This window comes from Leuresthes tenuis, unplaced genomic scaffold (assembly GCF_036924035.1).
Source record: "Leuresthes tenuis unplaced genomic scaffold, fLeuTen1.0.hap1 SCAF_15, whole genome shotgun sequence".
Classification (NCBI taxonomy): domain Eukaryota; kingdom Metazoa; phylum Chordata; class Actinopteri; order Atheriniformes; family Atherinopsidae; genus Leuresthes; species Leuresthes tenuis.
This window is the reverse complement of record NW_027325369.1, coordinates 22,181,560-22,253,648: the sequence shown is the minus strand read 5'-3', so window position 1 is coordinate 22,253,648 and position 72,089 is coordinate 22,181,560. Positions and strand designations below refer to the sequence as shown.

Below are 72,089 nucleotides of genomic sequence, written 5' to 3'. Positions count from 1 at the left end.
ACTTGGGTGTCTGTGGAGGCCTGACCTTTTGTCTGGGGATGAAACTACTCAGCTGTACGCACGTCAGATAAAATCCACAACAGTGGGCAGTAATGCATCAGTATGAACAATACATGAGTATGTCATAGTTCACAGAGGTCAGTTTACTTAAAAACAGGCACTTCTACTTGCTGATTTAGCTGGTAATACCTTTGTAATTAAACTTAAGTGGTGATGTGAATGCAGGGCTTTTGTTTTTTTTCTCACATAACGTCCTGAGCTTTTCTCCCCTCACTGTTATTAAGGCAGCTTCTGATGAACCATGCCCTCCTGAACACAAACTTACTGAAAGCAAATCAGTTATCTCAACTTCTGACATGAGAGTAAATGAGTTTTGGTCCTCCCTCCGATGAAAGAGCTGAAGTGGAGGTTTATGATCGCTGCCGTTGCTGTGGCAGGGAGGATAATGCAAGGATCACTTGGCTGGATTTTATGAAACTTGGTGGAGCATGATCAAAAAAAGAGAGAACCCTTTAAGTTACTTTGAAAACTGAAAGATAAGGCATTGACCTCAAGGGAGGGTTTGCTCTCTGCTTCCAAGTGTTATCAGTAAAAACCTCCACGGTGTCTGTCATTAAGGCCAATAGAGCATTGGGTGAATAACCTGGAGTTTCAAAGCCAGACTCTGTGGAAGATCTGAATATTGGCCAAAGAGGCACGTGGTCATTGTGTTTGTATCAAAACACAGAGCTATGTTTCCCAGTCCATCTTGTCCACATTAACACTGCAGACTGTTGCACAGTATTTAAATCAAACTTCACTCAAGTTATTGTCCTTATTCCAAATAACCCCTCCAGGAAAGCAGCTGTTTGTTAACTGCATTAGCTTAAGAGCTGATAAATGTGAAGAGTTGTAGTAATAAAACATTTGTGAAAGTCCCGATGCCTTCACATCGCTTTATCATCAGTAAACAAGTAAATGAAGCGCATCACCTGACATTAAGCAGAGCCCCGTCTGGCAGCTGCAGAGTTCTGCTGTTAACGAGGATCATGAAGTGTGAGACACTTGAGCTCCAGCCGAGTCTCTCACAAACACATAGAGTCCCTGTTTCATTTCCTGTTTCACTCACAGCATCCAGACTAAAATGACCATTTCATTGCCTAAAAATTGGAACTAAGAACAAAAATTAAATCTCAATTCCCAGACATTAGAAGTGGATTTAATTTTACTTATCGTTGTATTTCAGACGATCATGTACCAAGTTAGATAACACGTGGCTTGTAGACAAATAATCACAAAAACAAATCAACATAAACCCACACAAGAAAGAATGATTATCTCCTCTTGCTGATTCGTCTTTTTTTTTTTTGCTAACAAGTGAGTGGTAACTTGGTGTTAAGCAGGTTTTCTCTTTGTGAATAAGAGGCCGAGCCCATTGCCACACCACAGTGGAGATGCTGAGCACAGATGCTAAATGCAGATACATTGCCATATAAGTGACCTAGTTTGGAGGTTTCGTGCTATGGAAAACTAAAAACCAGGCATCAGATTTAGTGGGCTGAATTGATGATGCAACCAGATTTCCACTCAGATATTACGGAGTGGACCGATGCCAGTTTCCAGCACTTCTTCCTTTCATTCGATCAGTGACGTGATCGGGGTCACAGATAGACCTCAGAAACATGCACATAAACACACACAAAGGACACACAAAAACACACATGAACTTTTTTGTATGTTTTCAATGGTTATAACTAAGTTTTTTTTTTTTTGTTTTTCTATTCACTTTCTTTATCTCTTTTTGTGTTCTTGCGTGTCTTCAGCAGAACAAGCCTTGGTGGAAGCTGAAGACGTACGTCCGGTGGCCCCTGAACGCAACCCAGCGGAAAAAACTTAGTTGGGTTCAGCTAGCTGGGCACAAAGGTGTGTGACATGTTCAGATCTTATCACATACAATTCAGACCAATCTTTGTGTGTGTGTGTGTGTTTGTCTTCATGGAAGCATGAAAAAAAATGAGGTCTCAGAAACAGTCACAACAGCCATCAGTTATTTTTGTACAAATCTGAAGAATTCCATTTGAGAATATTAATGGAAACAATAAGACATTTGAAAAGGCCAAGTGGCTAAAGCAAACATTAAACTCACAAAAATGCTCACCTGTTGATAACTTAAGATTAAAAAAGAATAAGCCCACTTAAAACAAATCCCAGAAGGACTCCTTCAGTTTGGTTCTGCCTCAAGGTTTTGCTCTCAGTTAGCAAACTCTTATTCATATATGTTTATTACAACCGGTTGTTACACGGCTGATTGCATAACCTTCTGATTACACGACACAGCATTCTTTCCCTTTTTTTTTATTTCCTTAAAACATTTTCAGTTTACCAAGTACATGCCAAAAACACTGTTTTATGAGAAAGTATTGCAATGCAGTTTAATTTCTCATTTTTTTAACTGCTTTCATGTCAGGAAAAAGTGTTTTATTTAGAATGTAAAAACCAAGGTTTCAGCCCCATACACAGTTTTTGTATATAACATTTTCTAAGCATAACAATGACATAAACCAGACATTTATCTTTGCTGTTGTCCATCACAAGTCTATAAGGAGGTTATTAAGAATGAAAAGAAAATATGGATGCACAGTTCTATCAAAAGGCAAAGCTTATGTAAGGATGATGCTTGTCGTCGTGGATGACTGGAGTTACTGTAGGCCTCCTGGCATCCTTTCAAAGAATTATCTTGGCCTTAGCTATATGTCTCAGGAATTTGCATTCATTTGTAACTTAAAGACACACCCTGTCGTTTCATATTATCTCTCAAATACCCACATGCAAGTAAATTCCTTGATAGCTGAACAAAGTCAGGGCGTTGTGTCTGAACGAGGTCTGTATCTCATCTCAGGCAACTTCAAGGCTGCAGATGAGGGCACCATTCTTAAAAAGTTTTCAGAAAATGAGATGGAGTGCTTTGAGAAGCTGAAGGATGACACGCTGCTACCTTTTGTGCCCGCATACCACGGGACTGTGGAAAAGGACGGAGAGTGTTTCCTGCATATGACCGACCTGCTGGCAAACTTCAGTCATCCAAATGTGATGGACTGCAAGATGGGAGTGAGGTGAGGAAGCAAAATGTGTTCAGTAATAAGTATTCTTCCCATATGTCATATTTCATGAAGCCACCAGTTGTTTATCTGTATGTTTGATGTTTAAGAATCAACATTAATAAGAAAACTGAGTGACAGTACGAGCTGTCTGACGTGGTTTGGCTCTGTAAGGGAACACCTGTTGTAACTGCAGGCTGTATGCTTGGCTTCCTGCCACTGTGGGTGGAGTGCATCAAGTCTCAAACACATACATATATGCATGAATGCACTCATGAGTGTGTACATGCACATGTTTTTTGCATGCAAAGGGATGCATGCACAGACACCTAAATCTATTCAACAAGCAAATGGTGACACACACACACACCGATAGACACACTATCAGGTGCAGACACATGCACACATGCATGACCCTTACAGACCCACACGATAACACACATGAACCAATCGATCTATTGTTTGCTTCATGTTTGTGTGTACTCGGGAGGCTGTTCATGCTCACATGCACACACATTTGCACGCTCAGGGTGTCCCTGGAGACTCCCCTTTGTCAAAAACACTCTTAACCACAAAGCTGCAAAACCGCTAACTTGCACAAACACAAGCTAAGGCTTTCACTCAGTTCAGCGTTGCACACAGGAGTCTCCTCTCAGCTTCCCTCTTCGGCACAGAGGAAGTGCAGCTCACAAACTGAAACTGAAATTCACATCTGTTTGCACACAAATTGTGCTGTGAGTCTGCCAACTGTGAGTGTGATGCCAGTAATAAAAACTGATGCAGTGTGTTGCTCTTGGCTGAGAGGATTGCTGCTTTTACTCTACTGTTTCCTTTAGATGCACTGTTAACTACTAACATGAGGTAACACAGTTTGAAGCAGACCTCTCTCGCATTTAGTGCAGCCAAAAGGAAAAAAGACACAGCATAAAGTTAAAATAGCTTCTTATAAAGAACAGTAGCAGTATGTTGTCTTTTCAAGGTCATATGAAAAGTAAGTACACTCACTTTCAATTCTAAGGATTTACATACGCATAGCAAATTCTCATCTGATCCTCAGTAGGTCTTAAGAATGGTTAAATACAACCTCAGATGAACAGAAATACACATACAGGGGTCTTTGGCTGCCAGGAGCTGCTAATCAAATGCACTTGATTTCTGTATCATCATCAAGTTTGAGCACCTGAACAAAAGCAGTAGATTTTGCCATTCGCTGTGTGTTAACACAACGCCAAGGAGTAAAGACATCAGCACTGATCTTAGAGAAACGGGTGCTTCTGCCCATCGAACTGGGAATGGTTATAAGGCCATTTTCAAACTACTTTGAGTCCATCATTCTGCTGGGAGTCCAGATTATCCACAAGTGGGAAAACATTTAAGACAGCTGCCAATCGTCTCAGGATTGGACACAGTCAGCATGTTCGCCACGAGGTCTGACTGTGCAACGCTCAGAGAAACTACAAAGATCCTAAGAGCTTCATCTCAGACTCTACATGCCTCACATAGCATGTTAAATGTACAATTTGAAAAAAGGACAGTGGGTGCTTTGTCAAGACAAAGCCTTCTCTCTCTTAAAAGAACATTGCGGCAAAGCTTAGGTTTGCAAGATTGCTTCTGAACAAACCACAAGACTTCTTGAACAGGTTTTGAGAAGCAAAACCACAGTGGAGATGTTTGGTCATAATGTGCAGCGCTGAAATTGGCAAAAAAATAAACCAGCTGTCAAGCATGGTGGTGGAGGGGTGACGACTTGGGCTTGTTTTAGCAGGGAATGCCTGTAATACTCTGTGAACTGACACAATAGTCAACCTGCATAGTAATATGAGAGACTGATATAATCATACAGAAAATTATTATTTGAAGTTGGTGCTGGTGAAGGTGGATCTACAAGATACTGAATTATTTTTTTCACATACAACTTAGTTGGCTTAGTTTTGGTTGAATGTTTAATGACACATTGTAATGTGCCCTGTGTTGTTGCTCCTCTTAGGTTGTATTTACCTAATTTTAAGACCTGGCAAGGACAGATTGTTGTTCATCATTTTCTGATGCATAATACCTCAGAATTAAAAGAGGGTGCGCTTTGTTTCCACATGACCGTATCATACCTCTTAAGGATGTAGATATTTAACATACTGAGGGAAACATAGCCAGTATTGTGTACTTACTCACAGAAAACGTATATTTTTTTTCCTGCTGTGAAAGGACTTACCTGGAGGAGGAACTAGTGAGAGCGAGGGAGCGACCTAAACCGAGGGAGGACCTGTACAGGAAGATGGTGGAGGTGGATAGTAATGGGCCGACCCCGCAGGAGCATTCCCAACGGGCTGTCACCAAGCCTCGCTACATGCAGTGGAGGGAGACCTTGAGCTCCACCAACACCCTGGGCTTCAGGATAGAGGGGATAAAGGTAGTCATGTGTTCTGTGGAATCTACTGACGTGAATCTACTGACGTGATCTACTGACGTGCCATTAGCGTGTTTACTGTAGTGTAACGCAAACGCAGAAAAAGAGCTGGTGCGCACCTGAGCGGTGGCCAACGTGACTCCAAATGTTGCTTCATATCTGCTTTAAGTTGAAACAGCGCAGAGGAATTTCAGGCCCGTTTTCTGCATTTTTTACAACTCCATTCATTTTAATCTAATCAGTTTATACACAGTTTTGCATGGGGGCAACAGTAGTGACAATTCTTCTCGGGAATTATATTACATTATTATATTATTTATAATATTAGACGCTTTGCACACCTTTTCTTTGTAGGTTTTTTTCTTTCTTTCTTGACAAAAATGTTCCAAACTTGAGTTTAGATTCATGCTTTTGTCCCAGCCTGAGCACCTTAGAAAAGGTTTCACTCAGCATTGCTGCAGAGTTTTCTATTCTCTCTATCCTCACTACCCTCCCAGTGCCTCCCAGTGGTGATGCTTAGCATTCAATTTCCTCCATATATACTCATTACGTTATGATTTGTAGTCAAAATATATATATATTTTTTTTTTATCTAATTAGCAGATTTTTCTTCTCCTAGTCTGAGAGTCATTCATTTGCCTTTTGCAGACTTCCAGCAGGCCCCTGTGACGCTTTTAGCAGAACTGCTGCATTTTTGGTTGCCTTTTTTGAATGTTCACCCATCTTATATGAGCATATGATCTCTGGATCTTATTCATAACAACCGTGAACTTGTTGGTTACCTATCTGACAAAGGACCTTCTTCCCAATGACTTAGTTTGCCTTGGTAGTCAGATCCAGACAGACGGTTGGTGGGTCCCATCTCCTCATGCTTACTTTAGTATTGCTACTTAAAGTTCTCTCAATCCTGTGCCTTTGTTTTCCTGTGTAAAAAACTGTGTTTCTTCTTTGTTCTGCTTAATGTGTATAAATTAGGCACAAGTTTACTGTAGTCGAGTTTCAGAGGCATTTCAAGGACCACCGTTAGAAGAAGGATGCACCAAAACTTTGCTCCCAAGGTCACCACAACCCATCTGATGACCCACCTAAATGGGATATTTTAATCTTTTACATCTAATGAGTAAAAGAAATGGACTCCTGGTCAGTTTAGTGTTTTTGCAATATTCTTATCCTGCTTCTTTTTCTCTTCAGAAACATGACGGTACATGTCGAACTGACTTCAAGAAAACCAGATCGAAGCAGGATGTCATCCAGGTGTTCAAAGACTTTGTAGGAGGGAACGTCAACCTCATAGTACGTGGCAGTCAGTCAGCCTCTGCACGCACATACATACGTACTCATTCAAGTAAGGACAGACACAAACCTACTTTGCAGTTTGGTGTATAAACACAAAAGCAATGCTGGAGGCATTACCTGGAGAACCTCATCGACTGCAAACACATGAGCTGTGTAACCTCTCACATCCTTGTTCAGTGTTTAGACAGAGTTGAGATGAAAACATTTTTTTACTCAGCCCTTTCATTGAAAAAGGGTTAGGCCCAGGCTAATGGCAAATAAGAAAACAGGCTTGAAGTATTTGAAGAGCAAGAGCAGAGCAGTAAGGCCTGCGAGCAAGGCATAAAGTAAATATTCTCCCTCCATGGCTGTTTGAGTTGTGGCTCCCAAATATACGCTCTGTCTGCAGCTTATTTTGCTCCAAATGTGTATTTCATGGTATTTACTTAACACTTTTCCATTTTTACTTGAAATGCAGAAGTCTTATTTGAGCAAGCTGACAGAGATCCGGCAATCCCTGAATAAGTCCCATTTCTTCAGGCGACACGAGGTGAGGAGTGATCTACTGTAAAGATGAGTCACTGTATTAGGAAACAAAAGAAAAAAGGAAGCATCATCTTAAAACCCACTTGAGGGATTGAGCACTATTTTTCCATTTCTGGATACTGTCAAAAGTCTTGAGAAGATGGTCAGATTGGTTTTTGTATTCCTTTCACAGGAGTGACTAAAGCAGGATATGCTCTGTTCTGGTGTGGAGGGCTTATTCTGGCATGAATTGGCTCCTTAGATGGTAGCGTCATTACAAATCAAATCCAAACTGATCTCACAGTTTGGTACATTTCTATCTGGGTTGGACTGCTTTCTTAAATGGTTGGAGGAGTATGAAAGTCAGATTTTGTTGCCATCTCAGTTACCAGATTTCAACCTAACTGAACGTGACTCTTCACCGCCATCATAATAAGACTAAATTTGAAAGTATCTTCCATGAAAAATGGTGTTCACCCCTCCTGTAGAGTCCCACAGACTTGAAAAATCATTTCTAAGGAGCAGTTTTTGTTGCCCATGGTGGCCTTTTCTTTGTCACTTTTTGTTTCACTTCAATATGTCAAAACAAAAGGCAATAAAAAACCCTTCTTGTTTTCGGTAGGTCATCGGCAGCTCTCTCCTCTTTATCCACGACCACACGGGCAAAGCGCAAGTCTGGATTATTGACTTTGGCAAGACAACAGCATTACCAGATGGCCAGATCTTAAAACACGACGTTCCCTGGCAGGAGGGCAACCGGGAGGACGGTTACCTGTGGGGGCTTGAAAACCTCGTCCACACACTGGAGTCTGTGAGCAATGAAGATACCAACGACGGAACTTGTTGCTCAGTTACCAAAGAAAACAGCCAAACTACAGAAACACATGGCCAGTGACCTGTGTCTTTTAAGTGTCCAACAGGAACGACAATTATTTTAATAGACGCATTTCTTTTTTTTTTTTAATTATACCTTAAATTGACAGAAATATTACAATAATAAATGTTCTTCTGTTACCAAAAAAAAAAGTTAGACAAGGCACAGCCACTGCACACCCAGTCTCTGGCTTTCACCGTTTAGTACTGACACTTGCAGAAAAGACACGACGGACCCTGGACAGGGGGAAGCTGACAATTTCTCACGAGCAACTCAAATGATTGAGCAAATGCACTGACACTAATTTAACTTCCTACAAGGCAAACAGAAGTGAAAGTGTGGGGATTCAGCATGTCAGTTTCAGGGACGAGAAGTTAAATGTGATGAAAAATGCTCAGAACCATATAGAGAAGAGACTCAGCATGCACAAGTTCCAACTCAGGTCTCACCTCACACTGCCAGCCTTGAGTGTATTATTAGATTCTGCTCACGTATAGTACTGCACACTGCATAATGATTAGACGCTGTTTGAAATCACGTTTTATTGTACAGAAGCTTATTTTACGTTTTTTTTTATTCTCTTCCTGCTATCAAACTTGTAATTTAGACTGCAACGCTTGATTCTGCGTTGTTTGTGGAAACACATTTTCTGTGCGAGTCATCCTAAAAGCTCAGACTTTTGATAATTGTTGTGCACATTAAATGAATCAACATGTATATGAAATTGAAAAGGGGGCATGAGACTCATTGGTTTTTAGTGGTAAAACACTATCTTGATACTGTGCTCGTTGGTGAGGAATGAGCCCACTCCTTGACATCTAACGTCAGCGGGACAAGTTTGTGAGTAACTGAGCAAACACAAAGAAAATCTGATGAATAAATGTAGATTTATTCAGGGCAGGGTTTACTGAAAGAGTGAAAGACAAGTCAAGTGTACTGAATATCTTTGTGCTTTAGTTTGAGACACCCTCATCTTACTTAGAAATACAGAACAAGGTTTTAAGCCAGTGTAAAATAAAATACTTCATTTACTTAGGAAACATACACTGTGATCAGCGAGTGGTCCCTTATTTGTTTATGTTTCTTTCTCAATGGAAATAATCTAGAATAATTGGCCTCTTCAAATGGCACAGAAAGTTGTTCTTTGTTCTTTATTAAACATATAGTAAGGTTACCATTTATGTCTTTTCATTAAAAATGAAGTCACTACAAAACAAGCCAAGGCCATTGTTTACCTACAAACCATAAGTACTGAATAGAATTAAAGCCAAAGCTCCTATACGCGGCCAGGCTTTGTTCACATCGCGGCTGCATATTGTATCTTTCTTTCCACCCTCTTTCCTGTCAGACAACTTTCAAATAAAGACCACTTCTGAATAAAAAAATACAAACTTGCAGCAGCTTGCTCGGGATCTCGGTACCCCCCCTGCTGGGTAAACACAGGTCCTACCGTCACCACGTCAGCAGACACCGAGGAGCAGTTTGTGATGTCTGCAGTCAACTACAGATTCAACATTAACAGAGACTGATATGGATGTAAAAAGCACATGTACAAAGGTTTACACTGGTGCAAAGGAGCAAATGCAAAAAGAAATATCTTCCCAGCTGCCAGTTCCTTGAATTCTACTCGCTTAGACAGTCACAAGACCACCTACAGGCCCAGTAAACATTACAAGGGGACGTGTGAAAAGGGAGGGTCATCTGAAATATAGAATAGAATGATAGAATTTAATGTCACACTAAAAAAAATGTTGTGACAGAGGCATGTTTAGCATTGTGTTACATCTTCTTCCTTTATGTCACACATTCTAAGCTATTGGGAAACACAGACACTAATTGTTGGGGAGGAATCTGTGACGATTCTTGCAGAATATAAGACTTTCACCTGCTCAACAGTCTGTGGTGGTTGTTGTTGTTGGATTCTCCTCTTCATGATGCATCATGCATTTTTAATAGAAGGCAGATCATGGCTCCGGGCAGGCAAGTGAAGCACACACCATTTCAGAATAACCACCAATTTCCCAGGAAAAGACATATGATATTGATATGAGCACACGTCTCTCTTTTTTCACCTCTGCATCAGTGGTAACTTCACATCCGTAAGATACACACACCTTTTGTTACCGATACACCCTCATATCATTACAGTTAACGGCTTTTTCACCTTTCACTGATAATAGCCTGGATTGTCTGTCTCACGTTTGGAACTTGATAGGTTTTGTTTGTTTTTTCCCCCAAAAGCAGCTAAAATGTGGACTCATCTGTCCACAGAATTTCTGCAGCGTTTCTGTGCAGAGCTAATTTATGTCTTCCTCGTCGTGTAGCACAGTTGCAGGTTACATTTCTGGATGCAGCAGTGGGCTGCGTTGAGTAAGAACGGTTTTTCAAATTACTCTCAAAATGACCTGGCTGTATTGATCACAGCAGGTGAAACCATGATGGCTTCTCACGCAGTGCCACCTGTGGGATCGAAGTTCACGCACATCCAGCAGGGACACACACGGCCTTTGTGCTCTGAGATGCCCACAGACTTCCTGAATCTTTTGACTATATTGTGTGCACTGCAGATGTTGAAAGACCTTTTTTGTTTTCTTTTAAACTAATGGACAATTCTCTGACTGAGTTTGGCACAAAGTGTTCAAACACAGCCTGTACTTGGTTGTAATGATGCTCCTTATAAACCCAACCCCGACATCCTCACCTGTCACCAAATAATCTGCTGATTGTGGAATCTTCCAGAACAGTTACTTGTGTATTCTCTCAACTTTTTTCCCAAGTTCTGTTTGATTCATACTTACAGTCTCAAACTTTGGATTCATTCATTTTTCCAAATACAGTGAAGCTGGTCAGTGAAGGCACAATGAGTCAGAAGTGATCATATTAATGTCTAATTTCACTGGGCACAAAACACACACAAATTAGATGAATATATGTTGATTTATTTGGAACACAGTTAAATGAAAGAGTGAAAGAATTACAGATAGTATATTGCATTGAATGTATTTGCAATCTTGTTCAAGGCATCCTTAGCTTACATAAAAATGCGGAACAAAATATACACTGCAGTAAGGATCCTTTTTTTCCTTCTTTTTCTGTGTAAAAATATACCACAATAAGCCTTAGAAAGGTGTGTGAACATTTTGGTTTGTCACCTTTTCTTAAAGATGGTATTTTCAAGTCAAGTTGGAAACTTAAGTCACTAATATCAGCAGGCCTGAACATAAAAGATACAGTAAGCCAATACAACTCAAAGGTAAATATGACTGCTCAGTTAACATATAATAAAACATACCATTTACTTGTTTAGATCCAAAATTAAGTCACGCAGATGACAACTACCGAACTGACTAAATAAAACTTACGTCAAAACATAAATACCACATTTTACATCTATGAGTAACACCTGCAGCAGCTTGCTTGGTATCTCAAAGCTGAAACCATCCCCCCCTGCTGGGTAAACACAAGTACTACCATAACTACATCAACGGATGCAGAGTAGCAGTTTGTAATGGCAGTGATCAACTACATATTCAACATGGAATATAACAGAAACTAATATAAATGTCGAGAAAACAACAACATTAAAGCTACAAACACAACATGTTAGTCCAGTGTACAGAAGTGAGTACAAAAATAGCTAATATTTTCACAGCTGCGAGGTCATCATCAGACTCTATTCACTTACACATTCATAAGACCAACTGCAGGCCAAGTAAAGACTGAGACATGTGGAAAGAGGGTTAACACAAAATACTTGTTTAATAAGCAAACAAATTTGTTCTGTTTGAGAAAAGATGACATCGTTTTGAATGCCGTGTCACATGCTATGTTACGGACGGAGTGACAGGAGGTTCCGCACTATATTGTAAAACCAATGTAAAATGTAGTCTTGGCAAGGATTTCTCACCATAAGCTCTGCTAGTTGTCTCAGAGGAGTTGTGTCCCAAAAAATGTCTTCAACACTGTTGGTAAAAAGCACATTTGTGTTCTCGCTGATGGTCAGAAGAGAACATCAACACCGCTCTCATGAATGTGCGTTAACTGTGGAGCAGCAGACAGTTTGCCTGGCACAAACAGTTGTAGGTAGCACATAATGGAATGGGGAACTTTCTTTTTCAGGTTCCCCATCTTTGTATTTGCTTAATGTAACATGAGATGAGTTTAGAGTAAGGGCTGACGCGAACACAATGGGAGTGTGAACATATGTTAGCTGGATATCAATCTGTGGAACACATGGCCCTGGGCCACACACGAGATACGCTCCAGGGGGAAGCAGCAATCAAAACCCTGTCAAACTGCGACAAGACGGAACTACCAATCTGACTGAAGATGTAGAAAAACTGACATTTTGCATGCCAGAAAATACTGCAGTCGAGAGGGCAAATTCTTTACCAAAGTTCAATCACATTTTAGATTGAAATTGAAAGTTCCTCTTTCCCATGACTCAATGCTTCTGGCCTGTAGTTGTCATACCAAATACTATAGATTTTAATATACAACTGCCAAAGCTTTCACAATCCAAATATAGCGAAAAACAAGAAAAAAAACACACAAAGTACGTAAAAAAAAAGAAAAACATGTCCATCTACAGCAGTTTTGTCTGGCATCCATTTCTATCAGTGTGGACATTTAGAAGGCGCAGGGCTTTGTTTCACTCAGTATTACTGTTTAGCTACCACCCTACCAAAAGCCCAGGACAGTGTTCTGACTACAGCATTGGCTCTCTGTCTCACAGTACAGAGGAGTGTTTGTGTGAATGTAAGTGTTCAAGTGTATTTTCCAGCATACCAGAGCTGTGATAATTTGATCTTGTGGCTCTTCGACCATGGCAGAGCTCTTATGGTCATGCATTTTTTTCCAAATACCTAGAGCTTGAGTCCTATTTTGTTAGAGATTGGATTCCAGTTAAGATTTTGATTTGGATCAGCATCCCTGTTTGCTACTTTTTTTAGATGTGGACAACACTGAGATCTTCAGAGAGAGAAAAGCCAGAGTCTCGGTCACGTGTGGGTTTCTCGGCTTTGGTGTGTCTCCTCACGTCCTCGTGTCCGTAGCTGGCGTGGCGCTTCAGCATTAGTTTGGGCATGCAAGATGAGGAGGTATGGAGGCCCAGTGCCAGACCCAGCGTAGTCCCTGGGGAGACACTCAGAGGAGAGCTGGTGCTTGTGATGGCTTCTGGGATTTTGGGCTTAACCAAGGGCAGGCTCTCTGCCTCGTAACTCTGCTCATCGTAGGCATAATTGACATTGCCACAAGGGAAACTCTGGAGCTTAGCTAAGTCCATGCCAGCTTTTTTGACCCCACCAGCTGGGGTCTTATGAGAGGGTGTGCTTGGGGCAGCCTGCGCCTGACCGGCTGGAGATGGAGATGGACTGAGGTAGGTGCTGCTGGTGCTGTCACAAACAGCTTCGTTACTCTCTGAAGCTGGGCTGCAGGTCTGTGAGTTGGTGGTAGAACTTGAGAGTGGCATGGACTGAGTGTGAGCAAGTGTTTTCTTTCCCCTGAAGTTTTCCAAGACCCAGGAGCCGTATGTTGGGTTCCAAAGGTTCTTAGTCTTGTTCTTCAGCCTCTGGCTCCCTGATGAGGAGCTGTTTCGGGAGCAGGGTCGGTGATGAGGAGGTTCAGGATGGAGACAGTTGCTTCCTGTTGACAAAGCAGGGGCAGGAACGGTCTCAGCCCAAGATGGCTCTAGAACCTCGTGACATGACGTCACTTCATGGTGGACAGGTTGGGTTCTCTGCAGGAGAAGACGGGGTTTGGTGGGCTGTGGGGGAAGGGTTGAGGAACCAAAGCCCATGGGGGTGAAGCCCAGCTGGGAGGGCGAATCCTGGCAAACAGGATGTGACACCAGGGAAGTTGGGACAGCAGGACGCATTATTGTGCCTCTATCGTCCTCTGTGTTGGGGCCATATTCCACAGGTAGGGGTGTATTGATCACATCAGGGTCCTGATAATGAAAGATAAGACATGCATATAGTATTAATGCCATACAAGAGTAGAAGGAAAGGTTCGAGAAAGGAAAATCATGTTTGAATTTGGTTGAAGCATGCAGTAATGAGGCGAGTTTCATATCATTAGCAGATTAGATATACCTGAGTACAGTAGTTAATTCTTTCCAGGATAGTTGAGAAGTTGGGCCGGTGATCAGGACAGTGCTGCCAACACTGGGTCATGAGCCGATAGCTAAAGAGTAAGAGATGCAAACTGATAAACTACTTCCTAAATGTCACCACTGAAACATCTGCTCTTGTCGCCGCTGCTTGTTTATCAAGTTTCAGAGAGAAAGAAGCAGATAAAACTTTAAGTATATAAATCTAATGACACATCAACAGGGTAAAGCAAAGCCCATTCTGTGTCATCATTAATGGAGGATATTGTTCAGGCATTTACACCCAGAAAAATGTCTTCTGTGTGCATTTCCTATTTAGTACTCACACAGGCCCCGGGCAGCCCTTGGGAGGATCCATTCTGCCTCCACTGGTGACAAACTCAAGGACCTCCTGGTTGGTTTTACATGGATAAGGCATGTACCCTAAAGAGAGGATCTCCCACAGCAGTACTCCAAATGACCTACAGGGGGAGACAAAGATTGTCAACTGAGGGGGCTTGTGCTGCGTTTACATGCCAAACTTTTCCTGCTCATGTTCTCAAGACTGTGAATACCAGAGAAAATGCTGTACAAAACATCCCAAAAAATACAGAATTAATAAGTGAGGTGCCTCCATTTAACAAAATTTTAAATGACAAAAAGGCAATATTTATCCAATGCCCATCTGACTAACTTAAATAAGAGTGGCATTGTAGAAAAAAAAAATCATGTCTGCTGTGTGCAGTTATTGCTTCACATCTTACAGGAACTAGCTGAACATTTTTAGGGGAACCCAAGAATCTGAGTGGATTCTCATGAGTCTCTGTGGTTGGATTGACAATGAACAGCTTTTAACCCATTATGCTGGACTTTTATTTAAATTTTTCAAATCTACAAAACAACCGATCTCTCAGTCCATAAAAATGAAATATCGGACTGAAACTCGGGACTCTGCACCTCCATTCCTACCAGGAATAGGAGATTCTTTGTTCTGTTGAAAAGAGTGGGACTGTCTCTATTAAAAATATTCTGTTGATTAATACAGAAGCTATAAGCTGCTTTGTTAGGTGTTGTTTCAGAGTAAAATGACTGTTTCTGAATATCCCCTCAGCTTGTGCTGCTTTGACCACTTGGAGGCTTTTGAATTAGATGTGATATTGTGCTGAGATATTTTTCAGTACTCAAGAGGGTTGCTTGGCTGTTTAAAGCTGCTGCATATGAAAAATGTTTTTCAGTGCAAGTCTGTTTTAAATTTTAACTCGCAACATCTGGTATTAGTTGTTTATTATCCAGAAAACTGTTAGGATGCTTGAATAATGTACATGGTGTGCTGACAGTTAGTGAATAGATGATGTGCAGCAACACTTACAACTTTGTGTCACCTCTAAATAATTTATTCTGTAACAAGATGTCGAAAAACAACACAAAATAGTTCAAAACTGAAAGTGACGCTTATTTATTTTGCAATATACATAAAGAATGTATACCAAGTATCGGTCTTGCAAGTGAAGATTCCCTCCATGAAGGCCTCTGGGGGCATCCATTTTACTGGCAGCATGGCACGACCACCTTTTCTGTAGTAGCTAGCTCTGAAAAGAAAGGCAGTGCCGGCAGATTTAGTAATAAACATGTATGTTCAGTTTAAATTAGAAGGTAAATATAGGAAGTGAACTCTGTAGGTTTAATCAAGAATTTAGCTCTGCAGAGGAAAATTTAATAGCTGTTAAAATATTTCAGAAATGGTCACATCAAACTTGTTCTCAAACTTGTTCTTGCTCCAATGAGACACAACATCATAAATAACCATGTCTGCTTTGAGGACAGTGTAGCTCCTGCAGATTCAGCACATAAACCTGTAAATGTCTCGAGCCATGCCAAAGTCTCCAATCTTAGCCACTCTGTCTGGTCCAGGGTAGGTTAGCAGGCAGTTTCTGGCAGCAATGTCTCTGAAAAAACATTCAGTATGTTACAAAATGTAGCTTTATGATGACACCATCGCTTTATTATACATTAAGTTCAGCATTTGTCATTTTGCCCAAACACACGAGATAATGTGAATTTTCTACAGTATGATTAAAAACCTCTGCAGAAAATGTTTCAGTTTACAGTGAAGGATCATAGACATGCAGTTTGAAAGGCTCTAAACATCTTGTAAATGTGTGACTGTATGTGCAGCAGTTTGTCCTATTTACAGATTTTCACACCTTTTATAAAATCTAAAGTTAAAAAAAAGAAATATCTGATACTAGTTACACAAGAGCTAAGGAACAACTGTCTACACAAACCAGAGCTCAGCCCCAGTTATGCATTTAATTTCTAAGTCGCTGTTCCCTGCTTTCGCTTTCTACTCAAACTCCAGTGTCAGATCCAACAACTGGATGTGAGTCCTAACCTGTGTATGAACTGATTTTCCTCCAGGTAGCGACAGCCACGGGCGATGTCTCTGGCCATCTGCAGCAGCTCCCGCATGGTGAGCGAATAGGTCTGGCCCTGGACACAGCACAGCTCAATTAGGCGGGCCGCACAAACAAGCTCAAATGCAGGTGTACACACAAAGCACACATACCGTTCGTGGTCTGTTTTGTCTCAGAAAACTTTTCATGTCTCCTCCGGTCATCAGCTCCAGCAAGATGAAGCGCGGCAGGATATTCAGACTAACCCCAATGCAGCGCACAATGTTCTCGTGGCTGAACTTACTGAACGAAAAAAAGGTGAACAATATGAGATTTAGGAGGGCTGCAGTGTTCATGATAAAAAAAAGACATCTACATGTGTATGTCTATCCTAAGCTGTCATACCATATAGAGCAGAGCAGACAGAATGAATGAAACAGCTTCAGCTATTATGCCACCACAACCGTCTGTGACCACCTGAACTACTGTAAAGCTCATTTTAATGTACTTTCACATCAAACAAACAACAAAATGAATCATTGTTGACCTGTCTCCATTTTCTCAAAACGTATGAACCCTGCTACCATAAAACTTTGGAAAATCCGCTTGATAATAAAGGTGCTTTGGGCGACTGAGTGTGAACAAAATTATACGGCAGCCACCGCTCTATGTAAGCGTAGTCTGATGCACCTCATAATCAGTGCCTCCATCAGGAAATCCATTTCATCTTGTTCGGAGCAGATTTCTGGAAGAGTCTGTGTAGCAGAAAAAAAAAAACAGAGAAGCAGTTGGTGCCATTGTCAAGTAGAACTACATCACTAGACCTAATTAGGAGAGCGCTGAAAAGCAGGCAACACCATGTAGAGCTCACTCAGTTTTCCTCTTTTTTATGCATTTTGGTGTAATTCGAGGGCATTGACTGAACAAATTTACAAACATTTTTCTCTAGACATGTTATTTCATCTTTATGGAGTTATATTTTTAAGAAAAAATAGGAACACTTCTGAACATAAATGCATACAAAAATGTTGTTTGTGACTCGGATACAGGAAAGAAAGGAGCGCCACTGTGGGATGTTTGTTGAGTGCCACTGTCATGCATTTATGCACAACTTGTCCCCATATGCCTCTCAGGGTGTGAGCTGACCTTTATGGCCACCTGCATAGAACTGCCATCGGGACCTATCCCCAGAACTTGTCCTTCATAGACTTCACCAAATGCTCCATGACCGAGAGCCCTAAGAAAACATATTTCAAAATATTATATTGAAATTGGAATTGAAACTAATGCACAGGTACATTTTCACATGATATCCTCATGTCATACCTAAGAAGTGTGATGTTTTTACGTGGTACTTCCTTCAGGTCGCCGAGTGAGGCAGCCTTGCCGGCGAAGCAGTAGTTAGGGTTGTAGTCCGTCATGATGGTGGAGGAACGGATCTTGCTCAGCTTGTACTCTGGACTCTGCAGACGCCCCCTCACTGCATGCAGCTCATTTTTCCTGCGGTACCACACTACGGACAAATATAAGAACAGAGTACAAACAAGCTCATTTTACCTCAGAGTCTGGGACTGCTTTGCAAAATTCATAACCCTGACAGTAACCACGAACCAACACCTGCATGCAAGTGGCAGATGCAACTTACTGACTACAAAGTGTAGGAGCACTAACACAAGGAGGGATCATCTCAGTGGTGAAAAAAATGGTTCACAGACACTTTTTGTTCCTGTTACTCATCTGTTTCTGCATTGCACACCTGCACATTAGTAAGCTCACCCTGAACAGTTGAAAGAAAATTGGATAAAAAAAGTCTTTAATCTGTGAAAATCAGAAAAAGACATGTTTTGCTATGGGTATAGCCCCTCCTTGGTTACTGTTCCTAGACTATTTGTGCCAGTGAGTTTGGACTCACCCGCCGTGGAGGCAGCCCACATCCCCGATGCAGGTTGGTAGTCTGCCAGGGAGGGGGAGTGGCGTGCAGGTAAGAGGTGCCGTCGAGCCATCGCCCGGTGCAGATGCTAGGGACTCATGGGGTGGGGGGTTGGGATTAGGGGAGTGTGGAGGAGGAAAGGGGGAGGAGGAGGAGGAGCAGCAGGATGAGGAGGAGGAGGAGGAGGAAGGGGTGGAGGAGATGTGGGTGCCCATGGTACAGACTACCTCCCTGCATGGGGGAGAGCTCAGGTGGAGAAACAGCATTAAGCTGATGGGTGTGTGAGTGTGCTTTGCTGCCATTTAAACAGCCACTGACTTAAAAAAATAAATAAAAGGAAAGCGTAATAAATCCATCCCCCTTCATATTTTTAAAAGGTAAGTAAATGTTTCACACAAGCGTCAGTCATTTAGTCTCTGGTTTATTTACCTGCAAGAGCAAACATTTACACAAATTACAAGTAATGAAGAAGTCACACTAAAGAGCTTATGTTTATTTAAACACCTTATCTGTAATTAATATTTAATTGCAGATTACAAAGGGTGTATTTATGTTTTAACTGTTCCGCACTATATATTTTCGAAACATTCATTTTCACTGGTTTTTAGAACAGAAAAACAGAGCTTATTTTCATATATTTCTATATCTTTGAAGGCCATTTATCTTATGACTAATATCTGCCATCTACCATCATGACTTATCCAAACCTTTGCTAACTGGTCTTCTCCCTCTTTGAGTCATTTCCCCAAATCTCTTATTGCCTACAAGGACATCAGTCTGCCATTGTTCAATTTTGTATTGACAAGAACAAGAAATGCATTTTGTTTTAGCAAAATATTCTCTTACAGTTACTGATGAAAAGACATTTTTCCAGTGTGTATCTCATCCATGCACTGGGAACCGCATCCAACAGTTTGGTCTGAAGTACTATTGACTTTACGGCAAAAACTTGTTTTTTTTTAGCTTAGGTAAAATCATACAGGCTCAGATATGTTCAAACACGCACTTGACAGTGAAAGTTGCAAAAATGTCTGCACTTGCCAGTGCCTCTTCACTTCTCATTAGTGATCGTGATTGGTTGCAGATGATAGCGTCTCTGTGCCAACTAGAAATGGTTTGTTTGACAGCTGGATTGACCAGTACACAGTCCAATGGGAAATTCCAAGCTCGGTGCAGAGCTGAGTGGGAGAATCATCTCTTGGAGCCATTACTTTGATCAAAAGATCATCAGTTAAAACAACTGCAAGCCAATGAAAGATCCAAACTTTCACCCGATCAGGAGCAACGCAGGAACTACAAAGTCACAGTTCAACCAAAAACTGTGAAATGTCCAACAAGCTTTACATCAGATGGACTAAGAGGCTGTCATCAAAGAAAGAATTCTCCACTCCAAAATTGACAACATCAAGCGCCACTGAAGGTCACAGCTGATCATGTGTGTGAAGAAAGAATGTCTGGAAGACAGATTTATGGTCAGAAGAGACAAAGACAGAGTTGTTGATGTCAGCGACCAGAGGTATACTTAAAGAAGTAGAAGAGAGGCATTCAACCCCACGAACACTGTCCCAAGTGTTAGGTGAAGAAACACAATTAAGTGGTGGTAGCATCAAGTTGGTCAGAGGACCTGCTTGATTGAACAATGTGGATTGATTTGGGGAATTTCCTCAAACTGAGGATTCAGTCTAATCTGTTGATCTCCTGAGGCAACTTTTACGAATTGGTATTTAATGAATTATAATGACTAGAACTGAATTTTTTTGGAATTGGATTATAATGATTTGGATGGAATTGGATTAGAATTGGACTGTACGTAATCACGCTCGTTTGAACTAGTTTATTTTCTCTTTAAAGTGCTCTGAGATAACTTTTGTTGTGAATTGGTGTCATAAAAATAAACTGCACAGAAATTAAGTATGAAGGAAGGGCTACAATGGAAACTGTCACACAACTTGGTGCTGAGAACAGGACAATAATCCAAACCAAACATCAAAGCTGGTGGAATAGAAAACCCAAGCCGAGCATTTGAAATGGCGTTTCCAATGTACTGAACTCAACCACACTGACAATATGTAGACAGTGCTTAAAAGTTGGGCCTTGAAAACATCAAATTTAATTGAACTCTACCAATTCTGTCATAGTAGTCAAACACCCTCTGGGTGTACTATATATTTAGTGTAGACCATGAAGGTTCCATTTTGATTGCTGATTTTAGAAAACCCAAAATAAATAGACTCTTGTGATGCAAAATGTTCATGCTGAATGGTCATTTAATGCAGAAAAAGAAATAACTGAAAGCTCAATGTCTATGATGAATTCATGTCAGCTACTGGCCAGAATAGGGAAGTTCTGCCAAATAAAAGCTGATGATTTCATTCCTCTTACCTGAAAAATTTGCATAAATAGATATATCCTGTATTCAAAGATAAGGCAAAAAAAATCAAACCTAAGACAAAACAAGACAGGGATATAATTTTGGATGTAAGTATGCATGTACATTTTTGCCTGACCTACTAATAAATGTGCCTCTATGGTTACATTAAAAGTAAGTAAAATGTTGCCACTAGAACGATTAGAAATCTTCTTTTATGGTCTTTGAATATTAATGCAATAAAGCTGTCTTTTCATTGCCCCCCGAGTTTTCCCCCGAGTTTTTGGACAAACCACATTCTTGCTTCATCCTCTGCTGAGAAATTGACATCACTTTGCTCAGACCCCCCTCTGCCAAGATATAGCATGTCCATGCTGGTATTTGATCTGTAATTTATTTTATATAACTTTCCCTACAGGAGGTTTATCAGATTTATTACTCCATACCCAAAGTGCTTTTGTTGTGCCTGGTTTTCTTGTCAGACTGTGTTCAATCCCAGAGAGGCAAAAGTGTAACTGATGTTTCACAGGAAATATGACTCCTTCAGAGACCCCAACACAAAGTTTAGATTCACCAGAACTTACTGTGGGAAAGAAGCTGAGGCTCACTTAATGTCCAGAGAGGTTACGGAAAGGACGACAAGGAGGGAGAACCTGCTATTCAAACCCCTTAAAAAGCACTTGAGTGAATATTAGTGGGTCAACTGCAAATGTCAAGATTCCCTTCTGAATTATCAGCAAAAAATAATGTTATTCGCTGCAGAATCCCTCACCGTCCTATATGACTGCAAAATTACTACACATTCAAACTACTGTATTTACTGTTTATGAAGTTCATATCTGACAGTGTATTCTGCATCACAGCTTCTGAGACTGATTTAAATTCTAATTCATTAATAGCATATAATACTGTAACATTATAAAGATGACTCATGTCCAGTTGGAGATGTTGTTTGCTGTGTTTTGTTTCGTGTGTCATTGCCACACAGCGGTAAGCTTAAAGCCATTCAAAATGGTTAATTGTTAATTCCCTAATTATTCCTATTTCAAGCTGCTTCCTTGTGCCATAAACATCAGTAAAGCATGTTATAACCAACAGACATTTCCCCGTAATTTCTTCAATGAGAAACAGGTACCCGCTCTCTCCCAAATACTGTGTATTACAATGCTTTGTGTAAAAAGCACTTTGCTGTAACATGGATGGAATATTTCTGTTATTTTCAATGATAGAAAAACAACGCTTGTGCTTAGCTTTTGAGCGTCGCTGCAATCCTCTCAAGAGGACTGGAAGGTTAGTCACAGTCCCTCTCTTTCCCTGCTATTGTAATCTTCGTGCCTTTATAATTATGACTGTCTTCACCTTTTATGCAAATGAATCATACTGGCTGACATTTTCTGCTATATATTATCCCAGTGATCAGCTTGCAGGTAACTGACAGAAACTTTGTAGTTAAATGTCAAAGTTTTCTGCTTGAACTTTTTTATAGTTTTCGGGTTACAGATATACAGCGAGATGTTTACAATACATCTCAACCAATTCATGCTTCAGTGAGAGCAATCGTTACATTGCAGGCGCTAAATGAGATATCACGTCTCATCTGCAATTTTATCTCATTCCAACCTCTATTCCAACCTGTATTTAGATACAGTCATAGAAAAGAGAGCATCACCTGACATAAGTGCTGTAATCAAAGTGTTCAGACTGCGTTCACTGTCAACAACTGATAATTTACAGTCATAACTTTCCCACCACTCCTGTGTTCATTTAAACAATCATCACAGTTGTTCTCGTTTCTGTTGTTAGTAACATCTGGAAGCATGTGCATATCCAGCTGCGCTCACAGCCGGTGGAAGGTGGTGGGCACAGACTGCGCACAGAACTGGAGGAGTCTCTTACTGAGGATGATGCCGGTGCAGACCAGGACAATGCCACTGGCGATGGTGGAGACCACGACAGCCAGGATCAGCGATGTCGACAACGGGCCTTGGGGATGTGAGAAGATGGTCAGTTAACAGGTATAAAAAGGTTCTGTGTCTTAAGCTTGGTAAGTGTTTTGAGTCATTTGTATTTTGAAACTGACTTTGTTACATATAGCCGTTATCCATAACAAAAAGTAGGGTCGTGGGCAATAACGCACCTACAGTACTGACACATGTAATGTTGTCATCGGCGAGGAATTCATCGTCATCACAATGACAGAGAATCAGGTGAGTATCTTCTTCTCTTTTGCAGCTCTGTGTCTGACAGTGGCTGCAGTTCAGCTGAACCCTGATTTCACACTCGCCGTGACCCTCCATAGCTGTAAGGAACAATGCACACACACATCAATAGATTTAACAAACAAAAGAAGGTGAAACATGTGGAACAGATGGTTCCCATATTGGTCTTATGGTAAAGTTAATTGCCCATGTGGTTTTAATGGAGGAATCAGCTGCAGATATATAGGTGTTTTTCCTCATTAATCAGTTCTCTTTTTTGTACTGACAATGCACACATTTGCCATTAATGATCTCGCATAATTTGGCCCATGTGGGCTCTACTTAGTTTACAAGGGGGCACGGGTAAAATGCTGAGGTTGAATTCTGAAACAACGTCTGGTGACATTGTTTGGCAAACAGGAAAATCAGCAACGAATTCAGGCTGTGTGGTGGATGTGGCTCAGAGAGTTGAGTGGTTGTAAAAACGCCCTTGAAGCACTGATAGCACTGGACCCCATATCACCCCTGATCTGTGTCTGATTGTGAACATCAATAAAAAGTACTGTATGAGTATTCGCATTGATAATAAAATTAATTGAAAAGCGCTGTGCAGACCCCAGACAAGGTTGAAAAAGGCACCGTGTTGACATTTGCTGTTAAGTAGCATGACAGTGCAGCTAAAGCCGGTTTCTTTAGAACTCGTCTTTAAGTGTTGTGGACTCGAACTGTCATCTATAACTGTTCTGACACATGTTTTGATAGTGATGAAGACTGACGCTTCAGCCTATTGGCAACACATGTACCCTCTTGTGGTAATATGATAATGAGCACAAAACGTACAACAGAATTTATTCAGCTACAAATGTTTTCTCCAAACACAGCACATAGCCGTTTGGAACGATTTAGACTTTTTGGAAAAGTGAAAGTTAATGTGGCCAGGGTGATGACAGATCTGGGAAAAAATGCATATTTAACAGTGTTTACCTTGGCTGTGGAAAGATTTGATATATTCAACACATGAACATCCTTTGAGGAATTTAAGAGCATCTTAAAGAAAGTGATGAAGGAGGCAAGTGGGTGCTTTTCATGAGAGGTTGGTTGGGTTTTTATTTGCGGTTTCTTGCATCATGTTGTATGTGCTGAATTTATGTTTCCAATGCTGGATTTTAAAATGCTGAGTTTGGCTTGGCTCGGGGCTTTCAGTTTAGGAAAAAACATAAACAAAATATTCACAAGAAGTTAGAAATTACTGTCAGCTGGATCAACACTGTTTGTTTCAGTCTTTACACCAGCCTCGTCCTTTGATCTTTTAACACATTTCATATGGAAATTAAAGTGGTTAATTATTTTGTGTTTAATGTGTGGATTTGTTTTTTTGTTGTTTTTGTTTTTTTGGGGGGGGGGGGGGGGGGGGGTGAAAAAGCCATAAAATTGTTTTGTAATGCTTTTAAAATACCATTACTGGAAATTCACCCATAGAGTTGGACTGAATTATGAAAAATAAAATAAACATTTTGAGCAAAACAAAGTTCCATTGTTTTCTCACACACATTTCAAAAGGGGAGAGAAAGTGGGCGATGCTCTGTGTCACATAACAAACCTCATCCTAAACTTAAAGTCAAGAGGACAATCTAACCACATGACAGAAGAATGTACTGGCTTTTAAATTTAATTATCATATTTATTTTCTGATTATGCCTTCGGTGTGTTTCATGTTGTAGATCCAATCTAGTCATTGTCTTTTCAGAGTGATGACTAACCAGCCCCCACTGCAACAACAACGTCTTTCACACGAAAATGGAGGTCTGTTTCTCGGCGCCTAAGGCAACAGGCTGCATGAGGCTATGAATTAACCAACCGTCTTCCTGTTCATCCTGCTCAAGTAATGGGAATCAGATGGCTAGTCTCACCCAAAAAAAAAAGAGTACTCTATACATTGATGCAGACCTCACTGTTTTACACCAATATGCATTGGTCAGAAATATTTTAATCCTGACACAGTTTTTGATATTTAGCTGAAAACAAATGAGTCATTCATTTAAGTTGTGGTTATGAATGCGAATTGTAAGTGTACACTGTCAGGTACTCTTGTCTTCTATCATATCATCAGTATGGTTCCACTAGCAGTAAGACATGTCTATGTCATCACAGTATTTTCAGCTGATATTGCATTTTCTGATCATGAGCTGTTCAAAGACTTCTGTACTTTTTTTTCTTGTCCTTCCATCTCAAAGTGACCTTAGTTTTAGCCATCTAAAGAATGCTGTTCCAGAAGTGGTTTTCAAGTCTAAGCAGACCTATCTCCCTTTGAGTTTTATAAACGGCTTGTGCCTCGAGGTGAACACTAAGGATCTGCTCTGTGAAGTCCTCTCTTTATGGCAGACTTGAATAATGATTGCTGACCCCCTGGAGAGAGCTCTTTGCTTGGCTGGACAAGATCACAGGGATTTCTAAAAACAAAATTTTTTGGTTCACAGAATGGATCCACCACTGTTGTCTTCTGTGGCCATCCAGGCGTTTTTATGTTGCAGGGCTGATCAATGCATTTTGTTTTCACAAAATTGAACAAATAATTGATATTTCCACTCTGGATGTTTGTTAGTGTGGATTCTCAGTTGTTCAGTAATGATAATCCTAGGAACTTGAATAACGGCCACTTCTTTTCTTGGTTCCAAAAGGCTTTTTCAGTTCCTTTCGGATAAAAAGGGAAACGTCTTCTAGAACCAAGCCAAGAAGTCCAGTTGCCCCTTTATTCAAGCTCTTGGGATTATGTATCTGATTGCTCTATTGTGTTTTTTTAGCCTAAGAATGGCCTTAAATACTTGCATTGAGAGCTCCTTTGACTGTATATTGTGAGTCCATAGCAACAGCTTCCAAATGCAAATGCAATAGTAAAAATCAACAACTAAGCTTTTACTTGCCTAATGGATGAAGTAATAACCCGCACCTGTCTGATACCACTTTTGAACCAACATTTGAGGACCAGAAAAAGTGCTTTACATACCAAAGAGTTTTCATTCCTAAACTCATCCCTGTGTACCGTCTAATCAAAGCCAAAACGTTGCATTTTCAGTGCACATTCATTATATAAATGTATATGGAATATATGCGTTAGTAAATTGTGTCAATGCCCAAAATGTCTGCATCAGACTAACTGTAATTTGGTGCATCTTTAGCTAAACACACAGACACACACATAAAGTGATGTTTTCCCTTGATGTTATGACCTCTGAGCAGAGAAAAAGGGCGTTAAGGGTCCCAACAATGTCTCCCTTGCCTTGAATCCCATATATTTGAAACAGTCTGTGATGGAAATGTTATTCACAAATAAAGATTAGCAATTTTAAATAGTTTGGTCGGAAGTAATCCTTCTCTTATACTAATTCTCATCTGGGATACACATGGCTTTTGTGTTTATGCAGTCAAGGCTATCCAACTCCATTCTATCAAAGTTTGCAAAATCTTCAGTGGACTCTTCATCTGTTGCACCCAATGGCCTTCATTAGTTTGGCAAAATAATCTTGACTGCTTAACCTTTTCTACATGAATTTCAAGAGCGTTTCATAGTCTTCATCAGTGGATGGCATGGGCTTACTTCTCTTTGCCGTTTCACTGTTATTTTGTTCAGTCCTCATTAGCGGGGGAGGTTGGGCTTCTCTCTACTATTCAGTTCATCTTCACTCTGATCAACTCCATTTTATTTTCTTCCATTTTAGCATGTTTTGCAGAAAAATCGTATGTTTGCTCCCTATTCCCTATGCATCTTTCTAAACATTTATAAAAAATATTACAAATATGCCTTGTGTCAGTGAGTCCCACCTGCCAGAGGCTGCAGGAAAATCTCTCCTATTGGATGAATGAATGAAACTCCGTCCTGTCCATCGGCTGTGATCTCGTCCGTCAGCGCTGCGTCACCTCCTGTCAAAAAATGAACTTTTTCATTCACTAGTGAAGCAAATCACTTTTTAACATCTACAAATACACTAGACTGCACAGAATCACCAGAAGATAACACGAGAGGCTTCGTTGCTATTAGATGTAATACAGAGGAAGAGTCAGGTCAGCACTGGACCAGAAAAGGCCAAGAATTACAATCAAAGAATATAAACCTCTAATTCATAGAGGTTAAGACTATTGTTAAGACTACATGTGAATTGCGAAAGTGGTGAAAACATAACAGTGACATTGCAAAAAGATACATATTTTCGTCCAAACAATAATCTTTTCCTAACCAAGTTGTTCACATTTTCTAATTCTAATCACCAGAGGACATTGCATAAACCCAACCATGAAGGCCCAAAGTTTTGTCATAACATGTTGTGTTCACATGTAACCGGCAAAATGGCGTCCATGCAGGTGACAGTTTCATTGTTTTATAATCCTGCCTGAATAATGCTGTGTAAATCCAACCAGGAAGAGACAACAGTATTTCAGTAAAGTTACTAACTGAATGTAATTCAGGGGTTAAAAAAAAACAGTTTTTGATGGTGAACACACATCATGAACATATGACTAATAGAAAGTGCAGCATGTTACCATGCCAATGATGCCACTCCTCCCATTTCATCACGTGCCGTAGTGGACGCCGATATGGGTTATATTTTAGAATGTGAATAAATGATGTGTTTTTTTTATGATTGAATGTAATATCAGGGATATTATATCACTGTTTTCAGCTCACACAGGAAACAGCTGGTGAGTCATTTTAATCTTGGACAGGTTTGATGTGTTTCATAAAGTTGTTTCCAGTCCCCCTAATGTGCATCAAGTCTTCCTCAAAACAGTGAGAAAACCACCTAAAATGAGTGTATAAAATCTTGTGTATAAGGCCATTATGGCATTTTTGCTTGTCAGCGTGTTCAAATACAATTTAAAGAGTTTTCTTTCAGTGAAAAATCTGTCGCATTTCACTTTGGTGACTCAAGCAAAAAGTCACAAAATTGGGATTAGATCGAAGGGATTCTTGAAAGAACCTTTTTTTCTATAGGTTCTTGTATCTAATTTCCAAACTAGAAGATAACCCCCCCTTCTCTGATACTTTTCCTCTGAGGTGGCCATTCCTACGGGTCTATTCTCTTTATCACAGTGACCTTTTTACTTTCCACACTACTGAAAGTATTCAGTCCTTAACTACAATGTCACTGCTGTCATCCAGTAACCATGTTGCTTGATTTTTCTGAGCCATTCAACCCTTGTGCTTTGCTCTTTGAATGTCATTGTGACTGTGACACTCTGCCTTTCATTCAGCCCTCATACTTCCGATCTCCTCTACAGCTTTGTGCTTCAGTGCATCTCAAGAGTCTCCCTCATCTCCTTAATCCACTTTTACCAGCTTCTAGACAACAGGAGTTCTTATTCCTGTCTTCTGTCTTCATCCAGGACTTTATTTCTCATACGATGTAGCATTTTACTTAAAGAAAGTTTAAAGTTTTTTTCGGCATTTCGAGATGTCCAAAATTGTTGTTTTGTTTATTTTCTAAAGTGCTCCAAATTATCTCCCATTTATTGAATGACTTTATGTGATTATCAGTCAAACGAGTCTGCTTGTAATGTTGAGAGTGAAAGAGGCAAGAATAAATCATTCTTCACACTGAGGCACAGGCTGGAGAATCTTTTTGGTGTTGGAACTAAAATAATGAATCCTCTTCTCTTGAAAAATGTTTGAGGAAACATAAAGAAAATAACACAAAGACACAAGTACTTTAGTGCTGGTACGTTAAAAATAGATGAAATTTTCTTACCCCTGTATCCCCCTCCACCACCACCTGCTGTGCAGGCTCCACCTCCACCTCCGAAACCCCCAAAGGTTGACCAGCCGAGCTTGGACACAGCAAGGGGACATGAAGAACCCCCCATTGCACCTTCCACCAGTGATTTGCCTGCACTCAAGTGAGGACTAGGACTGTCCTTCCAGCCACCACCTCCACCTTTACGGAAATAAAGCCCCACATACACAGTGTTACAAATATTACCAGAGAAAGATTTAGAAAGGATTAAAAACATGACTGGCTCTTGCTACAGTTTGAAATCAATCCACAGAGACCAAAGTATTTTGACTGCTCACTCCTTTTACATTCCACACAAAAACGGATTTTCTCTAGTAAATTTGGAAATGTCAGGCCTAATCCAAGATGTTTTAGTGAGCTCACCTAAGAAATTCCTTAGACTTCATCAAGTACCCCAAAAGCCCAATTTCTTTCACCTGCTTGTATTATGTTAAATAAACTTATCTTGAGTCTATATGGTCTAAGCAACTACAAAAACAGGGTTACTAATGCAAGCGATAGCACCATCACTGAGTATCTATGTTACCAGCGCTTGCAATATTTATTGTTTGTCTGGTTCAGTCGCCACAAATCAGTCACAACTGGCAACCGCTAATTCAGCAGAGTGAATCGGCGGCAGAGGGAATCAGTGAGAGACAGATCTGTCTGTCTGCCCCTCTCTGGGAATCAATCTCTGCTTGGTGTATTAGTTCCTGTTAATAAGGCCCCTGTAAAGTAAGCTCTTCTAACAAAAAGACAAGGTAGGAGCACTTCCAGCAGGAGATTTAAATGCATCTGCCACAGATACACAGCACACAAAGAAGGCGTAAATGTCAGCACAGCGTGTTTGACGTGTCCAGTATTCTTTTTTTTTTCTTTGTGTCTGTTTATGTGCAGCAGGTGGTCAAACACAAGAGGGTCAACAGCAAAGATTTAGCCATTCAGTCCAACACAAGGCCAAAATCCTTTTCAATCCTTCCACTTAGACACTGATGTCACACAGTCACAAGATAGTTACACTTGGATTTTACATATATATAGCCCAGTTTTACTTTAAGAATTTATGGCAACACAGTGGGTCAGAGTGCATTTACTGAACGTTTCAAAGAACCTTTCTGTCACATATGTCCTGCTCCAAAGGTCAAGACCAATCACGAAACTAAGAATGTGATCCAGACATATCCCATTATCCACAGGCCAAACACAGAGTGCTGTGTGTGTGAGTACAGAACAAACAAATCCTTTATTCATCACAATATCTAATACAGGATAATGCTGTCTTTTAGAGAAATGAAAATGTGCTTTCAATATCACACAGCTGTGTGGATGCGAGATCGAGAATCTGAGTCATTCAGGGTTACAGTACATTCTTTACTGGGACATTAACTTCTGTTACATAATAAACTAAAGATGGGAGGCATACATTTATCAGTGTCATCAGGAATAATAACTATGATTCTTACTCTTAGATACAACTACCGTTCACTGTAATTAATATAATGGAACAATCAATATCTCTGTGGCTGTAAATCTCTTTAACTCTGTATTCAAAGCTATTCCTCCCAATCTTTTATCAACTTAAATGGTGAGATAAGACAAGTTGAAAAAGAAAGAAGAAGGTATGAACAAATTTGTGATTTATTTCCTGTTCATTTCGAGTAACATTATCATTGAAATGTTAAAGAGCTCATATTCATAGATTACATTTTTTTTCATGTTGCAAAATGCTACAACACCTAGTTTGGAGTGCTCAGTCTAAGGCTCCATGTCCAAGAAGCCCCTACCCAAAAGCCCCTCCATCTGCACTGATTAGCCATTGTACAGTTGTTTCTGTAACCTTGATTCTGTAAGTACAGGCCATAGACTGTAAAGAAAAGATTGAAAAACCACAAAGTCAGCCAGTCAGTGTTTTAAAGTCTCAAATTTGTTATTCTTTTTTTCGAATCAGTAGTGAAAAGCTGATTGGACAAAAATCTTATTCTTTTTTTTTTAGATGGACCACCAGCCCACCAACCACAAGGAATATGGAATGAATGTAGCTAATGACACCATAAAGATCTCTGGGAAAATATTGTATTTTCCATTGAAGCCAGTGACGGCACCTAGCAGTTATCAGAGGTATTGCTTTTGCAGGGACTGTGGCATTGGCTTCACATTTGATACCATATGGCTACATGTATCTAATTTCCACCTATGGTGTTGGCACAGCCCTCCAAGAGATGTCAGCACCTTGACAAAGTTTAATATTTAACGTTCATATGAACGTTGGACCACTACAACACATCTCAGACCACGAGGCATGTCTTCATGCAATTGGGTTACCGTTTCTGAGAATTTTTCTGTCACAGTCATTCATCTTTGCTTATGCTGGATTATGCTGGAGAGAACCATCAAGGAAAAATAACGGTCACTGTTTTATTTGGACTAAAGCACCAAGGGCATAATGAAATCCAAGTGACCAACACCTAAATTAATGGGCTTTACATAGTTCTTAAAATGTACACAATTTCTGGCATTTTCTGGCCATTGGCATCTAAGTATAATAGAGATTGATGGGTCTATGATCAATGATGATGATGATAACGTTATCCACATTCACAATATCATCCAAACTAAAAGTGATCCACTGGGTTTCTCAGCTCCCCACATGTCAAGCGATGCACAAAGACTCCTGTATTCACTCTTTAGAGGAAGCATACGTTGCTCCACAGTAATGATGAAATAATGGAGGATTGGGAGGCAGCTTCTCCTTTAATCTAGCTTTATTTTAGGGCGTTTCAAATTAGCAACTGGACAGACATTGAAGAAATGCGTAACATGATGACGTAGACGTGCAATGGAAGAAATTCTGGACTACCTATGAATCTATTACGGTAGTTCAGAAGGAGTGTTTTCTGTGGGAAAGAGCAACTATCTATAGCAGAATGTTTTTTCTTTGGAACTTTACACATAACTTTGCTTCAGTTTTTATCATCCAACACGGTTCTTGCTCAGTTATTGGCTGTTTTAAACAATTTTGACCCAGAATATTGCATTTAATTTTAAATGAACAAAAGTGAGAAGGCTGATCTTCAAGTGAAATATCAAAACCGGGAAACACAAAAATTTAATTCCATACAAAGAAACAAATTTTTTCATTTAGTTTGGCTGAAAAATATTCACTTGGCGGTGGATGGATAGCTTATGTTACTCTACCTGCTGCACCAGTTAGGCCGTTGGTACTGCGAGCTGCGGTACTGTTTTCGTACTGTTCCTGTGGTGTCTGGTCGAGACTGTACTCTGGATCTTCCAGGTAAGCATTTCCTCCTCCACCAGCTGCAATCAGCAAAGGAACCAGCTCGCCACCCTCCATCTGACAAAACCAAATTACAGTAACTCTGAAATGGTGCATATGCTACTTATTATGGAAATTCAACTTGACCCAGGATGTCTTAACCTTCAATAAAGATAAGCGCGATCATAAATTACAGAAGACATTCTTATACTTGTGCTTAGTCTCTTTCTGAACAAGAGTGTTTGTTCAACCTTTATCTGAACCCATGGGATTGGACTGTGACACAGTGGGTATTTTTGAGAGATCAAAGTATTTGTGCCACATACACTTCAATGGGTGCAACTGCAAACCAAAGTTCTTCTTTTGGAACTACTAATTGGGTGAAATTGGGATTGGGCCCAAATTTGAACAAAGTGCTATACAAATCCAAATAAAGGAGACACAGTTTTGAATGAACACAAAACATCTTCTGTCACCTTAAAGATGAAAGTGGCTCCTCCTCCGCCACCTCCTCCGCCGGCCCACTCTGCACTAGCCTCAACCTTGAGGTTATCTTCAATTACAGATGACTCTCCCAGACAGATCTTCTGGGTGAGGGGATTTCTCTGGAGAGTGAACATGAGAATCAAGTGTGACACAAAAAAAATAGAGACGACAAACAAGAGAAAGACAACTGAATCTAGGTCACTTTAGTCTCTCTGTAACAAAAGATATCTCAGTGATACATCACAGATGCCAACCTATTCTTCCAGCCTGTCGTCACACTTGGCCTACTCACCCCTGGGCACGCATCTTCTCCCTGGTGGCCCACCAAAATGTAAAGTGTATCTCCTTTCTCCAGGGGAAATATAGCAGATATAAACACCCCGTGGTTGCGTTTGTTGTGATTTTTGGCTCCTTTTCCTCCTACAGCCCCATATGCCGAGATCCTGAGGGAGATTGTTTTAACACAATGGGATTAAAATCTGACTGAAATAAATTGCTTTTTGGCAGAAGGCTCCACAGTATGTCCAATGCTAGGTAGACCCTTGTGCAAACAGCTGTACAGAAGGTGTTTGTCATAAAACAGGATTCAAAGAGACCGTCACCTGCAGTCTTGTAAAGAATTCCACTTACACATTCTGTGTTAAGTACAACACAGTGTTGATACTTAGCTCAGCTATGTATTTCAGCCGCAGTTATTCAACATTCTGTAAATCATTTGAGTAATCCTGCATCTATCTCGACTGTCAATGCAAACACAATGGAAAGGCTTGAAGGCTTGATCTGGCAGGACCACAACCACTGGCACTGAGCATTATCATTACAATCCCACCTATAGACTATGACCTCAGCCGTGTCTAAGAGTTACACAAAGAGGTGTATAGATCCAAAAAATTGATACAGAGAATTCAGTTAAGCAAATCTGACAAATATATAATACGTAGACGTGAATATCATACGTTGTCACGTCTTTATTCTGGGAAATTATCCAACATTACATATTTGTGAGATGCAGAAATATGTGAGTCTATAGGATAAGCAGTTAATCTTAAAATGATGTTAGAGTCAGATGTTTTGGATTAAAGGGATGACAATCAAGTGTGAACTGAGCTTTAGCTACGCAACACGTTTGCATAGATATATTATGTTACTTGTGGGATTGTGGTAATTTCCGAGGGCCTCAGAATAAGCATTGTTGATCATCTCTAAAGAGCTTGGGTTCAACCCATAATCAGACGGATAATGTACAAACTGAAAAAATTCAAGATCACTGCCATTCTCCCCAGTAGTGGTCAGCCAAAAAGATCACTCCAACCAGTAGAAGTAGCTCTTAAAAAAGGAGTTCTTCTCTCCACTGTAACCTGCTGTCCTGAGTCAGTGTGAAGGTTCAATGCAATCTTTGGTTTCTCTAGCAAAGCAACTCTTTATTGATTGACATAATATGAATGCAAGTATGATAAATTGGACTAATTTGGATTATCATGAATTGGATTTAATTGGACTGCATCTTTCAAGTGCCTTGAACTCCATGTTCGCAAAACTGTTTTCTAGACAGATGAGATCAAAATCTAACTGTCTATCATTGGAGAAAAAACTCTCCAGTCAAGCAAAACAACTGTATCCTATTTGTAAAAATGGGTAGTGGAGGTATCATGGTTTTTTTTGTTGCATCTGGGTCAGAATGGCTTGGGATAAATGATAAAGTGGTGAATTTACCAATTATAGCAAGGAATTGCAAAGAGAAATATCAAGGTTTCTCTCTCTGAACCGAATCTTTAAAAGCCACACATAATATTTGCACAAATGGCTCAATAGAATCAAATCTTTTTTTTTCAGAATGACTAAATCAAAGTCCTCAATTTATGCTCAGAGAAATGCTGTGGAAGGATGTGTGAGAAAGGTGAAATTTCTCAGAGTTGGAATTCAAGAGTGATTAATCAAGAGTAAAGAAAAAAAGTTACAGGAAATGTGTTTCTTTCTGAGTTCTTTCTATATTTCCAGAAAGCAGGATGTCAAAAAAAATCGTGCTCATCCATTTTAAATTTTGTTTCTCAATGATTATTCAAGATGCCATCCATAGGTTTTTTTTTAATCTGGCACATAGATAGTGGTTTTAATATTTTGAGCAAACTAGTTTGTTGGCCTTGTTCTTTTCAGGCTTAGGGACCATGTTGGTATCTCAGGCAAGGCCCTTGACTGGTTTGCCTCGTACCTCTCTGGCAGAACCTTCTCAGTAGCTGTTGGCCCGTTTATTTCTTCGTCCGCTCCCCTATCATGTGGAGTGCCCCAGGGCTCGGTTTTAGGTCCTATTTAATTTGTTTTGTACATGTTGCCTCTTGGTGAAATCATAAGTCAGTTCTAGGGCATCTCTTATCACATGTATGCTGATGACATTCAGCTACAGTTTTCTTTTAACCCCAACGGAATCGATGGTCTGAATGTGCTGTGTGATTGATTGTCAGCTATTAAGATCTGGCTGTCCAACAATTTCCTTCAGTTCAGTTAAATTCCAGAAAAACTGAGGTTCTCATTATTGGGCCAGACAGTTGTATTTCTGCTGTGAAGGACTACGTTGGGTCTATATGCACCAATGTAAGTTCCTCCCTGAGAAATTTGGTCATTATCTTTGACCAGCATATGAGCTTTGACAAACACATTTATTCTTTGTCTCGCATTTGTTTCTTCCAACTCAGAAACATTGCCAAACTGAGAACCATGGTGTCGCAGGCTGGGCTAGAATTGGTAATTCATGCATTTGTGTCATCTCAGCTGGACTACTGCAACTCCATATTCATATATCTCAGCAAGGCAGCTATTAACCGTTTGCAGTTAGTGCAGAACGCTGCAGCCAGGCTGCTGACTAAATCTAGGCGGAGTTGCCATATAACGCCTGCCCTGGCCTCGCTGCACTGGCTCCTGGTTAGTTTTAGGATTCATTTTAAAGTCTTGATTTTAACTTTTAGAGCGCTTTGTGATCAGGCACCAGATTACGTGTCTGAACTTCTTCGCCCTCATGTCCCTAGCAGGTCTCTCAGGTCTGCCAACCTGGGTCTTCTGGTTGTGCCTCGAACCAGGTGCATAACCAGAGGAGACAGAGCCGTCTGTTGCACCTAGGCTGTGGAATAGTCTTCCTCAGGACCTGAGAGACTTAGCTACCGTGGACATTTTTAAAAAACATCTTAAAACATATCTGTTCAGGCTAGCTTTTAAGGAGTCGTAGTGTTATTTTGACTGTTTCTGTCTGTTGGTTTTGTCTTTTTATTTTATGGTTACCTGGTTCATGATTTTAACTTGATACCATGACAGTGCTATGTGAAGCACTTTGTGAGGTTTATTTCCTAAAGTGCTATATAAATAAATTTTACTTCCTTACTTACTTACTTTTCAAAGGATATGATCTAAAGAAGGTAAATAAAATATCATAAAATATGTCCCCTGAGAATCACTTGCTGCTGTCCACCAGCTCAGGTAAATAAGCCCCTCAGCTGTCTCCTCTATCACTTACAGGTATCGGTCAGTTGCAGGCACCTTCCACATTTGGACACCTTTTAAGGGGCCTTCCTTCCCCACAGTCACACTGACGTTTTTGTTCCTGTAGGTGCTGTCACACTGGGCTTGGGTCGGGCCGTGGGGGCCACTGGCGCCACATGAGTTGAACCACCACACCATCAGAGAAACTTCTATAAAAAGAGAACAATACGTAATATGGATTTAAAGCTTCTAGTCAGATTTAGGTGTAAATTACCCTTGAAGCATCAAAATATAGTACATGTGCACACTCCACCACCTGCAAAACGGATTTAAAAAGTAGTCAAAATTCTGAAATTCCCAAATTGTGCAAGATCACAGCTGGGGCTTTAATGTACCTGAGATCGAAGGCTCAGGAAGGGGTGTCAAGAAATCCAAGTCAGACATTTCCATCAGAGAGTTGAGATCTTAAGACAGATAGGGAGAAAAACTAGTTAGACTAAGGGAAAAGCAGAAAAACAATCAAAATCACCATCTGCTTTTGACATAAATTCTAAATTATTTAAAAAAAGAATTGAGGCCACATGAAATTAGATCATCTTGGTTGAGATATTTTCTGAATCCACATGAATACATTTCTCTCCGTCCTTGCTTTTGCAAGCTGACGCAAAGGGTCCAGTCTTGTAGTTTTTAATAGGAGGGGTTTTCCACAGCAAAATAACCAGATAGTATCTAAGTGGCAGCCATGATAAGAGCTGGTCGAATCAGAAACACTGGACGATCTTTTAAGAAAAGAAAAGGAGATAATTCCATCCCAAACTTTCTCGTGGTCACAATATTCAAAGTGATGCTCCATCATTTTCATATAGCTGTGGTACCTGAGATTTGTGTGAATAAATATGAGGGTGAGCTGATTGTGACAACATCTTTTACTTTTTTGTGCTTTTTTGTTTTCTTTTTTTTTTTAATTACCACTCAAACAATTCCAACTCCAGCAGTTATAAACATTCTAAAAAATCATATTGCCCAGGATATGACTCCACATGATCATTTTCATTGACTGAATGGGGATGTTTGAATATGACGATCTGACCCGGCCTGAAAATCCTCCACCAGCAGCTAACACGAGCCTTTCCAGTATCAAGAAACTCAGCAATACATTGGTGCACCATAGAGCTATTCTCAAGAAAGGAAATATACAAGGTCACATGGATGTGGATGTATCATAATGGTGATTCATTAATTTTTTATGCTTACATTCAGTCTTGCTTCTGCTCTCCTCTTTACGTAGCATATATTAACTCTCATCTGTTCTCCACAGTGCATTTAAATTAGCTGCACCCCACAAGTAGTCAGGGTTGGTCATATCAAAAAGATTTTTAAAAAATTTATTTTTAGTGGTGCCATGCTTCAAGAAACAAGTAATATCCATCCAGCCATCCATTTCCTATACCTGCCTACTTCATTTCAAGGTTGCAGGGGGCTGGAGTCTATTCCATCTGTCACTGAGCAAGAGGCGGTGTACACCCTGGACAGTTAGCCAGCCCAATGCAAGTCCAACAAAGAGGTCAAATTATAATCATCAGTGAGCCTAATATAAATGGTTTTGGATGAGAACCCGCGCATGCACAAGAAAAACATGTCCCAGCTGGGATTCAAACCAGGAACCTTCTTGCTTTGAGGCAACAGCGCTAACCACCAGCACTTCTTAAAAAAAAGCTTTAGGTGAAGCAGTGGAATATTTTTTTGCACAGCTGTATTTTCACCGACAGTGACCTACACTTAAACTGGAAGTGTGAGCGTGGTCACATTTTGTTTTAACATACTGCAGTTTTTATTTCCTAGTCCCTTACAAAGTCTTCTTACAATCTTTCCATAACTTAATGGCATTTTCAAACGAGGTTAGGAGGAAGTGTACATTAAAAGACAATTGGAAGTCATTTTTGTCAGTAATCCAACCATACCCATGAATTTGTCCGTTTGCTGCTGGTGATAAAGTCCGTGTGCTGATCTCTACCAAGCCCCCCTCTCAAACCGATATCTTTAAATTTGATTAAACAATGAGAATATTCATGCTCTGAACATTACAAGTCTCTCCTATGCAACAAGATCCCAAAAGAGAGTGAGGTCATAAATGTAATAGGAAAAAATATCATTCTAAGTTATGGCGTATTAAAATTACCGTGGGATCCTGAATTAATTTCCGGTATCAGTTGGAAAACATTCCAGTCTTGCCAAACTAGAGCTGAACGGCAGCCATATACTGAGGTTTTATACTGCCTCTCCCTTAAATCATACAAAAACAAAAACAGACCTTTCACATCTGTACATTAAGTCAAGTGCAAAAGAGGGTTGGTAAAGTCCTCTCACACTGTGAGAAACCCAATCCAAAGTGCAACGAGACTGACGCAGGAATGTTGGAACGCACTATTGTTGAATTGTGGTACTGGTTTAGCAGCAAATCATTTAGCGTTGGTAACCCTCATGCCACAGCCAATCATTAAAACAAGGCATCACACAAATGACAGAAGCAGCTCTGAGCAAGTCGGGAGGACTCTATGTTGTTCTCTGCTTTGATTTAATAAAGTGGAGAGATCGTTTTCAAACTTGGCCTTCGAGGACATCTTATTTGTATTGGCTTTATACATTTGTGGCATTGAAATAGTGGTCTTCTGTGATGCGTGTTACAGCATAATTACCTTTGTTGAAGCAAGCTGCTCCGATCGCAATATCATCGAGAGCAATATCAGCCCTGGAGCCTTGTCCCCACACAGCTGTCACTTTAACGTAAAACCTGGAGCAAAGCAGATGTCTGTCAGCACAAGGAAGTATTTGTCTTCATGTTAAAGAAGCTGAGTTCAATCCTAATAAGAAAATCTTTATCCTCCAAATATATCAATATGAATTTTAAATGTATAGCTAAAGCTCCACTATCACATTACTCCATTAAAGTCTTATTTCATGTTTTTTATTTTCACCTTTGTTAAAAGTACTTTGTAACCAAAACATACATTTGTGATTTTTACATTGGTTTTCCTATTATCACCCTTTAACTTTGGACTTTAGTAGTCGATTATTATAAATTCAGGTCTGATTTTACCCAGATTTACACATACAAGTAATTAGCTTGTTACTATCTTATTAATAACATAAAATTTCATGCCATTAACATTATGTGGTATTATATATCCAGCTTGTCTGATGATATTACTGAGCAGTAACACTATAGAATATGCCTGTTTCATTGCACATGGCACCTCAGATTATTAGTTTTACACCTGCATACCCATGATTAAGGCCAGTCAGCCCCAGTGCGACAGCCTCCCAGTCGTCTGTCCACTGACCATTTCTCTCCCAGACCAGTGCTGCAGTGGCGTTCCCATTTTCCTCTATAGCAACTTGCAATGAACCATCAAAAACTCCATACATGTACAGTGAGAAACGCATCTACGCAAGCACAGACGCAGAGAAACAAAGTTTACAGAGGGTAATTATTCATATTTTAGCCAAACAACTGACTCATTGAGAGGGAGAAAAATATATAAATAAAATAAAATATAGTAATTTCATAATGTGACTTGCGTATCTTGCAAGTAGCTGACCTGGCAAGCAGTAGTAGAGATTGGGCGAGGGAAAGAAGAGCTCTGAATGGAGGCTTCCTGAAAGGAATTACTTTCCCTAACCTGCAGGAACAAAAAGTGCCCTGGGGGCGCACGACAAATGTCACACACACATTCAACTGGCCATATAACCAGTTTTTCATTGTTATTACTAATATTTTTCTAAGCCATATATTCTATCTACTATTTGCCAAACATGCTCAATATGAAACAAGCTTTAAAAGAACAACAATCCAGAATTATAAAAGTTTGTGGTTATGTGGTGTAACTTCATATGGCAGTAATCTCACTCTCTAATCTCACAGCAAACGCAGAGGATAGCAAAATAATACATGAAAAAAATGTTTTTTTTCTCCATGTTTCCACTATGCAGTAATTTATCATAATAGGAGGAGATACACCAGAGGAATTCTAATAAAATTAGGTTGTAATTCATGTGCGCTGCACACACACAAACACACCAACCTGGTGTGCGCTGCAGTGTGATGCCCTGCATGTCTTCTTTCTCCAGAAGCTCATCCCCAGCGACCATCCTCCAACCCAAGTGCTGGCTGGATGCAGACCAACCACATGAATCCCACTCAAATGAACAGTATGAGCCAAAGGGGAGAGCATCTGGGAGGGGAAGCAGATTGTTATCATATTTCACTGAGAAAGAGACCACAGCTGCATAAACGTCCATCTTCTGCACAGCTGATTCCTGCTCATCCACAGCAAGTACATTTTGACTAAATTGACTAAAGTGCTAATAATATGCTTCAAGATCCTCTCTTTTCTGTCAGTGTGTGAATTTCCTTTTCCTCTGGACTATATGTATTCTACAGTATGAAAAGCTTTGCCATTTGTGGGTGAGTCATAGATGGTATAAAAAGGATGAATATTTCCACCCAGTAAGTCATTTAGCTATAGGTTTCCTAATTTATCCAGTTACAACATTACTATAAAAGTAGTACTTTTGAGCTTCCACAACTAGCTGTATCAAGAAATAGTGCTCACAAAATATTAAAAAATGTATCAACCAGTTTGTTTTATGCTTACAAATTGCATAGATGTGAGACTTATTTCAACAGGTTTAAGCAGGTTTTGATGACAACTAGGAGTAACAGGTCAGTTCCAGGACTGAGATGTGGCATCAGATACTTTTGGGCATAACTGGAAAAGTGCAGGACTCTGGCATTAGGTCTCAAACAGAAATTTATTTGCAAGATGTTTGGATATAAAGCGAAGGGCTGACATGCATTCAAGAAGAGTCAGTTAAGGTCTAATCATCAGATCATGAAGGACATGTGTTAAAGTTAGTGTGAAAGGACCTCTGTGCTAAAGGAAGTTCGACCAGCAAAGCCAGCCACTTCCCTACTGGACTTCTACAGATGAACTCAACATCATACTTTCCATCTGAATTTGAATAAGACGCAAAAATGTTATTAACAAAATGCCAGTGTGTGCCTTTACAAAACACAAACAGAGCTTTTTAATAGAAAGATAGCTCTTACTCATGGACCCATTGGGAAAGAAAACTGCGCCACCACTATAACCCAACTCCTTTCCCTCAGGACCAACAACTCAAGGACTCTAAATAGTCCTGACCACATTGATTTCATTACTGGATGAAGCGAGGCCTTTTGATTCTCAGTGTGGTGAAGTGTTTTCTTTCCACAGAATGACTGATGTTTTCAAAGGGAATGTGGAAGCTTGTTGTATTTCAGAGTGTGAAGTGGGTGGAAATGAAAGGTAACAATTGACTCTCTGAAAACAAATTTCCTTTGCAGCCCACTTTTGAACACATTGATAAATTAAAATACAAATACACTGTTGAATACTTTAAACGTTAACCATATCCAATTTCTAAGAATACAATAAAACACAATTCAGGTAATGAAGTAAAAAACACTGATTCAAACATTTTGTAGCAAGAACAAAAAGAGAATTGGTCAAAGTAATAAAATTTTGAAATGGATTTAAATGTAATACAACCAATCCTAATGATCTGCAGGTTGCCAGCAACCCCCACTCTCTTAGCTTTAGAGAGCACAAGCACAAACTGCCTACAAATCTTTTGCTCACACTCTCAGGACTAGTCAAGTGGAATTCATCAAGACGATTCATGACCAAAGAATATACTATGCATCGTGTGATCTTGTTGACCTTTTAATGCGTGGCCTGAGCCCCATCTGCTACATAGGTAAGTAATGCTCAAAGACAGTGTGTGTTACACCATTATCTTTTCAGATTTTAATGCTCTAACCATGAAATGTTGTCTCAACTGTTGAATATAAAAAACAGTTGATTAATTTTTAGCCCAAGGAAAGGAACAAATGAAAAGAAAGGTCTTTAATATTGCTTTTTATCCTCAGTAAGGACAACAAATGGTTTACAAAAAAAGAAAAGAAAAAATGAAACCTCACCACAGATGAAGCCCTCGTCCTCTCCTAGAGGACAGTCCGTGTGGAAGTTACACACTTGGCTCTGGTCGATGCAGCCGCCCGAGTTTTCACAGTGAAACAATTCCTCACATTCCGCATTCAGGTCTATGACCCCTTCATCTGCATCCCAATAATGACACAACAATTATGAGATGACATGACACAGAAATAGCAGCTCTCTTGTAATTTGAATAACATTTAGGGAACAGCTGAGGTAAATGAAGCACTGTTTGTTTTTAATTTACACCTTGCATTCATATGCTGGGGCCGTCAATATATAATAAAGCTTTAGGTTAGACCTGTAGGTCCTGCTGCTGTGCTTCTTTAATTCAGAGTAAATGTGGCATAAAATGAGTGATCACGCAACCCCACTGTTTTTTTATGACAAGCTGATATTTAAATATACAGAACGAAAACTTTGGATGGACCATTGGAGGCAGGGGACTGCATTGCTGCACATTACAAGATGCAGACTGCTGATGGCTGAATCACAGTTACTTTTTTACTGACCGTGCTTTCAAGTGTTTTAGGTGAAAGGAAGTGAGTTATGATCACAAGTGGCCACTTGAGACGCATGTGGAGACACATTTAGATGTGAACTGGCAAACCCAAAGCTATTCACTTGTGATCGAATCACCTAATACGCTTGTTAATGGAAGGTCTGAACGAGACCAAAGAGAAAAGTGTTATATAAACTGTAAAATTGACTGCTCTTGCAACAGGATTTGACAATTACAATAAGAGCTTCCGGCTACTAAATGCAAAACAATGGTCAAATGAGTGAAAATACAAAGCGAAATGGCTTCAAAAAACACACATGGAACTTTAGGTAAAAGTAGCTGTATCATTGTAAACCCACATAAATACTGAGCTGAAAAAATAACCACAACTCATTCCTGAAGTCTCTGTAACTTGACATTTTAATCCTTTGCATTTAGAAACCTCTTCATTGTTGTTGTTTTTTACAACTGGGGAAACTTTTAAAAATGGACTCTCCAGATGTGCCGCTGTGAATCAACAGCAAGTTTTCAGTTTAAACAAAGTGCACAGCTGATTCCAACCCTCTGCTCTATTTGCTCTAAGCTTTATGACATCTAGTTTGGATGGAAACCTCTAAATGTAGCTTTACTGGACACAGGGAACTTACCTGATTCACAGTTTATGAAGTTCAGAGAGTCAAGAGCCATGTTGGCTTCATCTTCATTCACACAGTAAGTGTAGAGAAGGGTCACTTGAAAGGGCTCGTCAACCTGGCCAATCACAGTTTCAAGAACCTCCCACTCAGCCCTGGATTACCAAATGATAGCAAACAATCATTAAAACCCTCATGTAAGAATTCCTGTTTTATGACCTTCATGAATACATAAAAAAGCATATATTTCAATGTGGAAAAATATTTTCCTCTCGTTTTTAACAACCTTGCAGCTGCTCTTTGTCAGTCCCAAAATATTACTCATTGCCAACAAGGTGGTTTATTTTGCTGTAGAGCCAGCACTCTTGGATTTGCTGGCAGCATATTATTGTTGTCTCTAAGCAACAATAACCACTGCGCATATTTTTTTGTCAACTAAATCCCCAAAAACATTCACAGACAAAGACAATCCTTTGTAATCTATTTAGTGGTAGATACTTGATAAAACACCACTCAGCCATCACTCTAAACAACTTTGTTTTACACAATTCATATTTCATCAAAGATGCTTCAACTAACCTAGTTTGTTCTTCATAAATGATTTATTCAACATTACATAGATTTTTTGGCATCTACCTGCAGCTATTCTCCTCGTGCAGTCAGCAGAAACATCCACGGTATCCCTTTAGACTCGTGGTATTTATAATCTGTTTAACCTTGAGCAAGTCAAGACATAACTAAATCTTTTTTCTGCTGTACAACTGCTGGTCATAAGCTCAAGAGGCAACCTTTAACATACAGACTTATCCACCCGTCACTTTGTTTATTGTGTTTCTGTCAAGTTTAACCTGACATGCAATCACTTTCACAAAGCTGAGTCACAGCAGCTGTAGCTGTCAAGGAGATGAACTCCCTGTTCTGAAAATGTTCAAAACATTGAATGTACTTCATACGTCACAAATTTACCTCAAAGAGGTCACTTATACACATATATTGGAAAAAAAAGATTCAAACACGCAAATCAAATATTTAATTTCCATGACAATAACGCTTCTGTTTTTAGAAAATAATATTTGACAAGCACAGTTGCTGTTGTCTGTTCAGGTGAGATGTCACAACACACAGCAAACATGCTGGATGGTAACTGTGCTTTAAGAATTAATCTGGAAGTTACATCTACTGATTTCTATGATATGTGTGTCAAGCTTAATAAATAAAAACACATCATAATGTGTGTGCATCATAATGAAATTGCTAAGTCCATTACTGAACCGACACTAACAAAGCTAGTGTACAAACTTATTGCACATGGCCATCCATCCATCTTCTGTCATTACCAATTTCATATAAACTAATCTCCAGCCTGGATCCAGAGTCAAGAATGCTTTTAGCTGTTCTAAAGATGGCTGTACTTCAGCATTAGATCAATACAATCCCTGCCCACATTTCCCAAACAATACCTCAGGGACCGCTGTCCCCTTACAGTCACAATATGTTCTTTCCTATGTTAAAGCTTCCTCATTTAACTGTAGTGCTACATACTACAGCTTTATATGAAGACTATGAAGACTTTTCATTGTAGTGAATCTGACTTGCCTCCTCTTTACAAAAAAAACTGATTCAACAAATCCTCTGAGTTTTGATATTTTTCCACAAGAAGAACTTATATGCATTCCTGTATAAATGATAACTAAGCAAACAGATAGATAAATATTCTACACAAACACCAGTCCAGATATTTGGAGAGGCTGCTGCAGTGTGTTCGCTAACCTGCGGTCGTCTAGTCTCCTCTGGTTTAGAACCTCGGAGTGAAGAGTTAATTCTGACAGAACGGGCTTGATCAGGACTGTGAGGTTCCCCATCGCTGGCCTGGTCTCATACAAAGCCACCTGCAAGATGCATTGCTTGTTGCTTCCAGGCAAGACTGGACTGGTTAAGTGGTATTCGCATTTCCCAGAGGCATCGGCAGCAGATGAGGCGCTGAGGAGAAGGAAGTACCCTGAGGTAATAAAACAAAGTAAAAACGTCATGCTTGTCAGTTTTATAGCAGCTTCATAATACTGTCACTCCTATAAATAATCCAACACATGCTTTAGAATGAAGACAAATCACAGCCTTTTCAATATATCAACTAAATGTCAGTTGAAATGCAACTTGTTGAAATTTTAAAAAGCGATTTAAACAGACTGTTAATATCAGTATCACCAGAAATATTTTCTCTCCACATCTTACCATCAGAGATTCCCACAGAGTGATCAGTAGCAGGCATCCTCCCAGCCTTTATGCCCTTCATTTGCTGTGGTGACACCACCAGCCAGTCACTATGAGTATCATTATGTGATAAAGTCCAGAGGCACAGCGACTCAAAATCACAGGAGGTAACTGCAACACAGGAATAAGAAATGCAGCCAAAACAGTATAAAAGTTCATTTAAAAACAGGCTGATGTGTTCACAAAGCTGAATGGTTTGATTCAAAGTTATGAGACAAAACTTAACTTTGATATACAGAATGTGGACGACACACAGTGTTCTGGCCTAACATGCAGGGAGATTTAGTTTTTTATGTTTAAAAAAACTCTTTCAAACTATGAGGAAAATTAACCGGATTTGTGACTGAAAAAGGCTAAACTGATCAGTATCAGTATATCAGTTAGTGGTGGTAAAAAGCAATGTTTTAAATGATTATCACGGGAACACAAACCCTGTTAAAAGCTAAAAGATGAAACTGAAAAAGTCATAGAATGTCTTTCTGATCTCATCTCATCCCAGCACAAATACCGTCTAATGTTTTGTCAGGACATCTTGTTATATCGTGTTACCACAAAGGTTAACCCTTTATTCATTCAACAAGCAAGGACGCCAGGAGACAATTACTAAAGGTCTCTGCCGACATTGTGGGACTTGTCAAGATGGTAACCAAAAAATGAAGAGGAAGCTTTTTGTAGAAGCAAAGCAGTCCCTGTTTTCTAAAGGTCCTAAAGATAACAGCAGTCCTACTGTGTTAACCTAAGAAAGTATGGTATAACACATACTAATGTCGATCACCACCCTGCACATTAAAAAATGTTGCCAAATGGTTATGCAGCCTGTTAAAATGTGAGGAAAAGGTATTTTACCAGGTGCCATTTTGAGACAGAGAGAGGGAGTTAAAATCCTAAACATATAATCATAATATGCATAGTATGGACACATTGTTAAATAAACATTGTTAATTCAATTAAATAAATTCATGAGAAACAAAAGTAAAATATGTTAAAACGTCCCATTTGATAATGGTAATGATTGTTTCAAACTGTCTGGTTTCACACAACTTGAACTATGACCTAATTACCTTTTTGGCACATGGGTCTAAATTTCCAACTAATCTAATTTAAAGGCAAAATCTGTTTAACAGCCAAACAGACCTTTTGTAAAGTGGGAGTTATTATGAGTATGTGTGGGAGTTTGATTAGCAAGATGGGAATGGAGGAGACATTGGAGACATCATGTGATTACTGAAGAGGAAACTGCCACTTCAGCCAATATGGCAAACAGCCAGAGGAATCCTTCTGGGTATAAAAATAAGAGGCACATCATTAAATCATTATTTCACTGAAACCCACTTTCATTATTCTAAACCAACTAAAAATAACCCTCCTATTTGATCACAAACTATGTTTCTTTGCCAAATTGTTTTGATGGTGTCAGCACATTGCTTCTGTGCCACTTTGTGCTTTCAGTTTCACAGTCCAGCAGAAAAGTGCTCCAACACCTCCAGTCAAACTTGCACTTAAGATTCATAGTGGGCTGTTTTTCTTATTAGCCAATGTTATGCCAAGTCATTTATCTAAAGTTTTCTTCAAGTTTCACTCTACTTTATGATGAATACAAAGTTCCTCATCGCAGTCAATGGTATTCAGATAAATGCAATCATAAAGCAGGTTATCGTGGGAATTCTTATTTCAATTTTTGGGTCACCACATCAGTAAATACACAACTCTTACTTTGACTGTCGTCTTCCAAGAAGTGATCCAGAAATCTGTCCGATAGAGTTTGGCATGTGTTGCTCACTGAAAATAAAGAGACAGAGGCTCTTGTTACCAAAGGCATGGTCATGCATACATTGATTCAAGCGTTTCGTTGTCCTAATGTTTCTTGTGAACTGACCCATCTGTTTACAACATGCTTTAAATACACAGAAATTATTTTAGCTTGATCAACCATCAGAAGCCATCAAAAACCACCCGTTTCAGCCTTTACTGTAAGCTTTTAGACAGAACATCAGTGTGGCAAGCCTCTCAACAGTGTTTGTTGCAGTAAAATATATAAGATTTTACCATGTTTGTACTTTGCTCTTCTTGTAAATGATGATACAGAAATGTCAAAATCACAAATTCTGTGGGATTTATGATACGTTTCAAGTTTTTAGCTTTTAGTAGTCAGGAAACCTCCAGAAATTATGTCTGTGTTAAAAGTTTTGTTTGAATTAATCCCCAGCAGTTACATTGATAAGTGCATCTTTTTGGTTTGTACACTTTGAATAGCTTGAAAGAGAAAAAAGAAAGAATCTCCTTAAAAGTTTTTCAAACAAACTCTCAACCTTTTGGCAAATTTTTCCAGGATCACAGAGCTCCAATAACTTGTTTGGGCCATGGCATGTTCACAGTCTTATCAAGAAAAGTTGGCAGCTATCAATTCAATAAATTTCCCAATTTCTCAAATTGAGTTCTGGATCAGGACTGGAATTGTTGTGGCAGTGAAAGGGCTGTCTTTCTTTTAGATTTATTGCTGGTTGACTAGTCTTTATGTGATGGCATTCATCATGTTTCCAACATGTTTTTTCAACATGTTATTGGGATTAAAGGAACTGCATTAGGCTGGTTTAAGTCATATTTATCTGATAGATTCCAGTTTGTTCTTGTAAATGAAGAATCTTCCTCACACGTTGGAGTAAGTCATGGAGTTCCTCAGGGTTCTGTGCTTGGACCGATTCTTTTTACTTTATACATGCTTCCATTAGGTAACATTATCAGACAGCATGGCATAAATTTCCATTGTTATGCTGATGATACTCAGCTGTACTTATCTATGAAACCAGATGAAACCTACAGGTTGGTCAGACTACAAGCCTGTCTTAAAGACATAAAGACCTGGATGACTCAGAACTGTCTGCTTTTAAATTCAGACAAAACTGAAGTTGTTCTCTTTGGACCTGAGCGCTTCAGGGAGAAATTGTCTAGTTATATAGTTACTCTAGATGGTATTTCCTTGGCTTCTAGTTCTACAGTGAGGAACCTTGGAGTTATTTTTGACCAGAATTTATCATTTGACGCACATATAAAACTGGTTTCTAGGACTGCCTTCTTTCACCTTCGTAATATTGCCAAAATCAGGAACATCCTGTCTCAAGGTGATGCAGAGAAACTAGTTCATGCATTTGTTACTTCAAGATTGGACTACTGTAATTCCTTATTATTGGGCTGTCCCACATATTCTCTGAAAAGCCTCCAGCTGATCCAAAATGCTGCAGCCAGAGTTCTGATGAGAACTAACAGGAGAGATCATGTTTCTCCAGTTTTAGCTTCTCTTCATTGGCTCCCTGTTAAATTCAGAATAGAATTTAAGATTCTTCTCCTCACATATAAAGCTCTTACTGACCGAACTCCATCATATCTTAAAGATCTCATTGTACAATATTTTCCTAACAGAGCACTTCGCTCCCAAACTGCAGGTTTACTTGTTGTTCCCAGAGTTTCTAAAAGTAGAATGGGAGGTAGAGCCTTCAGTTATCAGGCCCCTCTCTTGTGGAATAAGCTGCCAGTAAATGTCCGGGAAGCAGACACCCTTTCCACTTTTAAGATTAGGCTTAAAACTTTTCTTTTCGATAAAGCTTATAGTTAGGGATGGCTCAGGTAATCCTGAAACATCCCATAGTTAAGCTGCTATAGGCTTAGACTGCTGGGGGACCTCATCTGTCACACCTTTCCTCACTTTGCTCTCTTTTTCCCCCTGTTTAATTTCAAAATTGATTTTATGTACATGTGACATTATTGTGGTTATTAACCTATGTTTCCCTGTTCCAACAGATATCCTTTGAATGGCGTTATGGTGTTTTTCCCCCCTCTTTTCCCTCTTTTCTGTCTTCTCAAACCCCAGCTGGTCGAGGCGGATGGCCACCCTTCCTGAGTCTGGTTCTGCCAGAGGTTTCTTCCTGTTAAAAGGGAGTCGTTCCTTTCCACAGTTGCCACAGGCACGCTCAGGACGGGAGATTGGACTGAAGACACATTTCGGTGCAATCTGTTGGTTTCCTTAGCTAGGATATTAATTTTTTTAATTAGCTCTATATGAATTAATTGGATTATGATTACAATGAATTGAATTCCAATTGGCTTGAATTGGACTATATTACTTAAGTGCCTTGAGATGACAATTGTTGTAATCTGGCGCTATATAAATAAAATTGAATTGAATTGAATTGAATTGAATGTTTCCAAATTCCTTATTAACACTTATCATTTTTTGTCTTTTCTGGCATTGCCTGCATCATAATTTATGGAGTTGAGTTGTATTATGTTTATGCAACCATGACTGAAGCAGTTTGAATTCTCCACTTCCTGTTAGCATCTCCGTTAGCATAGGAACACTGATCCATCCTTTATGAAATAAAAGTGATAATTCCATTCCACATTTCCTTACAGCCGCATCTTCCGAAGAGATTCTTGATCATTTTCACCCAATCATACTAACTGAGATATGAGTGGACACATATGGCAACAGGTCAGTGAGTGTGATAGAAACATGTTTCACTTATTTGCCTTTTCTTTATCTTCTAAATGAGGTATCTAGGTTTTTTGAAGGTCGTGTGTGAAGGTCAAGTTGACCTAATTGACCTGATTACAGACCATGCGGATTGTTTGCGTCGCCTTAAAACAGCCATGATCTTTCAAAGCAATCAACATATTTTTTGTGTCACTTATTGTTGACAAGGAAAATGTGCCAAAAAAGAAAACAAAAAACTTGCAAACTTGCACTTTTTTCATTCCATCAATTAAAAGGCTGTTCAGTAATGCTGACCTTGTTTTTCTTAGGATGATAATGCAGTAGTGGGACTTCCTGTCTTTAAAGTATTGACTTTGGACTCATCTTTTTTTCATGATTCCATACTTTTTGCCCTTTTTCTTCTTTCCTTTTATTCAATTCAAAGCCAAGAATACCCAGCAATAAAACACGCTCTGTGGCATATCTGTGTTTTGTTTACTTTCTTACAAAATTTTTGTAGGGGTTGTAGCTTTTCCAATGGTTTCTGGAGAAGGCTTTTTTTAGATGCGTCTCTGCCATCAAATTCAAGATTACCTAATGTGAAGACAATCCCGAAAACTGCTGTCTTCTCTGGGCTGAAGAAAAGAGGAAAACTGTTCAGCAGTCAGATGTGTCAAAAGTGAAAATTCTAATGGAAACCCTGAACGCAACATCCTCTGAATCCCCATCCAGCTTTTTATAAGTGCCCAGCTCAAAAACCTGCATCTCTGATGGTATGGGGGTGTGTTGATGCTTATGAAAGCCATGATTGCTGAAAGGTAGATGAAAAGTAAATACAGGTTGCAGCTTTAGAAGATCCCTCTCTCTCTCTCTCTCTCTCTCTCTGTCTCTCTCTCTCTCTCTCTATGTCTGACAGAGTCTTATCTTAGAGAAAGTATCTGGACATGGACATCTACTTGCGTCCTAAGCAGGATGGGGTTGGGGTACTCTACACGTGACATGACATTCAACATACTAACCAGCATGACCAACAGACAATGAGAGAGATGATCACATCCCAGCGAGTCATTGCAACTTAAACCCAGTCCTGGTCCCTGAACAGTGAAATAACTGTTTTCTGGTGCCTGTAAGGCAAGGTCACACAAGTCAAGCAGGACTAATTGAATTATTTGAAAGACTGTTTATCAAAAATCATTTAGTTATGCTATTGATAAGGAGCTGAAGGGGTCATTTAACTGAATGGCAACCAAGTGTATACCAACTATTCATTGGTAAATATGGGATAAAAGCTACTATGGATAGATTCCTGAATATGGAAACTGGAAAATTGTAACTGTCCAAAAAAAGACAAATTACTAGGAGGCTATTATTAACTTAAAATAAAAGTTTTGGAAATTCCCCTCAGAATTCAAACATTCTTTCCGGATCGTTCCATCTTTACTTGTCCAATTTTAATTTAAATAAAAAGGGGGAGAACAGAACTAAAAACACTCTTATATTCTTTTTTAGGAAAAAGAGGATATTATCAGCCTCAACCAACAAAGCTGTGAGTCTCTTTGATCATAATGCCCGCTCTGCTCTGAACCTTTTGAAAAGAAATGTTGTCAGTACAGCAGAATGTGGTGTCTTTGGTTAGTTTCTAAGGACAAAGACTTTAGACTCTAAAGGCTGAGAGCTGGCCTTAGTTTAGACAGAGTCAGGACTTTCCCTTCAAAGTTGCGGATTTCGAGAGGCGCCTAAAGTTGTCTAATTTGATAATGTTCTTGAACAACAAGGCACTACACTAGCCAAGGTCTCATTATTCACCTGACTATATCCCACTGTCTTTTTTGTTACCACTTGGAGAGGCAGCTTGCTTTGTGTACAAAGCTTTTTGGAAAAGTGTGTAAATATTGACTGCTTGTCAGTTCACATAACCCCAGAGTTGCAGCTTCAGAAAGTCTCAGAGCAATATTCTGATGATAAAGACAAGCATTTCACACTTTTTCTGCTCAGCCATGTGTACTGAATGCATGCTATTTTTGCATCAGTTTCAGCATTTAATCTATCACATCTGCACTTCATGTGCTCATGGAAGTGTCATCCACTAACAAGCATGTCGTAGTGCCTGGAGCTAAATGAAGCTTAGCGAAGACTATATCTCATGCTTACATAACTTATTTACACTGTCTCCGTCTCTCTTCTCACACCACACATCAACAGGATGCCACAATTTCATCCTCCATTAAACCAGTGAGATTTTGCCACAATCTCTGTGTCGGATGCTGTAATTCTGCTGCTGTCATTTTCGAAACTGTCCTCTGTCCTTTCAGCTAGCATTTCACTGCCAGACTGATGCCACGCTGCTCTGCCCCCAAGCCCCAAAAAAACCTCTAAGTTGTGATTTTACACCCATTATGGCAAACATGACTGGTCACCGTAGGTCTCAGAAATAGCCCCAGAATTCAAAGTGACACCACTACAATGCTTGTTTTGTCCAGCCAATGTTCCAAACTCCCAAAAATATCAAAATGACTGCCATTCAAAAAGCTTTTTCTAAGTGTTTCAGCTCCACTCGCATAGACAATGTAATCCACAACAAAGCTTCAGTATCTGAAGCTTTTTAAAAATTATGAATGTCAGAAGTGTAATTTGAAAATATAACCAGTAACTCAAGGTGTGAAAAATATAAACATAGTGGTCTAAAAAAATGTTAACATTTTTTTTCTAAAATCTAGTGAGAAGAAAGTATAAAGGCTATGTTGTAATGACATGCATAAAAACACAACTTATCACAGCAGAGTGGATCTCTTGTTGCCTTTCAGTACGAAAATATATCAATCCGGCACCATCATTTTAAGTCGTTTCGGTGCCTAAAACCTCTCTAGGAAACTATGCTTTACTTAAGCCAAGTAGCTGTGAAGTATAGAAATGAGTGAAAGTGTAATACAAAAGTGAATTAATGAAAACAAGGAGGTGAAGGAGCAGTCGTGTTGAAGTCTAGAACTGGAGACCAACAGTTGAAAGCACGGCTGACATAACCGTTTAGAAAATTAGTGATTACTACAAGCAGAATGCATTCTGTGTACTGATAATACTGCAATGCTTGTGTTGAGGAAAAAAGTAAACAGGGCAGTTTTGCTGTTGTTGCCATGTTGACAAAGTGTTCTAATATGATTGTGCTCAAAACCCTAATGTAGTTATGCTGGTTAGATGTGCAATTTACAGTTTGCAGTTCTTATTTGCAGTAACATTTTTTGGGTAACCACTTAAAGACACTTCCAACAGTTGACTGTGCAGAAGGTTTTCAGCTGTTGCTTGTTCTCCATAGGAATTCACGCTCGGAGCGTGCCTCTTGTACTTTATTTCAACAGGGAACCCATTAGGTTGTTGATCGTGCATCAGCTCCAGCCAGGAACTACAGTGCAAGTCGTCCTGTGGGTGGTGGTGCTGTCCCTGTAAGCTGGTTACGTCACACATCTTCATTTGGGATTTTGTTATTGTTGTTCTGGGTTAAGAACACATTCATTGTGGCATTGCAATACTTGCTTTTTCTTGACTTAGAAATCTTAATATATGACATGGTTGAGATTGTCAGGCCCTAGTGTACAACCACTGACTGTCATTTAGACGACCTAAACCTTCTGCACTTGACTCGGTCCCCAGTGGTGGATTTCCCAGGAACAGCTAAGGAAAAACACAAAGTAGACTGCTAAACACAGTATACACAGTTCATGTGGATTTACTGCCACACTTTGACTTCCATCAATATGTCCAGTATTGAAATCCACAGAAAATAACTTCCCATATCCTTGTGAAAGTAATTACTGAGCGTGGGTGTGCGATTGCAATTTCTTGGAACTGTATTATTATGAGGACATTGAAGTGTGCCTTAGAGGCACCCGTTCATTTCAGAAGGAGCTGGAGAAACGTTCACTCTGCAACCTTCGCTCTGACTCTAGCTCAATTTCTACTCTGCACAATCAAAGCACTGCCTCAGACATGAGAGGTGGATCGTCTGTCAGCCACTAAACCAAATCCTAAGCGGACAGATTTAAGAGGCATAAAGTCAATGAAAATGTGCTGGGGTTTAGCTTCTTATTGAAGAAGAGGTAAGAAGAAAGTCAGGCGACAGACAGTGCAGCAGTGACAGTGAAGTAACAAATCTGAAATTGCTGCCAGAGCTCAAATCCATCAATGTCATTTTGACTTGTGCGTACATTGGAAACTGCCATCCTTCTGTAGGCAGAGAGTTATCTTCGTATTATTTTCTCAGAAATACATTTTACCGACAGATTCTCTGTTTGCCTGCAGTCAGGAACAGAGCATTAGCCGAGCAGGCCATATTTATCATGACCTTAATGTACAGCACATGACAAAGAGCTGTTTCTTTCAGAGTAGAAAACTAACAGGAGGGCTGAGTATGTTCATCTTGTAAATTACTTCCATTTAATCATGACTCACACCGGCGTTGAGATTATGGTGTTTTATCGTGTTATCTGTCTGCACTTTGTCAGAAAATTATCAGACAGATGACAGAGCTCAAAAGAAACAATCATAAATAAGTTGATAGTGCACTGAACAGCCACAGCTGTTTACATTCGAACAGAAAAAGTGTGGGGGAAAACTGAAAATTGAACAAATACCTTGACATTTTGAAAAAAGAGAGCTGATAAAACTCTCATGTTTGTGTCTATGTGAGGTCTGACTCTGTTGAAAGTGAATGCAGAATGTGTGATACTTATGACACAGGTATTCTTGTATGTGTTGAACTGCAGATAAAGACGGACACAGTGAGTGAGGATCAAAATAAAGAGGTGAAGAAAAGGTTATGTAAGAGATAGACACCAACCAAGATGATATTTGAGACAAAAGGATAGGAAGAAAAAGGCAGAGCTTTATTATCTCTGATATCTTTAAAAATATTTTTGGCATTTTGCCCTTGGTTGGATAATTTCATAGGGGTGAAAGAAGGAAAAGAGAGCAGGGCAATAAAACAGTAAAAGTCATTAAAGACACTTTCTTCAAAGTTATTATGGTTACAGTTTTGCGGTTTATTCAAGCAATGGATGTCAATCTTTTTTAAAACGAAAGAATGACTTACAAAGTATCTTTGAAGCCCAATTACACTCAAAGTGACTAAGTCACAGGTCCAATTACTCTTACAGCTTTACAATTCAGATTAAATTAGGTTAATATAATATAATCTGCGTGTCTTCGGGACAGACATGCAGATTATACTAGATTGAAATCTTTTGATAAAAGCAATTATGCACAGCGTTAGAATGCGCCATCGCACAGGACCAGAATTCTGCACAAGCTTTTCTTTCTCCTTAGAGAAAGTGCAGCTACGGTATTGCTGCCTTCTTTCATCGAGCATGACAAGCTGGGGAAAGATTTTTATTTATTTTTATTTAACAGAGCAGCATGTGTCCACACAGTATTTACCAATGAAAACAGGTGAGGATTAATCACACAAATGGGACACTGGTCTGAAAATGAAGATCAAGCACAGGAAGCAAAACCAGCTGAAATGCACAGCAGAAAATTGCAATTTCAAAGCAGGGAACAGGAAGGAAAGCTAACTAAAATAGAGCACATGCTAAATAAACTGCACCCAATAACTAAAATCTAGACAAGAAGAAAGAAAGAAATATTAGGCCACAACAATGTTGTTTAATTCACTTATTGAGGCAGAAAACAAGCAACAGTTCTCCAACTGAAAATAACATATAAGTCATCCATTTGTACCTTTCAGTACAACACTTAATGTCCTCCTGTAAACCCACAGGTGTCAGAAGGAAATACTCTCACATGAGAGTTTCCAACGAGCAGTCCTCATTCCCAGGTCTTTTGTTTAAGAAGCAATAAAGTGATCAAAAAGGCTTTTTTTGGCTTTCACAACCTTTGGCTTTGTAATATTTGGCCTTTTCTGCCTGCATTAACAAACACCAAATGTGCTCGTTTCAGGGAGGAAAATAGTCTCCTTTGAAATTTAATTTTGAGAAGGTGTTATCCTGACATATCTTGTACTCGGAGATATAAATGAAACATTATCAAAGTTTACTGACTTGTTTTTTCATGTCTGTAATGACTGTGTGCACTTAAACCCTGACTAACTCTGACACTGCCGAGTTTCTTATGGTTATACTCACCTTATTCACGGTGTCTACAGTCAACAGTTGTAACTCCGCTTAAACTTTACCAATCGGAGTGCCAAAAATCGCACGCATATATGATTTCCTATAAAAGTTTTTCATTTTACAATGAAATGGTTTTCTCTCTTACTCTGAGCCACTTCATAAAAACGTTCCAGTTTAATGTCAAAGTACTGCACATGTTGGTCTGAAAACTTTTAAAGAGAAAACTCTGGTTCCTCAGCAGCCTCATCTGATGCCAGATCCCACAGTAACATTCAGTATTCATTACAAATGTGCCCTGTTCCTAATTAAATTAAACAAAATTACTAAGAGAAACATAGTAGGAAAACATTTCTCTTATGTTTTATTTTACTGGCTAAATGGCATGGGCAAAAAAAAAAAAACGTTAGAGTGTCAAAGCAACTTTGCTGACAAATTAATTTCCCCCACATTGTAGGATGTATCAGAATTTCTATGATAATTAATGACAGAAATGTACAACAATCCGGACGTTATCTCCAAGAATCCAGACCTAATATCAGTATCAGACGTATTCAACCATATAAACAATCACTGTAATAATTCCAGCTCATCGTTCCCGCATTTTATCCATCTTTCAGCTGCCTTTCACAAACTGCAACACACATTTGCGCTCGTCTCTGCTCTGACGCCTGTGGAAAAGAACCAAACCTTGCTATCACCTCTCAGACCCTCATCCATTAAACTCCAGCTGTACACACACAGACACACACACAAACTTATTTGGAAACAATTTGTACATACCGACACGATCATGAACCTTAAATCTACTTTCTCTTATACTTTCATGTCAGTCATTTGCGAAGCCATTAGAAAATACTGTATTAAACATGCAGATACAAACTGAGAACTCCCAGAAGGCTCCAAAATTATCTTTAATGGGATCAGAGGTTTGATGTGGGCAAATAAAAGAATAATCATTTCAACAACATGGGAACAATTACTGACAGCCTTCATTACTACTGAAAATTAAAGCAAGTTCTTGGTCTTTTGTTGGGGATATGTTCGATTTTATTGAATAAAGAAGCCCTTATTGAGCTTTCAGACCACCAAGAGTACAATACTTTGTGTTGCAATGGTGTGCAGTGCAGAAGGTTACGTCTTACTCAGGGCTGATGACAAATTCCAGTCAAGAGTCAATCACTTGTAAAGGCTTTTGTAGTGAATTTCAGTAGTCCAGCTTTTTACTTTACTGCTTTGGCTCATTCTAACTGTGCCGCTAGTGTAGCTTTTAGCAGCTGGATATCAAATCAGGAATCCAATTTTATCCAGAACAAGGACTGTGGATTTTGTCTTTGATCACTTTAGTAAGTCAAGCAGCTGGACCAGTGACAGTGAATGATGACTCACTAGTCAGGTTTGCAGCCAGATGTAGTGCAAAGGTTAGTAGAATAAAGCAGAGAAAATAATGATAATTATGGGGAAATAGGAACTTGACACAGGCATGCACAATGTACAATTTCAGTAAAGTACAGCTGCACACCTGTACAACCAGAATGAGCAGTTTTTGGCTCTGTTATTAGAGAGACTTGAGAGAAAAACATCCCTATCAATAGGCTCATGACATACTTCTTTTTTTCTTTCTTTTTTTTAATGAAAGCACTGAAACAAGCTTAAGAAAAACACGCAAGTTATTGAAACTCGGCCAGATTGTGACGATAAAAAAAAAAAAAAACTGCAACCATTTTGTTCAACAAGACCACATGTTCACAACTAAGGAATAAAAGCTAATTAGGTTTGGTTAGAAAGTGGCAGAGCAAGATGTCAAATTTTCACAGTAACCGTAAATGTGCAGAAAACATCTGAATCGTCTACAGCACTGTTGAGAGAATGAAGACATTCTGACTGTATTGTGAGTTCATGTGCCGTAAGTTAGAAAATAAAACATTTCCTTGTCAAAACCCATGACAACTGTTCTGTTCATCAAAATCCATCAGAGAATCATAATTTCCAACTGTCAAGTTTTATTTCGCCATCTGCTCGTTTCCAACAGAGCCTCTTAAAGATTTCTCCCAGATTTTTTATCCTGCTCTCTCCCGAAGGCTGCTTTAGCAACTTTCTTGTCAGAGAAACAAACTTGATATGACACATAATGTAAGAAATATTTTGGATCTTGTACCGTGTTAAAGTGAAGACACACAACAAATAAAATTTATTACACACTTATCCTGGAAACTCGAAAAACCATGCTTGCTCTTCAGCTTTCACTAGTTTTCAGGTATTGAGGACATAGAGAGGATCTGACATGATGGAGTTTTGTGAAACACTGCAAAACAAAATGAATTAAACAAATCTGCATAATCAATTTGCATTAATTCAATCAAGCTGTTATAGTTTCAAGTTAACTGGGCACAGTACTTGAAAAAGAGATGAAAAAATTTCTTGGAATATCAAACACCAGTCCAGACCATTGGGTCAATTCAAACCAGGCAAACAGGAATAATCTGAGAGCTTTTATGCTCACGAGAAAATTAATTTAACAAAAAGCTTTGCATACTGCTTTCTCAAGCTCTTCAGCTCTATGTCTGAGTAAATGGAGGCCAAGATGTTCCTTTCTTTTACTGCAGAAAAACCTTCTTTATATCAGACTTTTCATTTCCTCGCTAAAAATATGCACACCCAAACACTTGACCGTCCGCATGCATCTGATGCAGAGAGCCAAACAAGCTGGTGAAGCACAACTTTACATGGAATACAGTTTGTTAAAAAACCTTTTGGATCCAGCAGTGTGTTCATGTGGAGCTTTAAAACCTCAGAGCTCCTGTTGTAAAAAAAAAAAAGCCAACAAAATTAATTACTAATTAATTCAGCTATCAAATATATAGAAACATTATGAAGACTGAGGAGCACATTTCAGAATAAGGTTTGGCATTGATTAAATGCAATGGTATAATAGTAGTGTCATTGATATAATTTTCAGTCATACTCTTAATTGATTGAGGTGAAGTGTGATGAAAATATCCTCCTCTGTTACTTGAACACAATGCGTGCGTCCAGACCACTGAACGATTGTCTAACTGAGAAAATGTGAAGTATGGGAGTGCTTTTAGGCTCATTTGATAAATAACGAAGGATACACCTCTCATACTTCTTCAACCAGCTCCTCAGTCCCTTGTTTAAATTAATTTACCAGGATGTTCAAACTTTACAGGTGAAAAAGCTCCAGCATTTCAGACTTTTCATGTCCAATTGGCAATATACACACCTAAATACTTAAATGTCTGCACTGCGCCCAGATACACATCTGAGGACCTATTCATGCATGGTGAATCAGGCTTTTGGCATTTAAAAATTAAGCCCCATAACTTAATTTATGACTTAATTGGTTGCAGCTGGGCTTCATTTAGCTGGTACTTCGGAAGAGATAACACAGTTTCTTCTATGGCCGTCCCCTTTTCAACAATAACTGAGGTTTTCCTACGGTATATATCATTTCTGTTTTCTTCGTTTCTCTGACAAGAATGTATAAATGTGAGGTTTTAGGAGTGCATGCACACAATTTAATCAACCGATAAAATCAAGGTGACTTGGGACAATCTGGCTGACATGGACACAGATCATGAGATTTTCACGAGAAATGTACTGAAAGCCTGGTTGTGGTGAGCTTTCACTATATTAATGTAATGTGTTTTTGAGATACATTTTTCATACTTGTGTGCTGCATTATTACCAGAGCAAATCTGTAAATGTCACATTAGACTTCTCTGTGCTCAATGATAATGTACAAGATGAGAGCGATGTCTGTACATGGGGAAATTTGGCTTTTGTTGTGGTTAAAGGCACAGTCCATCACTCGAGAGAACTGAAAAAGATCAGGACTGAAATTCAAAGCTTGCTCTGAGTTAGAAACTCATCGACAGTTTACTCAATTCACGAACTTCTACAGCAGTCTAAAAATCTCACACTGTAGTTCTGTAAAAGGTCTTAAAACACACGGTGCCCTCATAAACAAAGACTTGGTTGGCTGGAGAGATGGGGGAATAACATTAGGCTATGTATGATAACATTACAACGGGGTGGTCTCCTTTTTTTCAAATCAAAATTTCCCAGCTCGTCAAAAGCAGTTTTACACAACACTTATTGGTCCAGGGCTTTGGCTTTTATGAACTTACAGGAAAGTTCAAACCACATAAGATGTCTAACAACATCCAATTCTGATGCTGAACTACATGCTGAACTACATTCTAACTCAAGAAGCACAGCCATCTGACTTAACGGCCGAGAATTAAAGAGGGTCTGTTAACCTTACACACTTTCTACACACTGTCTGCTGTTAGTGGAGGTCTACAGCAGTCACCATGGAATAAAACGTACCTGCCACAGTAAGTCACTAATTAAATCTTGTTTACATGTGCTCATTCAAAGCATGTCTAATATAAAAATGATCACCATGCTCAAGAGAACTTCATCAGAATTTAAGACATAAATTCTATCAGCTGACAGTGTATGTAATGGCTGACTTACCATCAGCCTGGATAACATAAAGGGGTGGTACATGAGGGGACCAGAGCAGCCCCTTCTCACCCACAACCTCAAAGTCCAACTCCCACTTTCCCATGCTCAATGGGCCAGTGAACTGACCTTCTTTACTTAGATCAAACAGATGCACTTCTGAAAGGCGTACACAACTCTCAGTTCATCACTGAGGCATAAATTAGGCCACGAAACTCCCTGTGACCAGAGGCAGAGCCGTCTTCTGGATGACTCACTGCTTTAGTTAACTGTAATCTGTGGTCCAGTACTTTCAGACAGATTTTTTTAGACAGCATGCTAAAGCAATATTTCCTGCAGTATGAAGAAAATCTAAAACACAATGCCAGATATATAAATATATATATAAGATGTTTCCTGGCAAAAAACTAAATTGCTTACTTGTTGTTTGCTCTTCCAGTAGCACTGTAATAGCAAAAAAATGACTATTTATGATTACCTTTTAAATCAATAAAAGCAGTCTGGCTCTCTGCCACAAACATCAAAATGAATCTTGCATATTATCATTCATACTGAATCTCCTCTTTAATTTTAGCTGGGTGTTTTTATTGAGTTTCGCTACAAGTGTCAGGCTCACAAAGCTTTTAAAATAAAACTCATGAAAACGGAAATGAAAAAAAAAGAAAAACCGTGGAACGCAGTCGCCTAGTTGTTCGAAAACTGACAACATCGACTCAATTAATCAGGTCATTAATTCATAATTCACTCAGTTATAGAGTAATGACTAGTCAATGCTCCTGAAAAATCTCTCATTCATGGATACACATACACTTTTTTTATTCAGTGTCCCCTTTTCTATCATCAAGAAGCAGCATACAAACATTAAACAAATTATTTCTAACACTTGATAATGAGTTATGAGTTTAAAGAGCACATCATCAAGGAGAATGCTTTATTAAAAAAAAGAAATCCAGATCCAGACCAAAATTAAATGTGTTTGTCCATGCTACAACTCTCAGCTTAGTAGTTCAATCTTATTACAAACATTAAAACAGACTAATGGTAATGACCATAAAACTCTACCTCAGGGGAGGAATAAATACAGTCAGTGGCATAATGACTTATATCTTAAAATAAAAATTTAAACAATCAGTCTGGTTACATGCACAGTCAGGTTGAGCTATAGTCAGAGTTTGACTTGGCCATTTATTTGACCGGGACCACTGTCGTCGTCCCAGGATATATGTACAGGAGGGGAATCGAGTTAACGGCCAAACTATGTTCAATGCCACGGCGCTGTGGATTGGGTGAGAAAATGTTCAAGACATTCTGCCATTTCAAACTTTCTCTGTTGAAGCTCATCTTACATGTAGGTGTAGCCGAATTCATTGCACAGACGTTGTCTTTAAGTTACTTGATTTCATCAGATGACGCTGTGGTTATAAAGTCAGGGTTTTATAAGAGCAGAGTGACAGTCTTGAAATGCTACAAGTGATCATGAGTTGCAACGTAGTCTTAACGGACTGACTTTCAAATATGAGAGTCTAGCTGTTGATCCCCAACTGCATGATCTGGGATCGTTAGTTCGGCTTTGAAAAGCTCAATTTTGAGGAGCTTGTTATGCACTGTATGGTATTTGACTACACTTTAAGTGCCAAAGACTTCATTTTAAAAAAACTCTGCAGTAAACACCCGCATAATTTTTTTTTCTCCGAGTTTTTAACTGTTATGATTTACTTAGTACCAGATGTACATATTTACCAAACTGCCCATTGTTTAGTCTCTGCCTTCTTCTCTTACTTGTTGTTACTTTTGCATGTACTTTACATGATAAGTGATAGATATCACTGCCATTAAAAAGGCTAAACAAGGGAAGAGAGACTAATTGCAAAGATTAATGCTAACTGTCAAATACATGTGGCATGAAGTGCAACACCCTGAATCTTGAACCTCTTCACACACAGCAGTGGAATTAAACTAAAGCCGAAAGTCAGTCTAATACATGGAGGAGTAAGTAATCTCATTAAGAGGACAAAGAAAAGATCAGAAAAATCTCTTTGGATTTTGGAAGACTCAAAACAAAACATTGCTTAGGCTTTCAGAAGCTGCATTACACTTTAAAAAATAATAAAATTATATTATTATTGCAAAATAATAGTTTACCACAGTCCTATATGCTACTTTTTGTTTTTAAAAGACCAACGTTTGAACAGTTTAACACCTCACTCACTTTGAATTTCTTGTCAAAGGTCAGCTCATTGTAGTGTTTTATCTTTGTTTCTTCCTAACAGTCCCTCTCTAATGTTTTCATCCATCACTCTTTTTGCAATTGTTTGAAGTTACAAAAAGGCATTCAGGAAAATCTCCAAATCTGACCGGCTTTGCATCGACTCACAGTCGCCATTGAAAGTAAGAGAAGCACAGCTGGCTCCTCATCTGTCTGCTATCCAACCAGCAGAGTGGCGCCCCGAGGCAGAAGCTTTGATCTTCCATCCCTCTCTCTTTGTGCCAGCTGTGGAAACATCATTATGCTCTAAATGCACCTGAGCAGCAGACATTCCACGCTCATCCGCCACCTTTATTACAAGGACACAGGAAGAAACACGTGATCCCAAATCATGAGGTGTGTCTGAAGCTTTTCATAAGGCAATGAGGTTTTACTGGAAAATGTAAGAAAAGTAGAACCATGCAAGAGAGGAGCTTTGCCCCTCTAAGAACTGAATAAGCAGTGATCACATCCATAAAACAAACCTGCTTGACATCTAAATCCTGAGATGTTCTCCTGAGTGAGCACTCAATATCTAAATATCTTTTTATTTTCACTTATCAGTTTTTGTCTAAACCTAGTTTCAGTCAAGGTATGGATTTTGAGTCTTTAATGTTTTGTTTGTCAGTGCTTACTACCAATTATGACACTTAATCAAGCACTTTTCAAACCCAAATTACAATGAAATTACATCAAAACATGCACATTTTGGACAATGGTTTGTGCGTCTCAAATTTCAAAGCATGAAGTCAAAAATATCTGCAGCAGGTCAAACTGATTCACTCGACTGGTGAGCTAACTTGTTTATGTGATCTTTAATGAGTGCTGCCTGCGGTAATAACATTAAAACCCCACTGACAAGTGCAGATCAAAACAGTCTTTTTTTAACAAACACAGAAACACATAGGGACTGAGAAGGCCAAAATACAAACTAAGAACATTAGTTTAAAAGTAATGCTTAAAGCTGAGCACATGCACATACAGAGATGCAGAGATGTCGGATGTTGTTCCTGGGATCTGTGGGAGCCACTCTCCCAGTCTGGGGGGTCACAGCCCCCAGTGCTGCGAATATTTCCTGCAACTGCCTTCTTCTGCAATTTGTCGACCACCACAATGTGATTAGTCAACACCAGTTTATTAGTCTGGATCTGCAAGTCCCAAAGGATCTTAACACTGTCAATCTCCAACACGATGGAAGGATCTCCCACTTTGACTTTGGGACTTCCAAACTACACTCAGTAGAGATGTTCCTGTACATTATGGCAGCCAGTTGTTTATAGCGTTCCATGTATGCTGTACCTGCCCGCATCTTACACCACTACTATGTCCTGGACTGTCTCAGAGGCCTCTTTGCACAACCTGCACCTGCTGTCTTGTCTAGACACTAACAACATTTCTCAGTATCAGCCACTTCTTCGATCTGTTGGCCATGGACATGCCGTGCAAAGGCTTATCCATCCATGATGGTTCCTCCTATTCCTCTTCCCCTTCACTGTGTTACAGCTGCCTGAGACATTCACTTAGCGGTTTATCATTGGGGGCCATTTTCCTGATGTATTGCTGGATCTTTGTGTTTTCATCCTGGATAGGATAGGAAAGGCTCTAACACTCACTTGTCCCTCCCTCCCTCTGCTTAGACTACAGTCTCAGCCTCAGTCCCCTTCTTTGGCCAGGTTATTATACCAGTGGGGGATCAGATAAGTGGCAGGGCATACATATTAATGGATGACTTCCTTGCAGCTTCTTCATGGTTTCTATTTGCCTGTGGGACCCCAAGGTATTTGTAGCTGTCCTGTACATCTACTGTGTAAACTTCTGGTAGTTCAACCCCTTTAGTTGTAGTTATCTTGTCTCTCTCTGATATCATTTGACCACATTTATAAGGTCCAAATGACATTCTGATTTCCTTACTGTATACCCTGGCTAGGTGCATCAACGAGTCGATGTCTTGCTCAGTCCTGGCATAAAGCGTGATGTCATCCATGTATAGACGGTGGCTAATGCTCCAAGTTAGAAATGGTAGTCATAGCAAATCGTTGTGATTATGTGGCTGAAGGGATTCAAGTCAACATCTGGTAAAGCAGCATTCCAGCAACATGACATCCTCTGCTTTCATCCATAAATGTCTTGTTCAAGTAGTCCATATGTCATCAGTAAGTCCCGCTCCTCCAACATCTGACACAAATGGATTTTTATTTTTGTATTATTTTTATAAATTCTTTCATGATCACAAAAATGCTTGCTAATTCTTATTTTTGAGAGAAAATTTCAGAGGCATCCTCATACTGTATGATAGCAAGACTCAGTATGAATAGAAGCCCTTTTCTCTGACAGACTGACACAGTGTTGTTTTTTTGGCTATGCTCCCCACTGTGGCATTTTACAAGAGCTGGCATTTGGCAGAGCTGTTAGAGGTAGGTAGAAGAGTCCATTTAAGTGTCTGAAACATCTATTTGGTTTCTACTGTACAGGTATACAGATACTTATATATATAAAAAATACACTACATCTCTGTGTTGTCTTTACAAATGCAGGAGTTCTAATAATAAGAATCTCTAACCAAAGCACAAACAGTGTGTTTTTCAGAACTTCTGAAACCCAACCAACCCAAATGAACAGCAGAGGCAGAGACACATTCTAGGTTTCAACAAAAACACTGTTGTAACAGTTGCATTTGGAAGGGCAGAAATTTTCACAAATGCTAACATGCACTGTGCAAAGCCACAGGATTACAGAAATGGAAAACATTGCATAATATCTTACAAGAAAAAAAACTCATTCAAAAGATGATTGTTGAGGAGTTTGACTGTTGTAAACAACAGTCTAGCCCTCTTAGTCCTCCTCCCAGGCTCCATGTTAATGTGACATATAGTTCATATAAATTAAGTTCTTGGTAAGATGATCGTGTAAAGAGGTCTTAACCATTTTGGTGAAGTCTCTCTTGAGAAAGACAACTTGTGTGATTAGTTGCGTGAATCTGGTCGACTGGAAGGTAAGATGTTGCAGGAAATGCACCTTGTCTTTCATTGCCTTTTAGTTCACCTTAAAACATAGAAGCATCAGCATAAGTTTCCATCTGTTTCTGTCTCAGAACTTATATGTTATGATAATTGTTAAGAGTAAGAAGTATCTTTAAATATTTTGTCTTGGTATTTTCCAGGAAATTTCCAGAGTAATTTTACTGTGGTTCTGTGCAGATAAAGTACTTTCTGCTGTCTGCTGGCACAGTAAAAGTACTGCCTTGCAGTTGTAAGCCCTGCAAATTTGCACTTTCCATCTCCCCTTCTGTCAATTATATTGCTGAACAAGGAAACAAAAAAGTACTCTTGTATGTTAAACTGCATGTGATATTGATCACTGATCTTTTGGGCATAGTACTTTCTTATCTTATTAGATCTTAGTGTGATATTTGTCATAATTAACTAATTAATCCATGAGTTATTGTTAGACAGTATTTTGTGAGGTCAACGTAACCTTTGACTGCATCAGTTCCCTCAGTCTAACTGAACACTTGTGCTGATTTAAAAGAAATTCCCTCAAGGTGTTCTTGAGATACGCTGCTCACAAAATGAGATAGGTTGAGAAAGGAGAGATCAACTGATGTAGAGGAAATGAGAAATAAATCTTAGTCTTATTGTCAGAGGTAACAATACTGAGCTTTTGAAAAGCAATATAAGCAACACAGAAATAGCGAGGAACAAAGAAAAACAGTGAAAAGCTCTACTCACATAAATTACTTTTAAAAGCATCCAGCAAAAACATTCATGAATGACAAAAATCGAAAAAATGTTTCTACCTGCACAGCCTATTTCACCAGAAATTATATATTTATTGGAGACATTTCAGGAATCATAAGATTTGGTATCGGGGTTAGGAAAATACTGCTGGTTTATATAAATAATGTATGCATCTGTGCACTCAACTCAGTTTAATTAAAAAAAGTAAATGATTTCATCGGCCTGCTATCCCAACACTCGATTCCGATGGAAAATATTGATTTCAGGACAGCGTGGAGAGGAGCTTGCAGGCTTCCTGATTTTGGAAGAACAGCATAAAAAGGATTTTTTCTTTTCAAATGGCATCTGTCTGCCAGCCTTTGCTCAAACAAGGCTATGCATGTACCTATAGAACTCGAGTTACATCAGCGGTTACATCTCTTGTTTTCCTTGCTAATGTGCAGTCCATATGAGCAAAAAAAATGTGTACACACCCACTACAGAGGGATCCACACAAAAAGTCTGAGCATGTTATAAAGGCTACAGTTAGAGAGAGTGGACATTGACGGAAGATACAATCAGACAGTGTTTTCTGGATATGTGCAGTGAGCATATTTGGTGTTTTCAAACCTAGATTTCTGTGGTAAAAGGTCTGTATATTAGTATTGGAAACCTGTCTCTCACTATATGGTGCATGCTGGATACGCCTCATGGTTGGAGAGGGAGGGAGATGTGAGCTAATGCTGTGAAATTTGGCAAAGCTCACCCTGGGTTCTCTCCAGTCACTGGGATTGATTGCAGTGAGAGCCACTTACGCTGATCCCGCCATAGTGACTTTAAAAGGGGAGGAGGGGAGAGGGGGGGCTCCCTCATGTGTCTCCTGCTTGTTAAAGTAAAAGGTGGTGCTGCTGAAGAAAAGTGGAGTAAGCTATCTGCCGCCCTCTTTAGGTTTTCCCTGACTGGCTAAACAGGTAGAGTCCAGGCAATTTTTGCAAATGCAAGCAAAGCATGCGGTGCCACGTGAAAACTGTATTTTCCAAAAGAAAAACAAAACTTGGTTTTTGAACAACAAATTGTGGCCCTAACACATGAAAGGTGAAGTCAAAAACTGCAAAAGGAGCTGGATGAAATGAAAGAGCAGCGATTCTACAGCAATGGTGCCAGTGAGCTCATCATAATAACAATGTCCTCATGACACACATGCCTCTGCTGGTCACAAACACTCAAGCCAATCATATGACATTAAGCATGAAATGACATGATAAAGCACAAACAAACACGATCATCATCCAGTGTCCAATTAAACATTGATGTATTACAAAGAAGTCATTTTTATGAAACGGTTGTCTCCTACTTCTTTTAGACAAGGCAAATTAAACAACACGTTTTGCTGACTTTCCCTCAAAACGATGTCATATTTTCCTTTCTTTAGTTCAAATAAACACAACTGCAATATGTTCTATGTAATCCTGCTCACTGTTATGCGAGCAGCTACAGACCTCGTTTCTTGCCAAGTCTTGTCCCCCTGCTGCAGTGTGAATGGATGTAAATCACATTCCTTCAAGTGTGCCTCAAGAGAATATGACAACTTCACTGATGTCGTATTTTAGAGTGGATTTGAAAACGTCTCCTGGTGTGTGCGTGTCAATGTGGGTGAGAAATGCAGAGTAAATGGCTCTCAGAGGAATAATGTCAAGCTGCAACAGGCTCAGCCTAAACCCGGGACCAAACTGTGATGTCTGCTGTGAGTGGCACGACATCGCAGAGCGGCAGCGGCTGATTAATGTGGCACAGTGTTGGCAAGTTAGTCCCCGCAACCACTTCATGAAAACATACAGTGATAGTTCAAAATAAAAATGAAAAATGAAAAAAAAGGGAGAAGGCTGAAGAGAGAAAAGTTTAGCGTTGTAAGTGTTGCTTGAAGCAGAAAAAACACTAAAGAAAGTAAAAGTATATCACTCCACTTACTTATCAAAATGACGATGGAGAGATAAGTGTGTTTTCTCATTAAATCCATGGCTCCCTTCTCTTCGGCGGTACAACCACAGCGAGTTGTTGGTTTTGGCACATTTATGCCCTCATGAAGACGTCCAGTAGACCCGTCAACAAAGTCGCTCGCGAAGCACACAGTTAACGGGCACACGCGCGCTCCTCCGGACAGTGTAGTTATTTCCCCCAAGTTGCGCACTGTTAATCATACTGGTGATGCTGATGCTGCTGCAGCTACCAGTGACGACAAACCCCCACAAACCCTCCGCCCTGTCTCTGCTCTCTCTCGCTATGTATTAGTCACCACTCATAAAGGCTCCTTTAGTCCCAGAGACGCTCTGTCCCATTTTTTTAAAGGATTGTGCCATATTCGCCCATAGGACGTTAGGAAGCTGAGAGATTTATGTTTTTGTGTGTGTCAAAATAGTTTAATGCAATCATCGGGAGGCAACATCTGCCAATCCGTGAAAATAAAGTTTTTACAAAACTACACACAAAATCTTTACAAAAACACCACAGAGATTTAAATTACAGAGGAAGATGACGCCAGCAGATAATCTACTCTATTTCCATGATAGACAGTTAAATTCATTCTGTGAATACTGTGGTGGGGTACAGATGAAAAAGATCTGCAGAAATCCAACGTTAGTGATGACACACTGCTCATCACTTTAAGCACATTTCTGTATAAATTAGGTCTTGTGGCTAAATCTGATCAGTGAGAAACTGTTCAACATTAAAAAATGATGACACCCCAAGATATTGAGCTGCCACGTGACTTTTAACCAACACCTCAAAGCTTAATTAGCTTGTAAGGATCCGGCTTTTTAACACGTATCACAGAGGAATGGAGCAAATTTTAAAATTTCATAACTAATGATTCCTCAAACACTCAGCAGCCACTCCTATGAGCAGCTGACAGATTTTAAATAACCGATGCCTGAAAGGCAGGTTATTATGAACTCATTCGTTCAGATGAAGTTGAAGTTAGAACACTGCTTGTAGGATTTTTCTAAAGACCAATCAACCCCCTCTTTGGCTGTAGAAAGCCTTCAGAAAGTTTTACAGGATGATTGAGATGTGTTGCGTATTTCCACTGTGTAACACAACTCCAAATGGACACCACTCCCGGTCCACGTGTTCAGATATGATCTTTAAAAATTCAGATGAATACCATTTCTGAATCCTCAAAAACAAAATCTGCACAACTGTGATGAACTCTGGAAACACGTCCTGTGAACTAATTAAGTTAAAATGGAATGCAGTGAGCAAAAGTATGTTTGAAAAGACCTGGTGTCACGTTTCATGAAAAGAACTCCTCTCCAACAGTGAAGCACAGTGATGGTGTTGGCACGGGGAAGATTTCCCTGAAAGACGCACGAATGGATTAATTTACATACCTTCATGTAAGACAGCCAAAATAAAATCTCACAAAAGAGGAAACGTTTTTTCTGTAAAAAAAAAAAAAAAAAAAAGCGTGCCTCCGCGTGGTACATTTTCTTTTCTTTTTTTAAAGATTGAGACAAATAAAATCATTTCACTAAAAAATGTTAAAGAAATGTCCATTTTTTTCACTTTATATTCCTTGAAAATAAGGTTATCTTTTATTCACTTAGCTTTTCACAGTAACCCAAGTTTTGGCCACTGAATTCAATGTTGCCTTTGTAAAATACTGCAAGGAGATCATTTACAAGGTGCTCACCTGATTTTAATTCAGTTTGGGGAAGTTACAGACTTCCAGACATCGTTGAAGTTAAATGAGTTCAGGTATGAAAAGTATAAAGAAAAGTCAAGCAGGATATCCTGTACCAATCCTGAGCACCTGAGAACATCGTAATAAAATGGATTCATTGGGAATGTTGATATGTCACATCTTACACAATGACAAAGTCAGGGTGTAAAGTGACCAAAATCATCTCAAAACCTTCTGTGAATGCTACCTCACAACTGGATGCTGTCAATGCTAGTTTTGTCACCATCAAGGCCCCTTTTAAAAGGTACCATTTGTCAACTGCCAGCTACCTCAAAGCAACACAGTCCCACAGAAATGCAGGAAACTGTCACGAAATGTATACAGATGTCTCCCCCAGTACACAAATCTGTATGACCGTCAGTATATTTGTATCCCGTCCGACCAGATACTTTCTATAGTTCCTTAAGATTGCTGTACCTCTGCTTTCAGTTGCAGTTTGCTTGGGTTTAGCATTAATAACTATGGTGTCACGGTTAGAAAAATGGAATGGCTTTCCTTCAAACAGACTCTCATAATGTTATATGAAACAAAACTATTTTTAGCTTACCAGGTAATGCACCCCCCCCCCCCCCTCCTCCTCCCTTTGTTGTCCATTCTGAGTCTGCACTGATAGCTTGACAGAGAGAGGTGTGCTTGTTCGTGGAAACCACTGAGCAGTTTTTGTGGCTTTTAAAGGCCAGGCACAGTTTTTATGATTCGATGATTTAATGACTGTGCTGAAGCTCATTGAAATGTCAAACAGATTTTATTTAGGTTGACAATCAGTGGAATTAATCACTGCCACTTTGTAAAGCTGGGACTCGAATCGCTGTGCATGCTTCTCTTTTCACAGAGGGAAAAGGGTGCAGTGCTGCTTGCAGGTCGGGGCTGGGTCTTTGGGCCTTTGCCATAAGCAGAGGAGTTTCAGTGTTTCAGGACCTTGTTCACAAGTGATGTACGATAGGATGAGAGGTGGACAGACGGATTGGGGCTTTGTCAGCAGTATTGAGTGTGTTGTTTTGAACAGGGAGCTGAGCCGAAAGACAAAGCTTTCAACGTACTGGTCCTTTGTTGTTCTCACCTATGATCATGGTGGTGACTGAAAGAATGAGCTCATGGATACAAACGGCTGAAATGAGCTTCCTTTCGGACAGTGGCTGGGCTCAGGTTTAAAGATAGGTTCAGGAGCTAATGCATCTGGCGGAAGCTAAAAGTAGAGCTGCTGAAGTGGTTCAGACATCTGATTAGGATGTCCTGGTTGCCTACCTTTGGAGGTTTTTTTGGACATGCCCAAATCAAAGGAGAACCCATGAAAGACCTGGAACTATTTGGAGGGACTATGCATCCCGTCTGGCCGAGGGGATAAGCAGAAGATAACAGATAGATGGATGGATCATTGGATGACAACTTTTTATAATAATGGTTGTGACATTACAATCATTACATTGCTTATTACATGATGTTTCATTTTGGGATAATCACACTTTAATCCTCCCCTAACAAAGCACTTTATTTTCCTTTGAAAACCATGCAGGAGCTTCAGTTAAACTGAGCTATGATTGTAATCATGAGGGGCACCAGAACTGATTCCCTTAATCTTCAATAATTTTTGTCATGGGGTTATCCCATGCCTTTTAATAAGTGTGTTATAGAGAGACATGCCACTTAAAAGAATCCTAAATAAAAACTTTAGGGGAATTCTGTAACAGCAAAAAATGGCAGCGCTATGATGCTAGTCCTGCCCCTCCACACAAGAAACCG

The 72,089-nt window shown here is 39.5% G+C and overlaps 2 protein-coding genes across 3 annotated transcripts in view; one reads left to right on the top strand and one right to left on the bottom strand.

Moving 5' to 3' along the window:
- The window catches only part of itpka (inositol-trisphosphate 3-kinase A), an 11,850-nt gene extending 2,964 nt beyond the window's left edge, over positions 1 to 8,886 (top strand). The window contains exons 2-7 of one of the 2 annotated variants that reach the window (XM_072365466.1): positions 1,806 to 1,902; positions 2,879 to 3,092; positions 5,280 to 5,484; positions 6,673 to 6,774; positions 7,235 to 7,306; positions 7,904 to 8,886. In XM_072365466.1, the coding sequence (XP_072221567.1) occupies positions 1,806 to 1,902; positions 2,879 to 3,092; positions 5,280 to 5,484; positions 6,673 to 6,774; positions 7,235 to 7,306; positions 7,904 to 8,176 (963 nt within the window). In that variant the 3' untranslated portion in view covers positions 8,177 to 8,886. Of the gene's footprint in view, positions 1 to 1,802; positions 1,903 to 2,878; positions 3,093 to 5,279; positions 5,485 to 6,672; positions 6,775 to 7,234; positions 7,307 to 7,903 lie in introns of both variants that reach the window. The other variant, XM_072365465.1, reaches the window with a different exon arrangement.
- A 3,869-nt stretch (positions 8,887 to 12,755) lies between these two features.
- On the bottom strand, positions 12,756 to 68,775 carry ltk (leukocyte receptor tyrosine kinase). The gene is given in 29 exon segments (XM_072365860.1): positions 12,756 to 14,102; positions 14,248 to 14,338; positions 14,591 to 14,725; positions 15,731 to 15,832; positions 16,097 to 16,189; positions 16,636 to 16,733; positions 16,810 to 16,939; positions 17,327 to 17,391; positions 17,783 to 17,873; positions 17,963 to 18,149; positions 22,831 to 22,962; positions 23,072 to 23,233; positions 26,952 to 27,050; positions 28,874 to 29,059; positions 32,093 to 32,249; positions 32,648 to 32,776; positions 32,950 to 33,100; positions 36,160 to 36,334; positions 36,521 to 36,589; positions 38,822 to 38,916; positions 39,409 to 39,569; positions 39,725 to 39,825; positions 40,208 to 40,357; positions 42,148 to 42,285; positions 43,313 to 43,452; positions 45,068 to 45,296; positions 45,530 to 45,679; positions 47,282 to 47,347; positions 68,576 to 68,775. Coding segments are annotated over 29 exon segments (4,530 nt in total). The 5' UTR covers positions 68,625 to 68,775; the 3' UTR covers positions 12,756 to 13,103.
- Between the last annotated feature and the right edge of the window lie 3,314 nt (positions 68,776 to 72,089).